The 58,671-nt window shown below is 53.2% G+C and overlaps 4 protein-coding genes across 9 annotated transcripts; 2 read left to right on the top strand and 2 right to left on the bottom strand.

Moving 5' to 3' along the window:
- The first annotated feature begins 1,757 nt into the window (after positions 1 to 1,757).
- KLHL21 (kelch like family member 21) lies at positions 1,758 to 13,275 on the top strand. Its single transcript, XM_027625864.2, has 4 exons — positions 1,758 to 2,842; positions 5,048 to 5,453; positions 8,745 to 8,817; positions 9,987 to 13,275. Exons 1-4 carry the CDS (start codon positions 1,822 to 1,824, stop codon positions 10,278 to 10,280), a joined length of 1,794 nt encoding a protein of 597 aa, XP_027481665.1. The 5' UTR covers positions 1,758 to 1,821; the 3' UTR covers positions 10,281 to 13,275.
- Positions 13,276 to 15,364: 2,089 nt separating this feature from the next.
- ZBTB48 (zinc finger and BTB domain containing 48) lies at positions 15,365 to 22,783 on the bottom strand. Of its 4 annotated transcripts, none has more exons than XM_027583658.1 (11): positions 22,652 to 22,783; positions 21,452 to 22,144; positions 20,739 to 20,980; positions 18,503 to 18,614; positions 17,807 to 17,899; positions 17,328 to 17,414; positions 17,027 to 17,181; positions 16,542 to 16,678; positions 16,305 to 16,469; positions 15,811 to 15,899; positions 15,365 to 15,725 (listed from the first exon to the last, which is right to left on the bottom strand). In XM_027583658.1, exons 2-11 carry the CDS (start codon positions 22,139 to 22,141, stop codon positions 15,429 to 15,431), a joined length of 2,067 nt encoding a protein of 688 aa, XP_027439459.1. In that variant the 5' UTR covers positions 22,142 to 22,144; positions 22,652 to 22,783; the 3' UTR covers positions 15,365 to 15,428. The 4 variants fall into 4 exon arrangements, with proteins under 4 accessions (XP_027439459.1, XP_027439448.1, XP_027439475.1 ...); XM_027583647.1 differs by having other exon boundaries at positions 22,658 to 22,774; XM_027583674.1 differs by having other exon boundaries at positions 22,737 to 22,761.
- A 185-nt stretch (positions 22,784 to 22,968) lies between these two features.
- On the bottom strand, positions 22,969 to 32,083 carry TAS1R1 (taste 1 receptor member 1). The gene is given in 8 exon segments (XM_027607243.2): positions 22,969 to 23,924; positions 23,926 to 24,226; positions 25,199 to 25,319; positions 25,608 to 25,820; positions 26,649 to 27,401; positions 29,761 to 30,014; positions 30,017 to 30,083; positions 31,889 to 32,083. Coding segments are annotated over 8 exon segments (2,691 nt in total). The 3' UTR covers positions 22,969 to 23,137.
- Positions 32,084 to 33,439: 1,356 nt separating this feature from the next.
- On the top strand, positions 33,440 to 53,930 carry NOL9 (nucleolar protein 9). 3 transcript variants are annotated; one of them, XM_027607245.2, is made up of 12 exons: positions 33,440 to 33,804; positions 34,709 to 34,928; positions 35,308 to 35,435; positions 37,458 to 37,593; positions 37,719 to 37,812; positions 38,364 to 38,461; positions 43,691 to 43,852; positions 44,268 to 44,565; positions 45,552 to 45,663; positions 48,253 to 48,430; positions 49,702 to 49,835; positions 50,485 to 53,930. In XM_027607245.2, exons 1-12 carry the CDS (start codon positions 33,448 to 33,450, stop codon positions 50,632 to 50,634), a joined length of 2,067 nt encoding a protein of 688 aa, XP_027463046.1. In that variant the 5' UTR covers positions 33,440 to 33,447; the 3' UTR covers positions 50,635 to 53,930. The 3 variants fall into 3 exon arrangements, 2 of the variants coding, with proteins under 2 accessions (XP_027463046.1, XP_027463045.1); XM_027607244.2 differs by having other exon boundaries at positions 37,716 to 37,812; XR_003522460.2 differs by lacking the exon at positions 48,253 to 48,430 and having other exon boundaries at positions 37,716 to 37,812.
- Positions 53,931 to 58,671: the final 4,741 nt, after the last annotated feature.

Below are 58,671 nucleotides of genomic sequence, written 5' to 3'. Positions count from 1 at the left end.
TTATTTAAATAGTTACACGAAACATTCACTATCGAAATATTTTTGATTTATTAAACTTTGCTTTCTGCAAGGTGGACGTGTTCTGACCCAGAGGGACTGGAGTACTTTTCCCTGCAAACATCCCACTTCCTGGCTACTCAGACTTTCTTGTCACAAAGCCTGTGCAAGTAAGCTATTGGCCGGGCTCCTGGGCCCAGGAATGCTGCCGCTGCCGTTAATAGCTGTGTGAACAGTCCATCTATGGGCAACAGGCAGCTGCCTGGGTACCTGAATGTTTTCTTACTTAGGCCTGCGCTTCCCATGCTGAAATTTGGACCAAATACACTCTCATGGCAAGATGATGAGATTCACGAGGACAAGGGAAAGCCTGCAGTTTGCATTTCAGAGATGAAATAAAAACAAGATGTCTTCTCCAAAGGTTGCACCGACTTAGCTGGAACCAAGAAATGACACCATCCCCCCCTCCCACCCCCTGTGTGCCTGGCCCGCCCGGGACACACGTGGGCAAGCGTGTGAGGCGTTCCCCAGGAATGTCTGCGAGGCCCACGGGGCCTGGGTGGGGGCTATTAAATAACCAAAACCCAGGTTTCTTTTGAGAAACAAAAGGACTGGAGTCGAAATAAGGGTCTTTTCTAAAAGTGGGCAAAGCGTGCATTAAAGAAAAACGGTGGCTACGTTCAAAGCGCTGGCATTGTATCTCCCGGAACCAAAATAAGGAAGATTCCTTTCTTCACAGTCACCCCACAAGTGACTGTGACGTTCCTGAACGCCCACACCCCTGGTTTTCAAGGCAGGCCCCTGTCTGACCTTGAACTAAAGGCACTGTCCCTGGGCCCCTAGTGTCCCCTCTCCTGGAATAGGAAAAACTGCTATTTTCCCCAAAATTATTTACATTACTTCTATTATTGTAATTTCCTGGTCCTTGAGCCTTTTGTTCAGCCTCATAGTGCGTTCTTCTGAATTCTTAACGACTGTCTCCTACTCTGCCTTCCATTTCCAGGAGAGGGGGGGCCGTGAGGTCTGAGGGTCGAACCCGAGCAGGCCTGTCCCCTTCTCAAGACCGCTCTGGAGCCTGAGTCTCTATGAATCGGCAACTAAAACTGCGCCTTGTGCCCTGACGAAAGTTAATGACCGAGTTAGTCAAGTTTGAAACTCCTGCAGGAACACAGTGGAGCGGATTCCTGGCATCCGGCCCCGTGTCACTTAACAAATGCGCCAAGAAAAAACGTCACCTAAAAAGCTTATACTTGTTCAAGCTTTGGTCCTGAATTGTAAAAATCCTGTCCTTTGAAATCAGCCCAGCGATAAGGCTATCTAGCAACCCTTGGAACCAGTGGAATTCAAAACAACACAAGAAAAAGGCACTGTAGCGAGCCGCCCAGGGGCTCAGGGGCCGACGCAGTAGGGAAGTCTGGCGCGAAAGGGGTGGCTCGGGTTCCGGGCGCCGAGCTCGCCTCCGCCGGCTTGCGCTCCGCAGCCGGGCCCGCTGGATCGTGGGCGGGCCCTAGAGGCCCCTGACCCTGGACGGAGAGAGGACACTCGTCGCCCGGCGTGCCCGGCTCGGGCGGTGGGGGCGCGGGCAGCCACGGAAAGGCGCGGACGCGGGGCGAGTGGGCCGGTGACTCAGCCTGGGGCGCGGGGCGAACGGCGGTGCCGGACCCGGAGGGGTTAAGTGGGCGGAGGCCAGCGACGCCCCGCCCCCCGGGCCCGCCCCCGAGGCCGCGCCTCCCGGCAGTACTTATAGCGGCGGGCGCGGAGCGCGCAGCGTTCCTCCCGCTGGCCCCGGCCGCGGCGCCCATCAGTTCCCCAAGCGACGGCGCCATGGAGCGGCCGGCGCCACTGGCCGTGCTGCCCTTCTCGGACCCCGCGCACGCGCTGAGCCTGCTTCGCGGCCTGAGCCAGCTCCGCGCCGAGCGCAAGTTCCTGGACGTGACACTGGAGGCGGCGGGCGGGCGCGACTTCCCCGCGCACCGCGCCGTGCTGGCGGCCGCCAGCCCCTACTTCCGCGCCATGTTCGCGGGACAGCTGCGCGAGAGTCGCGCTGAGCGGGTGCGCCTGCACGGCGTGCCGCCCGACATGCTGCAGCTGCTGCTGGACTTCAGCTACACGGGCCGCGTGGCGGTGAGCGGCGACAACGCCGAGCCGCTGCTGCGAGCCGCCGACCTGCTGCAGTTCCCGGCGGTGAAGGAGGCGTGCGGCGCCTTCCTGCAGCAGCAGCTCGACCTGGCCAACTGCCTGGACATGCAGGACTTCGCCGAGGCCTTCAGCTGCGCGGGGCTGGCGAGCGCGGCGCAGCGCTTCATCCTGCGCCACGTGGGCGAGCTGGGCCCAGAGCAGCTGGAGCGCCTGCCACTGGCGCGCCTGCTGCGCTACCTGCACGACGACGGGCTGTGCGTGCCCAAGGAGGAGGCCGCCTACCAGCTGGCGCTGCGCTGGGTGCGCGCGGACCCGCCGCGCCGCGCCGCGCACTGGCCGCAGCTGCTCGAGGCTGTGCGCCTCCCTTTCGTGCGCCGCTTCTACCTGCTGGCGCACGTCGAGGCCGAGCCGCTGGTGGCGCGCTGCCCGCCCTGCCTGCGCCTGCTGCGCGAGGCACGCGACTTCCAGGCGGCGCGCTACGACCGCCACGACCGCGGGCCCTGCCCGCGCATGCGCCCGCGGCCCTCCACCGGCCTCGCCGAGATCCTCGTGCTCGTGGGCGGCTGCGACCAGGACTGCGATGAGTTGGTCACCGTCGACTGCTACAACCCGCAGACGGGCCAGTGGCGCTACCTGGCCGAGTTCCCCGACCACCTGGGCGGGGGCTACAGCATCGTGGCGCTGGGCAACGACATCTACGTGACGGGTGAGGGGACTGGGGGCCCTCCGGGAGGACCCTGGGTTAGCCTCCTGCGCCCGTAGGAGAGCGCGTTTTCCCGCTGGAGGAACCTGTGAATCCCGGGACCGCCCCACGGTGCGAGCGGCCCCTTCCCTGGCCTCCCGCCCCCAGCCGGCCAGCGGGTACACTTCTAGAGCTGGGGCTTTCGACCTAGAAGACCGTGGTGTGAGCGGGGACAAGCAGCTGCTTGTGGTCTCTTTGTTCCCGGGTGCGGGGGTGCCAGCCTAGATGACAGATGAGCCCACTCCTTGCGCGGGAGGTGCCCCCACCCCCATTTGGTTAGAGGATACAGGGGCATTCACCCCCACACAATGGGTGCTTTCTTTTTCTCCCTAAGGAATCCAGGGACAGGCAGGGCCTGGCGCTCTGTGAGACATCCGTTCCGGGGCCTGGGGATTTCTCCCGCCCAGCTGAGCCACACGGGCCCCCTGACGCACTCATTCTGTCACCAGCGATAAGGTTCCCTCAGGCTCGCACCTAGGCTGTGCGCTAGGGGTCACATGGTGTTTAGGCTGCTCGCGGCCCAGCGACTGTAAACATGGTCACATGCTAAGAGGTTTTCTTCCAGTTACTTGGCCCAAACCCCAAAACACTGCCGAGTCATGCTGGGCGGGTCCCAGCCTGCTCTGGTCCTGGGCATCTCCCACATTTTTCATTAAAGATGAATCCCAATTCAGACATGGGGCTACCTCCTTCCCTGGGGTGAGGAGGGGCGGTCTCTGTGACAGCTATATAAGGAAAGAACCGGACTCCGCAAGCACTGGGCCCTGCAGAAGGCTGTGATCAGTCAGTGAACTGAGGCTGGGGCCTGGCCCAGCCCGGCACATTCAGGAGAAAGCCAGCTCTGAGCTTTGGTGTGTGGTGGTCGTGGTGGGTCGTACCCCCCCCCCCCCCCCCCCCCCCCCCCGGCCAGGCCACCTCCGGTTGACAAGTGGAGGAATATCCTGGCCTGAGGACACGCTTAGTTCCTCTTTGGCCTGCTGCTCTGTTTCAGCCTTTGCTGGAATGGGTCCCTTTCCAACCTGAGATTGACCCTGAGTTTGGGAGCTACACCTTCCTAACATATGAAAGGCTGGCCAGTGAACTCCCAGAACTGGTTAGACTCGCCCCAACTTTGCACACCCCTTCCATAAATGTCTCAGCTGAGCAGCTGATCCTTTGGGTTTAGACAGGTGGCTGGGTCATTCCATACAGCTGCCTGTAGGGGATATCATGGGACGACAAAGCTGGCTTCAGCTGCCGCAGACGACAGTTATCCTTTACAAGGAAGAAAGCAGGCTGAGTGCACTTGTAAGAGCTTTGTCTTTTAAAAAACTCAAGGCTGTGAGACAGATGGAATGTCATGCATCCTTTGCCCTGTGGCACCAACTTTGGGGACAGGGGATGCAACCCCCAGGGTTCTTGGGGGTCCCTTCACACTGGAAATTCTAATGTGCTGGGAAGCCCTGGTTTAATTTATGATTATAGCCAGCCCCACTGGTGGGGGGTGGGGGGGCTAGCCCTTTTTTGAAAGAAACGTGGAGAGAGCGGACATTGTACTTGTAGGGCTTGATGCATTTACCCAGACAGAGCACGTGTCGGTAACCTGCACCTAAATCAAGAACTGGAGGCCCCGGAATTCCACTCCTATTACTTGTCCTGTCAGGCTCTTGCGTGCAGAGTGAAGTAGATTTCCTCTCCACTTGTCCTGGCGCTGGCTTATTTTGCGGGGGGGGCGCCCAGGAAGGCGAGAATTCCTTGAACAAGTCCCTGTGCACCTTACCCACCTGTTTTGTGGCTCCCCAGAAGTTTTGGCCCTGAGACGGATGCCCTGGTTCAGTTGAGGTGTTTGACGGTGTATGGGGCCATCCAGACCGAGATTGTGGTTTACTCAGAATTGTGGCCACAGGGCCTTTGCTTGACCCACACAGATTTAGCAGTGTTCTTCTGGCCTGAGGCTCTGTTGTCCTCCCGGGCTGTGGTCAGCATGTGTACGGCCTTTGCCCCAGCATGGAGCCGGCCCCCAGCCGGAGCTTTGGTGAAAGAGGATGGGAGGGGACTGGTGTTTACATTGAAACCCAATGAAGTTACTTCCTGCCCTGGAAGACTCCCTCGGGGAAGTTCACAGAGGCAGGGGTGGGTGACTCAGCCCGAGTCAGCATGGGCTGACCTGTCCCCTGCACGTCCCGGCAGGTGGGTCTGACGGCTCCCGGCTCTATGACTGCGTGTGGAGGTACAATTCCAGCGTGAACGAGTGGACAGAGGTGGCGCCCATGCTGAAGGCCCGCGAGTACCACAGCTCCTCCGTGCTGGACGGGCTGCTGTACGTGGTGGCTACAGACAGCACAGAGCGCTATGACCATACCACGGACTCCTGGGAGGCCCTGCAGCCCATGACCTACCCCATGGACAACTGCTCCACCACCGCCTGCCGCGGCCGCGTCTATGCCATCGGCTCCCTGGCCGGCAAGGAGACCATGGTGATGCAGTGCTACCACCCGGACACGGACCTGTGGTCGCTGGTGGACTGTGGCCAGCTCCCACCCTGGTCCTTCGCCCCCAAGACCGTGACTCTGAATGGACTTATGTACTTCATCAGGTGAGTCCCCAGTGGCCAAGGCCACTTCTCAGTCTTCCTTCCCAGGCCCGGTGCTGAGGCACGTACATCCTCGCCGTGCTCCGCATTTCATAGATGAGGAAGCAGCCTGAGCTGGGATCCCAGCCAGGTCTTTCCAACCTGGAGCCTTTGTTCTGCCCCATTTCTTAGAACAGTTTCTGTGGGCTTCTAGGTTTCCTTAATCAAGGGATCCTAACTGAGGGAGTTAGAGCCTCTGATTGATTGATTGATTGATTGATTAGTTGGGTCTTTTCAGAGAACTTGAGATTCCTAGAAGCTAAATAAAATGTGTTGCTTTGCTTGCTTTTCCACCTGGAGGATCCCAGTCGAAGCCCTGATGGTTCTCAGAAGGCACTTATTATAAAGGAACCTGTCCTACCTAAGAGGGATTTTGAATCTTAAAAAGACTAAGGGAGAGCTCTTTGGGCACTTGAGTCTCTGGGGAGGTGCTGCCTTGTCAGAGGGACCCCGTGTTCACCTAGCAGAGTGTCCGCGCTCGGCCACCAGGTGCAAGAGCTAGGTGGGGGCTCCACCCCTCGATTTAAAGCAACACTTGGGCCTTCAGTGCATGTGTGCAGGTCCTGTCTGCTCCCTCCCTACCCGAGCTGGCACAGGGAGGCCTCACAGTCCTGCGGAGTGAATGCTGTTCTCTAAGGATCCCACAGCCACACTGGACCAGGGAGGGGCCTGGGATGGAGCTACCTGGGGGACACAATGACGATGACGAGAGCCAGCACATGGCGAGGCCCTGAGCTTTCTGTGGCCTGTCTCCAAGTCAGTCTTCATGGCCATCTGATGAGATGGGCACCACTGGTCATCCTTGCTTCACAGATAACAACGGAGGCTTCTAGGGGAAGGGGACTTACGGGATGCACCAGGTTTGAATCAAGGATAGCCAACCCGGGTCCTGGTATAATGGTTTCCCTGGGCCGGGCTGTGTCCTTGCCAGTGTGGGGCAGAGATGGGTGGCCAGGGGTCTTGGTGACTTGCCACAGCCAGATTCCCCCTCGTCATGGGCCAGTGGGCATCCAGGGGCTCCTGCCTGCTATGCACAGCCTCCGTGTGTGTGTGTGTGTGTGTGTGTGTGTGTGCGCGCGCGTGTGCGCGTACACGCATGCGCGTGTAGGTGTAGGTGTGTGTTCCTGCTCCTCCCTTCTTGGCCTAGAGCCTGTCTGAAGCTGTGGGACCAGGAGGGAAGGGTAAGGTCTGAACTGTAGTTTCCTCCATCCCCTTTTAGGGTGGGGCTTTGAATTGGGAGCCTCCAAGGAAGTATGTATTTGGCTCCTCAGCTGTACCCCTTATCTCTCGTTCTAAGCTGCACTGGCCTTTGTCTGCCCCCCCCGCCCCCCACTCCCCAAGACCCAAGGCTCCCTTCTAAGGCTTTCTTGGTGAGCACCTTCAGAACAGAGATGGCACCGTTTGCCACGCATCCTTGTATGCCAGGAACCTACAGGGCCACTCTGAGAAAGCCCTGGGATCTCCCCCAGCTCTGGCCCTGTTATAAAACATCATCTGACCCTTTACCCAGCTCCCCCTCCCCCAAGTCAAGGTTGATGTCTTCAGAGAGGGGCTGGGGGCAGCTATAAGTACTTCTCAGAGCGCCAGAACCTTGGCTTCAGCCCTTCAGTAACACTTCCAGCTTGAGCGCCTTTGAGCATGTCCTCCCTGCCCTGTGATCCTAGAGCAAAACAGGCTCAAGGGCCAGTCTGCCCCCGAAGGCCCCCTGTGCCTTGCTCCTCCGCATTGGAGCCTCTTGTCAGTTGCTAGCCACCCTCCCCCCGCCGCCGTGGAAGCATTAGGGTGCCCCCATGCCCACTGTTAGCCTTTGTATGGGTTCACCTAGGCCATTGGAGCCTGGTGGTGGCAGGCTCAGCTCTGCCTCAACACCCTCCCCCCAAACCAGGTGGAGAGAGTGAGCAGCGGGGAAAGGCAGCCCGATTGTCCTTGGGGGGAACAGTGCGGGCAAGGCCCGGGGTCTCGTTCTGATGCACTTGAGTGTTTGTCCCAGAGCCACCCAGTTCATGCACCCCATTGCCTAATAAGCCATGTAATGCCCTGCTCAGAACGCCACCTGTCCGGGCAGCTCCTGTCCACAAGTACCCAGTGTTGGGCTGAGGCCTCAGCTCCTCAGCTGCTGCTGCCCTGGGCCACTCCCCTCTCCAGTGGCCCGCCTCGGTCCCTGTGTGCAGCTCCTTGTCCGGGGTGCCCAGCCCCCCGCAGGAGGAGATGCTGGGAGCACCATCCAGCCTGGCGCCTCCGGCTACAGTTTATAGCTCTCTGCTGGGGGAGGGCGGCCGAACGGCCTCTCATGCTCATTGTCCTCATCATGGGGGCCACAAACTAAGAATGATTTTTACACCTTGAAATGGTTGGGGGGAGAAAAACCCAAGCAGGAGTGGTATTTTATGATGTGAAAAGTTGCACGAAACTCAAATTTCTGTGTCCATAAATACGGTTTTTGTGGAATGCAGTCAGCCCCTTCGTCCATGCTCGCGCCTGCGCACACAGCGGTGGGCGGAGTTGGGGAGCTGGTACGGAGTCTGCTGTCCGAGGCCCGGCGTGTTTGCTGGCCGGCCCTTCTGCTGACCCCGACTTGTTACTGTCACTGCTCTTTGGGGGTTCATGTCTGCTTTTCGAGGGTGGGCCTTTGAGCCTTTTGTTGCAGGGTCCAAGAGGATGTCAAACAAGGTTGCAGGATCCTGACCCCAAAGGGAAGGGCAGCACTGGTGACTGTGGCTTTCCCATGACCGTGGCTGTCCTGCTGGGCACCCAGGACACAGCAGAGAATGGGAGGAGACTTGGGGGGCTGACGGCGGACGAGGCCGGGGCGCTGGCAGTGTGCGGGGCGGGAGGGCCGGCCTGGCCCCGTCAGCCATGGAAGGGAAGACAAGCCCAGATCGGAAGACCAAGAGGCGATGGGTGGGAAGAGCTGTGATGGGTTCAGATCCGAAGTCAGCCAGTGGGGCTGCGGTGAGGGCAGGGCAGATGCCTTGGTGTAGAGCACTGGGAAGGGTGTAAGCACCGGAAGGTGTGTCTGCAGGTTTGAGAAGCAGAGTCTGGTTCCGGCCTCAGAGCCTAAGCCAGATAGGTGTGAGGGCCTGAAATTGGCCCCTGCAAACCAGCACTAGGGTCTCACTGGCCTCTGGACTTCAGATGGCATCAAAGAAGTTCCCAAGGGAGAGGGGCCTGTGTGGCCCTGCCCTCCAGCTCCTCACACCCAGGGATGCTTCCTCCTGGCTCTGACACATCTCCCCCCCCTCCTCCCACCCACAGGGACGATTCTGCGGAGGTGGACGTGTATAACCCCACAAAGAATGAATGGGACAAGATCCCGTCTATGAATCAGGTAAATATGCAAACGTGGGGGCATTGGAAGCACAGGCTTGTCCTGTTTTCTGGCCAAAGCATTGCCATGACGTGTCTGGGAACTAGTCCTGGTGGGTGGGGCCTGTGTTGAGGCCTTTCCCAGGGTTATCTCACTTAATAGAGGACTGGTTTTTCCCTCAGTTTGTACTGTGGGGCACTGAGACCTTAAATAAATCCCTGGGTGAGACAGTTTAGTGCGTTCATCCACGCAGGCCCGTATTTACTGGGTGCCTGCTTTATGAGTCAGAGAGCATGTGGGGAAGAACATTCCACAGAGGGACAGCAAGTGCAAAGGCCCTGGGGCAGGGTATGCCTAGTGTGGTCATAGAAGAAGTCCCACAGCCCAATGTGGCTGGAGCAGAGTGAACAAGTGGACAGCAGAGAGCATGAGGTCAGACAGGAGTGACCCTGAGAAGACATTTATTGAGTGCCTACTGTGTGCTCTAAACAGGACACTGTGGCTATCTGATCAGGGTCTCTTCTCTCCGTTTGTTGAGAAGACAGGTGCTGAGCCCAACCCTGCGATGGAGCTGGGAAAGCATGGCAGCATTTGGCCACATGGGCAGTTTCCTTAGTCCCAGATAGTTGTGTAAATCCACTCACATCTTTTTTGTCTTCCTTAAAATTTCCAAATTTGTTCTCATGCTACCTCTGCGTGGCAGTTGTGACAACTGTCACAATTTACAACATCCCAGTTTAACGTTTTTACGTTTAGGAAATGTAACTTTGTTTTTCCCTCTAACGATCTACCCATTATTAGAGCAAATTTGGGAAAGATGAGGCAGTCCGGTTTTGTGGTTCAGAGCTCAGACTTTGAGTCCAGTCCTGGCTCTGCCTCTATCAGCCACACAAGGCTGTTTTCCCACCTGTGTGTCGGGGAGAACAGCCCAGCCTGCCTCAAGCTGATGCTGCTCACAGGGAGACTCGCTGCTTCAGCAGCCTCCCAGCATCACAGGTATCAGGCATGGCCTGGGACCCCCTGGGGCCTGTTTTCTGAGCTGGGGTGTAGGAAGGGTGCGGGTCTGCCCTGGGAAGGGTCGGAGGCCACCTTTCCTGAGGGTCCCGGGCACCTTCTCCGTGGAGAGACTGGGGGGTTCCCGCCTTGCCCTGGCTGCCAGCCTCCACTTGCCCATCCCTTTTGGCCCACAGGTGCACGTGGGGGGCAGCCTGGCTGTCCTTGGAGGGAAGCTCTACGTCTCAGGTGGTTACGACAATACGTTTGAACTCTCTGATGTGGTGGAGGCCTATGACCCAGAGACTCGGGCCTGGAGTGTTGTGGGACGGCTCCCAGAGCCCACCTTCTGGCATGGCAGCGTCAGCATCTTCCGCCAGTTCATGCCCCAGATGCCCTCGGGTGGGCGTGGCTTTGAACTGACCAGTGGCAGCAGTGACCTGGATGTGGCCCGGCCCCGGCTGCCGCAGAGCCCCGGCCAGCTGCACTAGCCCCGGCCCGGCCCGGGGAGGGCCTCGGTGCAGGTGACACGGCACGTCTGCGGGGGGCGGTGAGCCCTTCTTCCGTGCACCAGGACAGGTTGGGCTCAGCAGGTGGAGCCTGGGCTCGGACTGCTGAGTGAGCCTCAGGCTCTGACCCCAGGAGAGTTTCTGTGCTTGTAGAGCCTGACTCACAGCTGCTGGGACCACAGCCGGTTGCAGACGCCCCTCCCTCGGTCCAGGAAGAGCGGCCTCCCTGCCAGCCCAGGTCTCTGGCTCCAGCAGGTGACCCCTCCTGCTGCCCCTGCCTGTGCCTCCTTGCTCCCACCTCAGAGAGGAGGGCCACTTGGGGTCTCAGTCCTCCCTTGAGAGTCTGGGAGTGGTCCAGGCGGTCCTTCCCAGGCCTGCGTGGAGCATCGGGAAGCAGGCCGACAATGGCGGCAGCGGGTCCCAAACTCCACGTCCACTGCCGGACATCCCAGTGGGTCAGCTCCCCGGACGGAGGGGATCTGCCTGCCTGGCTCCTCCCCCTGCTGGGGTGTCACACCGAAACACTGGGGTGATCCCAGCGATGCAGCCCAGTGGGACCAGACAGGAGTGCGGCCTTGAAGAGGGCCCCGTGGGACGTGCTGAGTAAATCCTCTCTCCAGCGAACCTGGGCTGAGGCAAACGCTGGGTGCCCCATCCGCCCATCCCCAGCTGGCCAACTGCCACCTGCTTGGAGACCTCTCCGGGACTGTCCTCCCAGGTGGATGCAGGAGAGCGCAAAAGCCCACAGGTGCCAGGTGGTAGCTTCTTAGTGGGAGGCCCGGGAGTTTGTTGTGGAAGCCCAGCCAGGCGAATGGCTGCAGGGCCCTCGCCCTCCCATGGGAGCAAAAGATCCTGCTGCTTCCAAAGGAAGCCCTGGGCAGGGCAGCCCCCATGGTTGGCTGCAAGGTTTGAAATGTAGTTTGGCCCTTCCTTAGAAGAAGGGGGAGGTGGGGAGGGAGGCAGCGAGAAACAGAGTCCTGGATTGATTCCTTACTGTCTTCTGGTGCCGTTTCTGCAGGGCAGGGTGACGCCCCCCCACTCCTTCCAAAGCCTGGGGCTTCCCCGGGAGGGCGGCAGGAGGAGCTCCCGGGAAACTCCACAGCTCACGGGTCCCTGGTTTTCTCTGGGGAAATGAGTGGTCTTGTCTCCCCCAGATCCCCAAGTAACTTTTGGTTGGATTTGTCTTTTTTCCAAAGAAGGGGATGTTCCCATCTCCCTCATTAGAAACATGGAAAGCAAGTGTTCATTGAGTTGCCTTTCCCAGTGAACTAAGGTGGAGATGCGTTCTTACCAGAAAAAAAACCTTCTAGCACTATGCCTCCATAAGCAGCACGGAAACACTTTTATTGGCCAGAGGGCATGGGTGGGTCTGGGGAGGAAGTCTTGGGGCCTCAAGAGCTGTAGGCTGCCGTCCCCACCTCATGCCCTCACGGTCAGGTGAGACCCCCTGCTCTGGAACTCCCGACCGGAGCGGCGCCAGCTCACAGCCGTCCCTCCCCATCCCCTGGGGTATCACCCGCCTGGTCACCTCTGCACACCCACGGTGCTGCGGGAAGATGTGGCGGTGGGCCTGCCTGGGACCCCCCGCTGGGCAGGCCTGGGGCTGTGGGATCCCTTGGGCCTGGGCTTCTTCGTGCCCAGGTCTCACCTTTACCCCTCCTCGTAGGACTGCTGTCCTCCCCCAGGCCGTGGTCTGACTCCACGCTCCGCGGGCTGGGGGTGCCTGTCTCTGGCTCGGTGCCTTCCCAGCAGGCTAAGTCCCCGGAGGTCACCCGTGCTCTGTGAGGCTGCCCAGGCAGGATGGCTTATCTCCTGGCAGTGGCAGGGGAAGGCCAGGGCTGCACCGCTCAGGACTGATGGGGCCCTGTGCCAGCCGCTGGGGCCTGCCCACGTGGTGAGGGGACATGTCACGCCAGTAGATGTGGCAACTGCTGCCCGGTCATCTGCAGGGCGCCCTCCCAGAGGAAGAATGCAGGCCTGGACCTTGTGGGCGCTCTCTGCGAAGGGAGGGTGGACACGTGCTGTGGTTGCTGGAACTCTCCCAGCCTCCCTCCAGTGGGGCTCGCGGGGTCTGTCAAGGTCAAGGATTTCCTGTGGTCAGTGACTTACAGGGAGAGGTATCCTGTAATGCTTTTTTTGTTGGGATGGGGCACTGCAGACACCTTCTTGTTTTTCTTACAAAACCAGCTTTTGTGTACCGCACAGCAGGCACGGTCAGTGCTGAGGGCTGGTGCCCGCTTGGGCCTTTGTGTGGCCTCCCCTGCAGAAGCTCCCTCACAGCGGGGGGCCCGGCGTTCTGGCTCCTACTCTTCTCTTCCTGGTACTTCACTACGACTAGCTGCCACGTGACTGACCACCTCCGTGTCTGGCAGCTGCGCAGGTGGTGGCTGGTGTGGCTCTGCGCTCGCTCTAGAGTTTCGCGGGTCCCCTCCACCCAGACCTCATCTTCGGTTTGGAATACAGGGGTATTCTGTATTCTGTATAATCCAGCTGTATTCCGTATACCAGACGGCAGCCTCAGCAGCAGCAGGTTCCTGCAGACCCCAGCTGGGGGTCCAGGCTCAGGGACAGCCCTCCTTTGCCCTCCCTGCTCCCCCTGGCAGGGGCCTTTGGCTGTGAGGCCCCCACCACTTGGGGATGTCTGCACACTGACTGGGGTCAGAGATGGGCCAGCTGGGGTCTGCCATCTGTGTGTTGGATATACAGAACTTTCGGTCTATGAGACAAATTAAGTTATGAAAATTCAGTGACTTGTATTTAATGCTGATTTGCTATAAAGTATTCTATATTTATAATTTCAGAGACTCTTGTGTACTAAAGGACACACCCCTTTCAGTGTCCAACATCTAGTTCCAACCCCAGAGGGTGGGGCAGATTTGTCTATTTATTTGTTCTACAGACCTAGGTGTCCGGAATCCTGTTTAAGATTTTAAGATGCCTCCAATATATACTTTTTGAAATAAAACTATTTCCTATACACCTGGTGTCCTGGTCTTTATCCTGCTGCTGGTGTCTTGGAAAGTTGGGCAGAGGCAGAGCAGTGTAGGGCTGTCCCTGTTCCAGCAGCGGAAGGGGACAGAGTTTGGGGTGCCCAGGGCTCATGCTAACAGTCTTGGAGCAAAGCTTTTAAGGCCCTTTGTCTCATCATTACAAGGTAGGAAGTGGTGGGAAGAGGAGGCTGAGCCCCAGACATGCAGAGTGCAGGTGCCCGAGTCCTACCCTCCCTGGCCACTCCAGAGCTGGTTTGGCCTCCCTGACTCTCCCTCTTGGCACTCTGCCCCCCTGCCTCGCTTTCCCCTACTCCTGAAGGTGGGGTCTCCAGTGGTCAGACCCCATCTGCACTGGGCAAACCTTAGACCTGGGGTAGGGGGGAGAGACCATGGGTCCCTTGGGCCACGAAGCTCAGAAAGGCTCCTTACCTAGGATCCAAGGAAAAGGCCAATGCCTGGGCAGGGAAAGGGAGCATTTTGAGGCCATAGTTTATCATCTTTTTAATAACTTCACAAGGGGCGCCTGGGTGGCTCAGATGGTTAAGCGTCTGCCTTCAGCTCAGGTCATGATCCCAGGGTCCTGGGATCGACCCCCACATCGGGCTTTCTGCTTAGCAGGGAGCCTGCTTCTCCCTCTCCTCCTACTGCTTCCCCTGCTTGTGCTCTTTCACTCTCTGTCAAATAAATAAATAAAATCTTTAAAAAAAGTAGTAACTTCACCAAAGTAGACTTGAGACAAGCGCATAGCCTGGGTGTCGGTTGTTGTACCTGAATATGGTCTTTACCGGAGTGCCCCAGCGGTCAAGGAATAAAAGGAAAGATGTTTAGATGGGTTCTGAGTCTAAAAGAGATCATCGTCCTCCTCAGACTCCAGGAGGAATTTGGCATCGCATGGGGCTGGTGTTTCGGGAATGTCCCAGTGATGGGATTTAGGTAGTGCCTGACTTAAGCTCTTGATCACAACCATCACTACCCGATTCAGAATTTGCTCTGTGCCAAGCACTGAGCAGGGGCCCTATGCTCCGGGTAGGGCGGTTGTAAACTGTGTGCAGTCCTTAACACCCATTCCCTCCCCCTGAATCTGGGGAGTGACGCTCTGGTGACTACCTAGACCAACACAGCCTGGCAAAGGTGACACTGACTTGAAGGCTATGTCATAAAAAGGCCTCACAACTTTGGCCCGTTGGAACATCTGTCCTTGGCAGCCAGCCACCATGCTGGGAGGAAGTCTGTGGAGAGGGGCCTAGGCCCACAGCCAGCACCATCTTGCCAGGCATGGACCCCCACCCTCCAGCCTCCAGGGAAATCCTAGGGCGGTTTGCCATCCAGCCGTAGGTAACTGCAACAGTCTTTGTCCACAAAATGCGTACTGTTACTAGCTCCATTAAAAATGAGGAAATGAAGCAATCACTTGGTTGGGTCACAGTGCTATAAATAAGGCTGAGAAGGAATTTGGGTGCCAGCACCCACGCAATCTTCCTCCATGATCTAGCACCCGGCCCTGCTGTCCCTGTGGCTGCTGAACCCGGGGACCAGCAGGGCCTCCTGTCATTCTAAACCTGGCCTGGCCTGAACTCCAGGCCCCCTGGACAAACAAAGCAAGTTAGGACCCTCCCAAGGGAAGGATCCTGTCTGTGGTCCTCTGCCAGCCAGGGTCCAGAGCTTGCTTAACCACAAGCCCTTCCCTCAGGCTCCCCAGTGGGATCTGCTGCACACTAGCAAGGCAGAGTCAAGCGAGCAAGGTCATCATCAGGGGCCCTGGCCACTCGGTTCTGACTCCAGAGATTTAGTAAGGAATTCTACCCCCACCAGCTGGCAGCACCACAGCTGTGAAACAGGAATGCCCCCACTCCCCATTCTAGAACGCTGACAGGGACCAGACATGGAGGGGAGCACCTGGGCGTCTCGCTCTGCTGAGGTCTTCCCAACAAGGTGGGGAAGCTGCTGGCTGAGCAGCATCCTGAGGTGCAGAGATGGCCAGGCAGGGACCGTTTCTTCTAGAGGACATGATGGGAAAGCAGCACACTCCTGGAGACCGAGACCAGTTACTAGGGAACAACCAGATAGCCTGAAACGCTGGAGTCCAAAGACGTGTGGTTTATTGGGGGCTGGGGCCAAGTGGGCTGTGGCGGCAGGGCGGCTACGTGTCACAGTCCTCGGGGATGGCCGCCGTGATGATGAGTGAGGGTTCCATGACGCCTGGGCTCACCAAGCTCTCCTCCGCACAGAGTCTCTGGCCAGGGAGCTGGGAGGTCAGGCCGCCCTGGGCCAGGGACGCCACGATGACCTCAGCCGAGCCCACCTCCAGCTCGGCGGGGGGCTGGAGTGCTACCACCACCATCTTCTCGTCCTCAATGACCAGGTTCCGGAGCTTCCGCTGCCGTGGATTGTAGTTCTCTACCCGGTCGTGGATCTCCATGTGCCTCCGGAGGTGGGCCTGGGGGGCAAGGGGACTCAGGGCTGGGCCAGGAGGGGCACAGGGCCAGAGGGGGCAGGAGGAGGGACTCTGGCCCCAGGCCTACCTGCCGGGTGAACTTGTAGCCGCACTCCGTGCACTCGAACTTCCGGACCCCCTTGTGCCTCCTGACGTGCACGCGCAGCTGCTCCACGGCTGAGGGAGGGGAGGGGAAGGGAGGGAGGAAGGGAAGAAGGGAAGGAGGGCGGGAGGGGGGGAGAGGAGGGGGGGGGGAGGGACCCCAGCATCAGGAGAGGCAGGAAGTGGGCAGAAGGTGCCGGGGTGAGAGGAGGTCCTGGGGTGTGCGGCTGCTACACGGGCCCCGCCGGGCTCCAGTGGCACCCCAAGGGCACTTCTGCACAGGACCCTCCGGAGCCTCCACCCCCACCTCGCAGCAGCTCCAAGATTCTCTGGCAAGAAGGTTTCGTGCCAAGGAGGAGCGCATAAAAGCCACTGCTACACCTGACCTCTCCCCGCGGAGACTCTCCAGCCCCGGTCAGCTCCCCACGGGGCGTGCCCAGGGAAGCGTGAGGGACGAGGGCCTTCCGCAAGCCCAGGTACCTTTGAAGGTCTTCCCGCAGATCTGGCAGAAGTGGGGCCGGCCCTCCTGGTGGCGGCTGGCCACATGCCTCAGCAGGGGCCCCTTCTCCGTGAAGCGCTGCTCACAGAACTCACAGCTGAAGGGCCTCTCACCCGTGTGCGTGCGGTTGTGCTTGTCCAGGCTGGCTGTGGGGACAAGGCGGGGGCTCAGTCACCGGGCTTCGGCCCCAGGACAGGGAGAGGACGGGCCTGCCTCACCTTGGGTGCGGAAGGTCTTCCCACAGAGGTGGCACTGGAAGGGCTTCTCGCCTGTGTGCGTGCGCAGGTGCATGTTGAGATTAGCCTTCTGGGTGAAGGCATGGCTACAGAACTCACAGACGTACGGCCTCTCGTTCCTGTCCGGGTCGGGGACAGAGACGCCATCACCAAGGGATGTGGCCCCCTTCGCTCTGCCACTGACCCGAGGAAACCTGACGCGTGCGACCAGCCCCAGGCTCAGACCAGCTGTGCGGAAGAAGGACTAGGGCCGTGCCAGGAAAGGGGCACCAGCTTCATCCCAGGAGCCGCGGGACACTAAGACTCTCCCCCGGCTTTCTGCCTGGCAAACTCACTCATCCCTCAGGTGCCATGACCAGAGAGGCTACAGTCCCACACACGCCTCAGCACACTCCGTCTTCCAGGCCCACTCACTGGCCTGGAACCAGCAGCAGGACCAGCCCTGGGGAAAGACCACCAGTCCGCACCTGTGCTTGGCTTTGATGTGCATCTGTAGGCCATTTCGGCTCGAGGCCCTGTGCCCACACTCCTCACACACGAACAGCTTCTCCCCACGGTGCTTGAAAGCCTCGTGCAACTGCAGTTCCGTCCGGGACAGGAAGCACTTGGCACAGGTGGGACACTATGAGGCAGACGGAGCAAGACCAGGGTGAGGGCAGGGTGGGGCTCCCTGGTCCTCTGCACGACAGAAACCATGCAGCCTGCCTGGCTATGACCACCTCCTCGCTACTGCCAGTTCCCAGCCCCCAAGCACAGCCTGGCACTTACAGCGTGGGGCTTGGGGGCTCCATGTAGTTTGATCAGGTGGCTCTGCAAGTCCTTCTTCTGCATGAACTGCTGGGAGCAGGAGGAGCACTGGAAAATAGGGCCGAGGTCACCTCTTAGGCCACCCACACCAATGGGACACCCCAACTGCCCCCAGGCTGTGGAGGCAGGAACCCAAGGGCAGGGCCCAGCCCACGATGCCAGGAGGTTCCGTGACCTGGCAGAAAGGATGCTCCAGGGAGGGGCCCCCAGTGCCATGACCACAGGGACGCTAAGCCTGCCCTCCATGGAAAGAAACAAGGACCCAGCAAGGGCCAGTGTCCCTGCCTGAAGGTAGGGGACACTAGATGGGTAGGGAAGGCTGGGCATCTTGACAGCTAGCAAGGAGGAGGCACCTAACATCATCCCACGTACAGGGCTTGGCAGGAGAGATCCTGGGGTTGCCCCCCCACCCACGGCCCCGGGGACAGGCCAAGCCTGACCTTGTAGGGCATCTCCCCCGTGTGGGACACCATGTGGACCCGCAGCTCCATCCTCCGGCGGAAGGTCTCCTGGCACACGGAGCACGTGAAGACCTGGCAGTGTGAGGGGCAAGCAGGGCCGGCATCAGGGGGGGGCCTCTGCCTGCGACGGCAGCCTCTGCCCGGGCTTCCACTCGCTGCTGGGAGGAGTCTGCCCGAGGGGGGGGACGCTAGGGTGGGAGAGGGCAACACGTGACCTGCCTGTCCTGACCCTGACCAAAGCTGAGCACTGCAAACCCACCGTGCCAGGCTCGGGGCAGGGGCCGAGAGATCTCCCGCGCAGCCCCCATCCCTGGCAACAGGCCTCTAGGAAGAGGAGGGTGGAGTTTAGCTGGCCACGTCACATGGCCCAGCCCGTGTGGTGGGGGCAGGTGGCCAGGTGGCCTTTCTCAGCAGCCATCCCCCACCAAGACACCCCTTCTCCAGAGTCCAGGGGCCCATGCAGGCAAGCCCAAAATGCTTCCCACAAAGTCCCTCCTGATCTTGGGACCGATGTCCCCACCTGTAATACTAGGGAGTGGACTCGATGGCATCCAAGGACACTCCAGCTCTCGAGTTTACAGTCCTAAGACAGTCTCCTGAGGGCCCCTCTCAGATGGCAGGAAGACAAAGGCCACCGTGCCCCTGCCCACAAATCCTGGGCCAACCCACAAGTACCTGTTCCGAGCGGTTCATGCAATTCCGGGCTTCATGCTCCACGAGGTTCTCCTTCCGAAAGTAACACTTTCCACATTTGGGACACTCGAAGGGTTTCTCCCCAGTGTGTTTCCTGCCAGGAAAAGCCACAGAGGGTGTGGGGCCTGAGCGACTTCCCACCGCTCCCGCACCAACAGTGCTGGGCTGCAGAGAGGAAGAGCGGTCCTAAGGCCAGCCATGGCTCCCCACGTGGCTTGTTCAGACATGGCTGATGAAGCCGCACAGGTGGACCCAGAAACCCTCCTCCTCACGGGAGCCTGCACAGCTGCATATGGGAGGGGCCGCCCCAAAGCCACACAGGCCCAGCTTGCCAGCATCTCGGCAAAGACAGAAGTAATCCCTGGGTCCTGACTCCCTGGAGAAACCACCCAGTCCGCCTCAACTTCTGTGCGCTTTACCATCAAAACCGTACCCAGAACCTGACCACTTCACCTGGCCTCCACTGCTACCGCCTAGTGTAGTCGGACCGTCCCCTGCCCTGCTGCCTGAGCCTCCTGCCTCGTCTTGTGCTCCACGCCTGCCTCCAACAGAGTGAACCTCAGCAGCCAGAGCGACCCTTAGATATAGTCAGAACTCAGTGCCTCTTTGCTCCCAACCCTGCAACACTGCCCATTTCACCCTGAGAAAAGGCTGGAGCCTATGAGGCATAGTCAGCCGGCCCCTTACATCGGGGCCTTGATCCCCAGGTCTGGCTCCCTGATGTTCGCCAACCCACTGGCTCACCCTAGGGCCTCTGCTCTGGCCCTCGTCGACCCACAACACTCCCCCCGCAGCCATTCACTTGGTAAAGGTCCTCACCGCCTTTGAGTCTGCTCCAAATTCCTTTCTTTAAAACTGCCACCCTACCCTACTCCAAACTCCCCAGCTTCTAGGCAGGGCTCTCCCCCCTGCTTTCTTCTGTGGCACTTCCCATCTTCCACCACACGGTCAAGTTGCCGTCTGTCAGTTCCAGTCTGTGCGGCCCTGCTGAGAGGCAGGCTCCCTGAGGCCTCTGCTTTATTCACTAAGGTACCTCAAGCACCCAGAACAGTTTTGTCAGCCGCCTAGCAGAATGAATGAGCTAAATGCACCTTGACCTCAGAGCACCTGAGCGGCACCAGAAGAGCTCTTACTAGTTCTCAGAAGCCAGACGTTTCTCTCATCCTCTGCCCCTCCACTGACTGTCCTCAACCCAACGACCTCACGAGGGCGTCACCCCCTCCCAGTTCTCAGAGCCAGTCCAGCAACCTGCGGCCCAAGGTAGGGATGGGGACGGTGCCTGCACCCGAGCCTCATGCTGGGGGAGCATCAGGCAGATGCAGACCACCCCAGGGGGCCTCCCACACTGGCACTTCCTCAGACCCCACTGGCCGCAGCTGCCCTGAGCTGCCCCAAAGCAGGGTGAGCAAACATCACCCAGCAACGACTCCAGCCCATCACTGCCAGCTTCCCAGAGCGTCACGCTGAGAAAGCGTGTGTGGCCCAACCTGGCTTGGCAAGAAATCAGGCTAGTGACGACTTGGACTATGAAATGGCAGGTCTGGAAAACATGTTTCCTAATTGCCCCCCCCCCCCCCCGGAGGCCTTGTAGAGACCTGGAGTGGCGCTGTCACGAAAACTGTGACCATGGGTCTATGCTGAGTCAGCAGCCAGGGCCCCCCTATAGCTACTGAGCACTTGAAATGTGGCTACTGCATCTAAGAAACTGAACTCTTTTTTACTTTTATTTTAAGTTAGCATAGCTTCGTATGGCATCTCGTTACCTTTTCAGACAATGTAGGTTTAACAAATGATCCCTTACGCTCCACTGATACCCTGGGGCTACCATTTCCCCAGAAAATCACAGGAGGCACCAACCCTAAAGACCGACATCTTGGCCCCAAGTCCACATTGCCAGGCTTTATAAATACAGCACAAAGCCATGGGTTTCTCCCATCCCCTTGGCAGAAGGCAGCTACAGGCCAAGGTCCCCAGTGAGTGGAACTTGCTGACAAAGTGTCCACAAACCCACTCAGAGTAGGAGAGGGAGAAAGAAGAAACCTGACCCAAGGCCACGTTCTCACTCCCTGATGATGAGAAGCAGGTCGACATCAGGCACTGCGTGAGTCTGCGATGGAGCCCCCAGCCCCCACATGGCCCAGAAGAGGGGAGTGCAGGCCCCTCCCCCAACAAGGGAATAGCGGACAGGAAAAGAAAATAAAAAAAACAGACCGTTTACCTGTTGTGGACTTTTAGATAATATTTGCTGAGGAACTTTTTATGACATGTGGGGCATTCAACTGGCACCGCTGTACCTTTTCTGTTCTCAGCGGGCTCGGCTGCCAGGGAACCTGCACTCAGGGCTGGCTCAGCAGCACACGGCTTTCTGATCATGTTTGATTTCCTCCTGGTCGGCAAGGTCTCAGTCTCTGAAACGTAATCACCATCCCCGTCGTCCTCAACTTGAACCACCACTTCCCACTAGAGCAGAAAAGGCAGCAGGAAGCGAGGTCACCAAATTAATCAGCGGGAGTTCTGGGGACAGACACACAGGGCAGCCAGCCCCATCCAGTTCCATCCCAAGGCCCAAGCCACACACATCCCCAGATGATTTCCTTTATTGGTGACTATTCCAAATGGTGCCCCATTTGGAGGGCAGTGGCTCTATCTGTGGGGAGCTGGAAGTTTGGCCGGATTTCACTACCCTTGGGAAACACCTGTAACCCTGAGGCCAGCTATCCAACCCCAAAAGGCTGCCAATCCTCGACAGCTGTGACTCACAGAAAGGTCAGCCTGAGGCTGCAGGATGGAGCTGGGTTCTAGATTTGGAGAAAACCTACTGCAGACCCACGTAACAAAGATTCTACCTTGGGGTCCAGATTATCCCAGAAAAGTGTCAATCTCTCCCCAGTGACTCCCACCTCCCCATTCCCAGCACCCTGGGCACAGTACCTCATTATTCCCGCCCTGCAGCTGGACACCTTCAGCCTCAAAGGGCCTTGGGGGCACTTTGCAATCCTCAGGCTCCTTATCCTCTCGGGGACAAAGCTTCAAGGCCTGCTTGAGTTTCCCACGGTGGAAGGAGGGGCTCTCACTCTGGGCAGGGAGACCAAGCTGGGGCTTCTCGGGGCTGTGACTGCCACTGATATCCTGATCCCTGGGGACCTGACCCAGTGTCTTCGAAACTTCCTCTTCCTCCAAGCCTGCCGGCTCCTTGAGGTGGCTGTTCACGTTCTGGGGTGCAGGTTTCCCCAGCCCACTCTGGCCACTCGGTGCCTGCCCCACTGAGGTTTTGGGTTTGAAACTCTGGCACAGCTCCACAGCCTCTGGCACTCGCAACTCCCTGGCTGCCAAGAGCACCTGATCCCGGTTTCCTGAGGTGAGAGCAAGGTGACCAGTATAGAAAAAGTCCAACAGGAGACCAAAGATCTCGGCGAAGCCGGCAGGGAGGACAACACTGCCCCCTGAGCCATCCCCATAGAGGCTCTGGAAGAAGTGGCTGCAGCAGGCTAGGACGCTCCAGTGTGCCTTGAACACCAGGCCCCCCACATCCAGGGTGGCATCGCAGTACTGGCCCTTCTCCCGCTGCTTGTTGAGCTCCTGCAGGACCCTCACACTGTGCTGGATGAAGGAGCCATCCATGGTCTGTCCAGGGGAGAGGAAGGCAGAAGTGACACACGGGCCAACCCAACCCAGGAGTAGCAAGGGAAAACCCCAGCACTGGGGAGAGGGAAAGGGGAGGTGCCCTCTACTCAAACAGCCACATTTATCTCAAGGAGGGTTTGGGTCAAGGTTAGAGTGCCAGCTGAGCCAGAAATGGAGTGAACGCCTCCCTGGGGATGGAGGCCCGCTGAGCAGCCCGTAATGGATAAGCCAGAGAGAGTGGGGGGCAGAAGCATGGCTTGGCGGGGGACAGGACAGGGGCGTGAAGGGGCGCGGGTGGAAGGAACCAGTGCAGGAAAAGAGACGGAGGATCAGCGCGAACTGACCGGCCTGGCACGGCGAGAGGACCCGTGGCAGGGGAGGGCTGCGAGTGCGGACAGGTGAGCAGAATCCACGCCGCGCCTACACGTCCCGGGAGGCCGGACGGAAGGCGGCCACAGCGGCCCGCAGCCCTTCCCTCTCTCGCCCTGTTCCCCCAGACCTCCTCACCCGTACCCGTGCTCCCCGCGTCGGCTCCACCGACCCCGGACCCCGTCGTCTCCACAGCCCCCCTGACCAACTGCCCGGACCGTACGTGCCCGCCGGACCGCACGGAGACGCCACCGCCGCCGCCGCCGCCGCCGGACGTGACGTCAGGGCGCGCCGGACGCGGCGAAAGCCTCGGAGGCGCAGGGCCTCTAGCCCCGCCCCCGGAGCGGGGCCAGGCAGAGAACAGCCAATGGGATGGGGCGAGGGGGCCTGGCCCAGTTCTCTCAGCGTTGGGCTCGCCTCCCGGAGTTGCTTGGCAACGCCAAGCTGGGCGCGGACTCTTTCCCCGCTGGGCCGGGTCCCCGGGTTCCGGCTGCGGTTGACCCCGCGGCGCCCTCAGCCTGGAGGAGGTAGCGCCCCACCCTCGTCCCAGACAGCAAGCGCAGCCAGGACGCACATTTCACCGCTTTATTGGCAGCCCGGAGGCCGGGCTGGACTCCCGTGAGCTTACACTGTCCGAGCCAAGGCTGAGGAGTCCAAAGGCCTCCCGGACAGCGCAGGGCGCGCGCGCCTCGCTCGACCCTCGACCCTCGACCCTCGACCCTCGACCCTTGGGGCAGAGGAGGTGTCAGACCCGCCCCCCACCCCCGGGCGTGGCCCTGCCCGCCTCAGCGGTCCGGTGGAGCCGCAGCGCCTCGTGTAGTCCTGGATGGAGGCCTGGAAGTGCTCGGTGCTGTTGAGATCTGGGCGGCACAGGATCACGTAGCACTTGGGGAGGAAATACCCGCTGAAGCCGCCGCTCAGGCTGTTCAGTGCCGCCAGCACGTTGACCGCGGGCAGGTCCTTGCCCTGGTAGACGCTGGCCGTGGTGAAGAAGCCAATCCAGGACACGAAGTTGAGGAGCAGACTGAAGGTGACGGATTTGGCCTCGTTGTAGTTCTCTGGCAGGTCCTTGCCCAGGTAGCTGCAGCCAGAGGCGCTGGCGGACAAGAGGCCGTTGTAGGCGAAAACCAACATGAAGCCCAGGGAGTTGGCCTCTGTGCAATCAAGCACCACCAGCTGAGGGAAGCGCTGGTATTCCCTGGTGGGCAGTGGGGTCCACACCATAAGCCAAGTTAGACAGATGAGCAGCTGGGCCATTGAGCTGATGACCACAAATACTCTGGGACCATGGTTTTGGACCCAGGCATGGTAGAAGGTGGGTACCTTGGCAGAAAACTTGAAGATGAAGACCAGCTGGAAGGAGCGGGTTGTCAGGCAGGACAGGAAGATGGCAAAACCGAGGGCAAAGAGGCAAGCATGTGGGCAGGGTGGGCTCCCCAAAAAAGCCACAGAGCCCACTGCTGCCCCCTGCCAGGGAGCCCAGCATGAAGAAGCACAGCCTGCCCCCAGTTGACCTCACCACGGGGGTGTCTAAGTGCCAGGCAAACAGGCCAGCAGTGCCAGCCAGCAGCAGCAGCAGCAACGTATTAGCTGCCAACAGCACCCAAGAGATAGGGTCATGCCAAGTCAAAAACACCGCGGTGCGTGGGAAGCAGGTTTCGCTTCCCTCGGGTGCCCATTCTTCTTTCCCACAAGGCTGGCAGCTGTGGAGATCTGGAAGGAAAGGCAGAAGGCTCCTGAGAGCTAGATGAGCAGAGCAGGAATGAGGAAGGGAGGCCACGCAGGCCTGCAAGGTGCTGGGAGGGCTATACCACAGGAGCTGGGTGCCTCTGGGCACGGTGAGGTGGGGGTAGCCCTGAGTGGGATCCCGAGGCCAGGTGTTTCCTCAAGATGCCTGTATGAATTACAGAATCTGGAGATGCTTGGGTAGGTTCTGTATGGCTCATGATCCCTTGGGCTTGCAAACCAAGAGGTCCTTAGGGGAGGCCTTACTCTGGTGACTCTGCCACATGCCAGTGAGGCTGTGATCCAATAGGAACAATCAGCCCTGAAGGAAGGGCATTTTCATTTCTCCCCAGCACTTCCCTTAACCAAATCCACCTTCCTCTGCTGCCACTGTGGTTTCTCTGACTCTAAGAACAGAAGAGATGCATTCCCATGGCCACAGAGATAGTAAAAGGAAAGAATGTGGCTCATGGAGTCCAACTCTGGGCTGAGCCCTTAGCTACCCCAATTTGCTCTCTGATCTTGACCTTGCATCACTGAGTATGTTATTTTTTCAGCTGCAGATACAATAATATCTGCATTCAGGCCAAGCTGTTCAAGGTGCTGGCTGTCTTTGGCATGGTCAATAGAAGGGACTTCACACAGATAGCATGGGAGAGTACAAGGGAACATAGCTACATCTGTTTGCATAAAAACGTTGAATTTAAAATAAAATTGCCCCTGTAGGAATTGGGCTGGGAGCTCTCTAGTAAAAGACATAGTGGGTCTGAGGATTTCAACTGGTTGTTTCTGCTTCCTCAGAATTCAGTCTGGCAGCCGGTATTCTCCAACCTGTACCTAACTGGCAGCGAAGTGAGCAAGGCCCTGGTTGTGCACATGTGTGGCCCAAGGGGGATCCCCTCATCTTCTCTGCAGACCCTAGGAGTGCCCAGGCATTCGCCCACTCACTTGGTCACTCACCACTCTTGTTGAGGAAGGTCCCGGCCTCACAGGGCACACACTCAAAGCAACAGTGATGGAAACCCACAATGACTTGCTGGTGTCCTTCAAGACAGTCGCTGGAGCACACAGACTCGGGCACCTGCAAGAAGCCACAGGTGTTCTGTAACCAAATGGACTGGCTCAAGTCGAGGGATGCTCACGTGGAATGGGAAACAACCTCTGTACATCTGCTTTCACAGCTCACTCCCAGGGCAGAGCCCCTGGTTTCGTCAACCTGCAGCAGCCGGCCATCTGCGTGCTGCCCAGGGAGCTGGATAGAGCCACGTTGGCCTGGTACCTGGGCACCCCCTCCTGCTCGTCCACAGTATCCTCAGGCTCCGGGCTACCCGTAAGGCAGTCCCCTTGTGAGTGACCATGTCCCTGTTACCTGGTTGTCCTTCCCGTGCCACCGGATTTTGGTTTTATTTACGTCCGACTGAACTGGAGGCCACGTGGAGGAGCCGATGACCCTGAAGCTCCACTTGGGGCCACTCCAGTCCCAGGCAATTATGTCATAGCTGCTGAGGGGGTCCCCATTGTCATTAAATATCACAGTATCCCCCTGTAGAAGGAAATTCACTTTGCGGATCTGCTCCAGAAGCTGAAATAAACAGGGACCAGGGAGCTGCCATAGATGAAAAGGTCTGTTCCTCCTCAACTGCCCAGACCTGGAAGGCTCAGGAAGCAAGTGCCTGGGGCCTTGTGCTTCTATTTAGGTGGTTTCAGTCCATCTGGAAATTCAGAGCCCTCCTTCCCCTCCAAGGAAGCCCCTCAACCCTCCCAACTAGCCTCCTGAGAGGAAGCTTTTTTTTTTTTTTTAAGATTTTATTTATTTATTTGACAGAGAGAGACAGCGAGAGAGGGAACATAAGCAGGGGGAGTGGGAGAGGGAGAAGCAGGCTTCCCACCAAGCCGGGAGCCTGATGTGGGGCTCAATCCCAGGACCCTGGGATCACAACCTGAGCTGAAGGCAGTTGCTTAACGACTGAGCTACCCAGGCACCCCCTGAGAGGAAGCTTCTAACGAAGGACCCCTTTACAGTGATTTTTAAAGATTTTATTTATTTATTTATTTTGAGAGAGAGAGCATGAGAGGGGGGAGGGTCAGAGGGAGAAGCAGACTCCCTGCTGAGCAGGGAGCCCGAAGTGGGACTCAATCCCGGGACTCCAGGATCATGACCTGAGCCGAAGGCAGTCGCTTAACCAACTGAGCCACCCAGGCGCCCTACAGTGATTTTTAGTTCTGGATCTGAAGCATGGTGAGTGGGAGGGGCTGAGGTTCAGAGAAGTGAAGCCTAAAAGAGGGGATCAGCCCTCTGATCAGTGGTCTTTGTCCCCCACTCCTAGCACTTAGTTGGCCAGAGAGTAATCACTCTGCTTGCCTCAGGAAAGCACCCCATTTCAGGGTGCCAGGGGCTGGTCTACCTTACCTGCCAGGGGTAGACTCGGTCTCTGGAACAGGCTCCGGAGGCACAGCCCGGGAGCTGGTGGAGGCCATGGGCCACTGCGTAGACAGCCCGGTAGGTGTTGTAGGCAGAGCTCATGGAGAAGGCTCCGAGCGTGGGCATCTGCTGTGTCGTGAAAGCCCGACACTCTCTGCAGAGTTGGTTGCTGCTGCACCAGGAGCCCCTGGAGCAAGGCCCATGGGCCCCCTTATCTGCCTGGACATAGGCCTCTTCAAACTCCTTCAGGCCAGGAACAAGCCGCTGCTGGATGGCCACACCCAGCACTGTGCCAATCCCGGGCACGCTGCTGATGTGTCTGGAGATGGCCCAGTCCTCTGAGGCGATCCACACCTTGGCAGTCAGGTTGGCCAGCACCACGGACTCGAAGAACACCCTGGCCAGCTGCCTGCTGGAGAAAATGACCACCACAGTGGTCCTCGCTCGGGCCAGGTGGTGCATCATGCTCTGCATCCTCTCATTCCTCGGGCGGGCAGAGAAGGGTATGATGTCCTTGAAGGCAATGCAGATGCCCTGCTGGGTGGCCTGCTCCTCCAGTGCCTGCACCCCCAGCTGCCCGTAGTGACCGTCACTGCCCATCAGTGAGATCCAGACCCACCCAAACCTCTGCAGCAGCAGCACTATGATCTCCACCTGGTGCTTATCGCTGGGGATGGTGCGCAGAAAGGAGGCGTAATACCGCTTCACTCCGAGCATCACACTGCTGGCCTCGTAGCTGATCTGCGGGGGTTCAGTTCAGCAAGTTCAGCAGCATCAGTCTCAACTCAGGGCCCCCCCACTTCTGCCCCTTTACTGGGCATAGGGGACCCAGGGAGGAGGGACACCTGGTCTCTGCCCCGGCCCTCAAGGAGAGCTCTACTGGACGTAGGAGGCTGACAAGGTACATCTGGAGAAGAGGCAGAAACCCAAGGGGGTTTCTGAGAGAGGAAGGGGAAAGGAACAAAAGCACAGAGTGAGTGAAATGTGAGTGATATGACCCAGGAGGTCATATGCGGATGCCCATGCCAGGAGAAGGAGCACCAAATTAGGTGTGTCTGGTCAGATCAGGAGGCCTTAAATGTCATGCTCAGAGACTTGGTCTTTATCTGTAGGCCATGGGGAGCCCCTAAATGTTTAGGCAGAGAAGTGATATGTTATGACTTGTATTTTAGGAGTGTATCTCTGATTTCAGTGAGGAATGTGTTAGAAAAGGCTCAAGACCAGAGTCGAGGAGAACCCCTAGAAGGCTGATGGAATTGTCTAGATGAGAGAGAGCTTGGTGGTCTGAGTTAGAGCTGTGGCAGTGATGATGGAGAAGAGGGGATGGACTGGGCAGCATTTAGAAAGTAAAAGCAGAGGCCATGGTGATGGGCTAACTGTGGGGGTGGGGGGGCAGAGAAACATGGGTAGGCCTGCCAGGTTCCTGACTTGAGTAGAGAGGCAGGTGGGCAGGAGGGGGGTTGCAGGAAGAAAAGAGACTCCAGTTGTCTAGGGAGGTAAGCTGTTTGGGGCCTGCTCGGTCCATGCAGTGGAGACCCTGGATGAGCATCCAGAAAGGAGGCTCAGAACTTAGAACACAGGACAGAAGCTAGAGAACGGGAAATTGAGCCATGGAGGGGCTCATGGCCTGTGTAGGGGCTCTGAATGAATTGCCCCAAGATACGCCACTTTGGCATGTGGGTTAATTTCCAGTTGGAAATAATTAAGGCACAAAAGACTCAGGAGGAAACGTTTGACATTTCCCCTAACTGCCTAAAAGAATTTAGATAGCTGACCTGCTCCAGGTTAGGGAACTGTCACCATAGATAACTACAATATAACAGGAGCTTGGTGTGGTGGGCAGGGGGGATCTTAGCAAAGTCTGATTTATTAAAATTCCTCTCTATGTCCCATTGTTTCTGGATGGCCTGGCAAACATTTGTTTACTAAACATTTGCTCTCTTTTCTCTTCCTGTGAATTGTCTTCCTCTCCTTTGAAGTCCTAAACCCCTACCAGCTTCTCCTTAGTTCAGAATAGCATATAAGCCTCATTTTGCCTGTCTTTGAACCTCTCACGTTTATGTGGATTCCCTATTCATATGTAATCTTGGCTTTCTCCTGTTAATCTGTCTCTTGTCAATTTAATATTTAGACCAGCCAGAAGAATCTGAAAGAGTAGAGGAAATTTTTTATTCCCAACACCTGCCTGGGAAAGGGAGCATCCTGTACTCTGGGAATCACCCACCTTTTCAGAAGAGGTGGGGAAGAGATTCTCTAAAGGAGACTGAGGAGGAGGGGGGGGCCGTAAGTGAGAGGGGGCAGGTCATAAATGCTGAGGAAAGAATGTCACTGAAGTACTGGTCGGGAATGTCCCAGAGTTGTCACGTCAGGTAAAAAGAGGCTGAGAAGCATTTGTTGGATTTGGAGACCTAGAAAGCCCTCCAGATCACAACAAGAGCAGGAGTGGTGGGGCAGCAGCCAGGGCAGGGGGTTGAGAAGCAAATGACAAGATGGAGAAGCAAACAGGACCAGAGGGCTCTGCAGGTAAGTTTCCACGGAAAGCGGGCAGAGGGAAGACAGTGCTGGGAGCAGGGGTGCCTGAAAGATGGGGAGGAATAAGGCTAGCTTACAGGTGGAGGAGGAAGCCTAGGAGAGGCTGATAAGCAGAGGAGGGGGCGAGGCCCAGGGGCACAGCACTCTGAGTGGGAGACCACACCTCTGAGCCTGAGCCCAGAGGGAGCGGGGGAAGGCAGGAAGGAAGAAGGAGGGCAGGGGAGAAGAGGAGAAGTCTGTGGGGTGGGACACAAAGGGTGTTCCATTCTTCACAAAGAAGACAGAATTGTGGGAGGAGTGTGAAGGGCAGCAGTTTCAAAGGAGAATGGGTTTTCTCAGGAGCACTGAGGCGAGGAGGTTTGGATGCAGCATTTGGGGAGGAAGAAATGCCGGAGTGGGGACTGCGACGTGGCAGGGCCCCCTGCAATGTGACTCATGAGCGGTGACCACCCAGGAGATCCAGGGGGCCAGACTGGCCTTGGGGCCCAGTGATTCCTGCCCACCATTCCCAGCCCGCACTGGACCTGCCAGAAGGGGAGACAGACACACAGTTGGGGCCCCAGTTTGCCAGGGGCACCAGAAAGGGGCTCAGCAGGGCTGCAGTGGTGGCAGCATGGTTGGTGGTGTCGGGTCCAATCACCACCAGGGCAGCAGGGGAGTAGTGGGCAGGGTTTGCTTGGATCTCGATGTGATGCGTCCCCAGTGTGGAGAGCACATTTAGTGTGGCATACACCTTGGCTGACTCTGAGCACACGTCATACAGCTGGTACCCCAGGGTGACGTTAGGCAGCAGGGTCGTGGAATTGTTGATCTCCTCAATGCAAACCTCATGGCCTGGAAGAGGTGGTAGCCATGGCCGTTGAAGCTGTTGCGTCTGTGGAAAAAGCCAAGCTGAGAGCCAAGAAGGGCAAGGCCTTGCTGCAACCCTCTTTGGAGGGTAGAAAGGAAACTCTGAGGTCATCTGTCCAGCCCCCACAACCGTGACCTCAGTGTGGGCCCGGTACCATACACACGGTTGTGTTAACAGGCCTTTGGGTTGGGGGGGGGGGGACAAGTTGGAGAAACCACATCCCATGCCTTCCTGGATAAGCATATTAGCATTGAAAGCCGGATGAAGTCCTATATCGGAGACACGTGCTGTATTAGTGTTCTTTAGAGAAACAAAACCAATTGGATATATATAAAGAAAGAAAGAGGTTATTTTAAGGAATTGGCTCACGTGATTTTGGGGCTGGCAAGTCTGACGTTTGCAGGGCAGGCTGGAAATTCCCTCAATGGTTGATGCTGCAGTCTTGAGTCTGAAGACAGAATTCCTTCCTTTTTAGGGGACTTCAAATCTTTTCTCTTAATGTCTTCAACTGTTTGGATGAGGCCCACCCACACAATGGAAAGTAAGCTGATTTACTCACCCTATTGATTTAAATGTTAACCTTCACAGCAACATCTAGACAGGTGTTTGGCCAAACAACTGGGCACCATACCCTAGCCAGGCTGACACAAAAAGTTAACCACACACCTGTTTAACCTTGTTTAACTAGTGCTTCTCACCAGGACACTCATGAATGTAGTGAGCACCTGTGTTCCTCACTGCCTCTCAGGAACTGCTGGCTGGATCCCAACAGGGACATGGTTCAGCTCTGCTTGAAGAGTGTGCAAGCACATTCCACTTTCCAGCCTCTATGCCTGTTGGAAGGGTCTTCCATCATTTCTTTTTTTTTTTTTAAGACTTTATTTATTTATCTGACAGAGAGAGACACAGCAAGAGAGGGAACACAAGCAAGGGGAGTGGGAGAGGGAGAAGCAGGCTTCCCGCTGAGCAGGGAGCCCGAAGTGGGGCTCGATCCCAGGACCCTGGGATCATGACCTGAGCCGAAGGCAGAGGCCCAACGGCTGAGCCACCCAGGCACCCCTCTTCCATCATTTCTATCACTTCTGTCTTTAAGTCCCTCAGAGGAAACTCAGTGCCTCCCACCATGACACCTTCTCCAGAAGTGGGTGTCCATGTGTCTCCTCTTCCCCAAATCTTCTCTTCCCAGGGTCCTATCTGTAGCTCTTGGGGCCAGTCTTCATGCACTAGGCTTTCCAGAACCTTCCTCCTGTGTGAATCTCAGATGTGCGTCATGTTTAAGGCATCCTGCCACTGAGTCCCGATCCATCCTTGAGCCTTCCCAAATCTGCAACTTGCACAGATGGCAAACAACTTATCTTCTTTAGGAGAAAAGCAGATGTTTTTCTCTACCAAGACTGTCAACTTCACGAAGGCAAGGCACCAATCTAAGATATCTTTGCTAAGCTCCTAAAGCATCTACTGCTGTTTGCCTTCCCTCTCTTCCTCATGGAAAACCACGCTTGCTATCCGGAGACTTGGGAGTTTGAACCTGGAGACGAGTAGGGAGGGCGCAGAAGCCAGGAGAACCATGCTTGCTTAATCCTGGCCACCTCCTTGTGTCACAAAGCCTGGAAACAACTGGAGTGGAATTACCATACAAAGCACTCTAACAGCCAGGACAAAATAACGTATTGCACAGTGCAACCTGAGCAGAAGTCCCAGGGAAGGTCCAGCCAGGGCTTGAAGGTGGTGACCGTAGGATGGGGAGGGACTAGAGGTGGTTCAAGAGGCAGCCCCAGAGGCAGAAAGGGCATGGTCTTCACCAAGGAGGGCAGGCAGAGGTCCTTATAGGCATAGGACCCCTCACTTAACTGTCACAGAGAGTCACTGTGGGCCTGCGTCTCACCCCTGGACAGTGAGAGTGCACAGGGAACAGACCTGCGATGAGGTAATCCCCAGGGTGGCTGAAGTCGGGAGACAGCTCTGTGTTGTGGCAGCTGAGGGCCCAGCAGCAGGAGAGGGAGAGCTGCAGGCTGGCTAGGTGAGCTGCCAGGAGTGACATGCTGGCCAGATGGTCCTGTGCCTGGCATGGCCAAGCAGAGCCCTCTGACCAGGTTGGCTGTTTAAATAGAAGAGACAGCAGCTGCCCAGATGCTTACCAACTTCATGCCTGTGCCAGGGGTGGGGCTGAAACCCAGTTGTAGGAACCAGGCTGCTTGCCTTGACCTTCTGGGCCTGTGGTCCTACTCAGGAACTGGGCAGGGGGAAGGCACAGATGCAAACCAGGTGGCAGCCGCTGACCCCCCCCTGCATGGTTGTGGCTTCTGTCCTTGCTCTGGTGCCTGTGACTTCACCTGGCTCAGAAAGGGAGCCCCAGGGGCACCTGGCTGGCTCAGTGGGTTAAACAACTGAATCTGGATCTTGGCGCAGGTCTTGATCTCAGGGTCTTGAGTTAAAGCCCCACGCTGGGCTACACTTTGGGCATGGAATCTGTAGAAAGAAAGAGAGAGAGAGAGAGAAAGAAAGGAAGAAAGGAAGAAAGGAAAAAAGGAAGAAAGGAAGAAAGGAAAGAAAGAAAGAAAGAGAGAGAGAAAGAAAGAAAGAAAGAAAGAAAGAAAGAAAGAAAGAAAGAAAGAAAGAAAAAGAAAGAAAAAGAAAGAAAGAAAGAAAGAAAAAGGAAGGAAGAAAGAAAGAAAGAAAAAGAAAGGAAAGAAAGAAAGAAAGAAAAGAAAGAAAGAAAAAGAAAGAAAGAAAGAAAAAAAAAGAAAGAAAGAAAGAAAAAAAGAAAAAGAAAGAAAGGGAGCTCTGGCATTTGGGAGATGATGGTCAGAGGAAGGAGGCAGGGACACAGCTTCTTTGGGGGACAGAATGTGGAGGGGCTCCGGGTTTTGGAGCCTTTTACCCGGGCCTCAGTTTGCCAAATGAGACATGGCTTTGAGTTGACCTCCTCCCAGCCTTAGTTTTCGGACACTGAAAGTTTGAGTGAATCATTGTGGGTTTGCCTTGTTATCCAGGGTGGCTCCCCTCAGCCCAAAGACAACTGCATGCAAACACAGTATGCAAATAGACCGGTTTTGCTTAAACTGCCAATCCCGGTTCTTTTTCTGCAAGAAAAATTCCAAGTAGATTTCCGGAGAGGCGGCCCAGGACTCAAAGCCGGGTATCTGGCCGGGGTGGGGCTTTTGCATAATGTAAATGAAGCCCTCGGAGGGACGGCCCGGTGGGGTGTGGCCAAGGCTGCTGCCCCTGAAGCCCCCAGGCCGGCGGGAGCCTCCGAGGGGCCGGCGGAGGCCCAGGTGCACTGCTGGGGCCGCCGGCAGAGGGCGCTCGCGGCACCCAGGCCACTTCTTTCAGCCTCTCGACGGGCCGCGGGGCGGAGCGAGTGGATCTCGCGAGATTCTCGCGCGGCTGGCGCCAGTGGCCAGCATGGCGGATTCGCAGTTGCTGCTCAAGCGGGGTCCTTTTCGCTCCACGTGGCTCCGTGCCCGCAAAACTCGGACACAGCTCGTTCTCAGCCGCCGGCCCCGCCGCCGGCTCGGGACTTTGCGCTGGTGCGGCCGGAGGCGGCTCCGGCGGCGGCTGCTGCAAGCCCAGGCAGCCGGCGCGGACTGGCGGGAGAGCGGCTGCCTGGTGTCGCGCGCTGCGACCCGGAGGCCCAAGACCGCGGCCCCGAGCCCGGCTCCGGCCGCAGCCCCCGCCCCGAGTGGCCCCGCGAGCCTCCCCATCCCGCCGGTGCGGCCGGCCGGCCCGGGCCGCGCGTTGGTGCTGCTGCCGCTCGAGCAGGTGGGTCCCGCCGGAGGAGCGGCAGCGCCAGGACTTGCGGGCTGGGAGAAGACCTTGCCCCATCTGCAGGTTCTCCGGCCGCAGGTGGAGCGCATTCCTCCTGGCGGTGGTACTGAGCAGGGGTAGCTAGGACCCTGTTGTGGGACTCTAGGTCTTCAGAGCTGAGAGGGACTTCAATAATAGTAAATAATACTACAAGGTCACATTTACTGGGTGCTTAGAAAGTGCCAGGCTCTATGTTCTGAGTGAGGTTTACGAGCCCTTTTAATACTGTTAGCTGTCTATGGAGTCATTACCGTTATTTCCGAAAATTTACGAAGAAACTGAGCTATAGCTTAGGTAACTTGATAGAAGGTACTCAGTAGAGGCAGGGCTATGTTCAAATCCAGGCAGCCTAATTGCAGGTCCTTTGCTCTTCCCTTGCTTGCATTGGATTTCCTCCAGTGCGAGAGGAAAGTGAAAACCCAAGAATGGGAGACACTTGGCTGGCAGGGGGCCTTGGTAGAGATAGGGATCCGTGAGAACAGCAGAGCCCAGTTCGTGGGCCCCCCCCCCCTTGTTGTTCATGTGTCCGGATACACCAGCCATCTCTGTAACTGTCCTGGGATATGAAATTAGGTTAGAGGTATTAAGTACCTGATGGTCACCTAGTACAATGTATTGTTACTTGGAAATCCCCTCCCCTTCGATATGTGAATAGCAATTAAGATTTTAGAAAACTAAAAAAAAAAAGGGGGGGTGCCTGGCTGGCTCAGTGGGTGGAGCGTGCTGCTCTTGATCTCAAGTTGTCACTTCCAGTCCCATCTCCAGCATAGAGTTTAGTTAAAAAAAGTTTAGAAAATTTCAGTCTCTAGTAACAGAATTAGTAATGTTATGTTTTCCTTTCTTTGTTCTTCCTTGCTAGGGTTTTACTTTTAGTGGGATCTGTCGTGTGACTTGCCTCTATGGCCAAGTGCAGGTGTTTGGTTTTACCATCAGCCAAGGCCAGCCTCCCCAAGATGTCTTTTCTGCCTACACCCACTCTCGATTGACTATCAATGCAGTTCATTATTCCATGCCTGAGAAAAGCAAGAAGGAGATGAAAAGGGAAGCCCGAGCTTTGCTCAGATCTCATCTTAATCGGGGTAAGAAAAGTAACTGGATAATTTACTGAGGGTGTACTATAATAAGGCTGCTATTTTTAGGTCCTTCCTATTGCCTAGACATTACACACTTTTCTGTGTCTATTTAAAGTGAAACTTGAGTGGAACTTGTTTTCACCATTTTACAGATGAGAAAAATGGCCTAAGACCACACAGCTATATTGTGTAGCAAAAGCAAACCTGGATTGACTTCTCCATCCAGGTGTGTTCCTGATATGCAGTATGGTTTCCTAAAGAAGGCTCTTGGACATAATTCCTGCTCTCAAAAAGTTGACAGTTCAGCCGAAAAGAAGGTAGTCCTAAATAGTGTAGAATTTAATGGAGTTGCTATTTCTAAGGTAGTTTGTTTTTCTCTTTACAGATGACAGATGTTGGTTGATGAAGAATTTTTCTCCTCTCTGTTCCATTGTGATGCTAGAACAACTGAAAACCCCCACTGTGAACTTCTTAGTTAGCCATCCAGGTTTATCTTACGTTTTCGTACAAGAGGTAGGACTAGTTTTCATTTGGAGCTGTGCTAATTATTTTCACCAGAACAGTCACACGTCAGCTGGCTGTAGGATGCTCCCTTGGAAAATCAGTCTGTCGTGTTGTAGGTTGTACACAACGTCATCTGTGTGTGCAGTAAAATAGCATAGAAAGGCGTATCATGAAAAATATTGTCTCCCCTTCCTCGTTTTATTGCCCAGTGAAAGCCATCCTTTCATATTGTAGGTGATCAAATGCCTTTTGGAAATTTTACTTTATTTATTTATGTTTTTTCCAAAGATTTTTTTTTTTTTTAATTTTAAGTACAATCTACCCCTCAGCGTGGGGCTTGAACTCACGACCCGAAGATCAAGAGTTCCATGCTCTACAGACTGAGCCAGCCAGGTGCCCCGCCTGTTGGAATTTTTTAAATGGTTATCTTTTTATCTTGATTTATTAACTTGAGATAGTATAAATTTCCTGTATGAATATACTTTACTTATAATTTCTCCCATCTCTCTCTTTCTTGCCTCCAAATTTTTGCTGTGTTATTACTTTCTTAAAGTCAAGTTCTGTTGCTATAATTGTCCCCCACGAGCCATAAATTGAGCCTGATCTGCAGGATTATCAGGCTTGTGGATGTGAGGTGTGGGGAAGAACCAAGGAATACATGCTTTTGGGTGCAGGGCGTTACTGAGATGGGGGCACCGTGGGAGGAGCAGATTTAAATGTTCACCTTGACCTGCCTGTTAGACATTCCGTTGGAATGTTGGAATTCTGTTGGAATTTCAGCAGAATGGCCCAAAGGCCGAGAGGTGGGATAATAACACCAAGGGAGTTGATAGGGAAAAACAAGGGGGTTCAAAGTCACGGCCCTTCGGCACTACCAAGAAGAGGTCTGGATGAGGGAGCAGTAGAGACTGAGAAGTAGGGGTCACTGATGTTGGAGAAAAACCAGGTGAGTATGATCAGGAAGTCTTCAGAGGAGCTGGACAAAGAGCACAGGTCTGGTGCAGACCCAGTAGCTGGATGAGGGCCATGGAGAAGGAAATGGGAAACCTGTGTCACCAAGCCTTTGCCTCTTGCAAGTGAAGGTTCCAAACACGTTAATACTGTTTTCATTCATTTTTAGCTTTATTTTTTTTTTTTTCTGGGACTTCACCACCACTCTTTATATTCCTTATGCTCCTTCTTGGGTACCTTCCCTCCCCCACTGTGTTTTTATACGTTCTAGAGTTATTTTTTCATACAAGGCAGATAGTGAACTTTATATGATCTCATTTTATAAGATACTCTTATTTTGCCCTCCATGATTGATAGTTGAGCACAGTATAGAGTTTTTTTCCTCGAAACCTTGAAGGCCTTGCTCCACTGTTTTCTAGAATCCATAGTTGCTGATAGGAAGTCACACGCCAGACTGATTCTTGTTCCTTTTATGATGTTTTTATCCTGGGGTTGATGAATTGAATGAGGAGGTGATCATGGATGGGTCTCTTCATTGATTCTCTTCACCACGGAGACCTTGTTCCCTTGGAGCCCCATCCGCTGCAGCAAGGGCCTGCTCCTCCATTCCTTGGGTTGGCCGGTGGCTTCCTGGTACTTCTGCAGAGCACCCGCGGGCTTAGTGGGCCTGTTTTCCACGTTCTTTCAGCCCGGTCTGCATGGGTTCGTTGTCTTTTTACTTTATGTCTTTGGAGACAGCCTTGATTTTGTTCTAAAGCACCAACCTGTTCAACAGCTGTGGTCTCTTTTGAATTGTTATTGTGGCAATCGCTTTTTAAACTCGCACACGTTTTCCTTTCCTGCGGGGTCTCCTGCAGAGGTGATGGCAGCTTGGAAGTGAATGTGAGCCAGGAGGACAGGTACGGACAACTGAAGGAGTAGCTGATGAGGCTCACTGAAGGGATGGCTGTGGGGGTGAGAGGGTGGGCTCAGATCTACCTTTCATAGCTCACGACTGTTTGAGGCTTACTAATTTAAAACTGGAGGAAGAGACGTGCACTTGTGTTCATGTTTTCTTAAAACTTAAATTGTTCATTTCAGAGTCCAACCTTCCAGATTAACTCTGAACATGTAGCCCTGAGGTCTGTTGGCATTAGAAGAGAGAAGAAGAAAAACGGTCTTCGTTTGACAGAGAGTGCCTTGTCGGCCATGGAGGAGTTGGTCACCGTGTCCTGTGGTGAGTGATACCTGGTGGTAAAGGGAGCATTCATCCCCCAGGGCCTCAGAGGATCACAATTTACAGGTAGAGCCCTAACGAAGGTGGCTAATTTGAGGTTTCAATGTTTGTTTTACCTCCAGAAGAAGTAGACGGCTGCCCTGTCATTCTGGTTTGTGGCTCTCAGGACGTTGGAAAGTCAACATTTAATAGGTACCTCATTAACCAGTTGTTAAATAGGTAAGAGTGTTTTTATTTTTGTTTAGATACGTTATCAGATTAGGGTCATGAAATAGGATTTTTGATTTAAGAAACTAGATGGGAATGCATCTTGACTTCTCAGTAGGGATTATCTACACGTCTGTGCAAAGCCACTCAGCGGAGTGACGGCACTCTCTGTTAGGCTGTGTTTTGGAGTGAGGCACATCGGCCTCTCGGGGTGAACTGACCGTGCTTATCGGTGAGTGTGCAAGAGGAGTCACTTGGTGTCAGAATCTGTTTGTCCATACCCAGCGGTTCAGAGTAGGGAGCAATTCTGTTGTGTTTTAAAAATCAGATTTTAGGAAAGACAAAGTTGTATCCATATTACGAATGGGTACTGTGACCATGCCTGCATCACATTTTCTTTTTACTTTTTTTTTTATGTTGATTGCCATCTTTGGAGCATTCTACGTAAAAGGCCGCATAGGGTAGATTGTGCCTGTGTATTGCATAAAGTCTGTAAGATCTGATTTATTCTTTTGACAGAGTAAAGGTAGTTGAGATTTTCCTTATTCCTTTCAAATTTTCAGTATTTCCTGCGTTGACTATTTGGAATGTGATCTGGGACAGACAGAATTTACGCCTCCAGGTTGCATTTCTTTACTTAATATTACAGAACCAGTTCTAGGTATGTATTACACATTTCTTTGATGTCTTGGTTTTATAAAACTCAAATATAATGATCTTACAAAAAGCTAAAAAAATGTAAGGGGCGTCTGGCTGGCTCAGTTGGTGGAGCATGCAGCTCTGGGATCGAGTCCCGCATCGGGCTCCCTGCAGTGGAGAACCTGCTTCTTCCTCTCCCTCTGCTGCTCCCCCTGCTTGTGCTCTCTCTCTCTCACTGTCTCTGTCAAACGAATAAATATAAATAAAATCTTAAAAAAAACGAACCGTATAATGATGTACCCCAAGAAATTACATTGACATGATACCATTAGCCAATCCATGGATTTTATTCAAAATTCACTAGTTAGCCTTCTAATGTACTTTTTCTGGTTCAGACTCCAGACCAAAGTCCCATGTTGCTTTTTTTTTTTTTATGGTAAAATATGCACAACATGATATTTACTCTTTTAACTGTTGATAGGTGTACAATTCAGTGACATTAAGTGCATTCACAGTGTTCTCTACCCTTCACCACTGTCTGTATCCGAAACTTTTTCATCATTCCAAACCGTGATGGTGGCCCCATTAAAGAACACTTGCCCCTCCTCCTCTCCTTCCAGCCCCTGCTAACCTCTGTCCCAGTCTCTGCCCCTGTGACTTTGCCTACTCCACATACCTCATGTAAGTGGAGACACTATTTGTCCTTGTGCCTGTTTTGTTTTTTTTTCTAATCATAATGATTTTTCTTCTTTTTGCTTATTTTTTTGTTTTTATTTCAATCCAGTTAACAGTGTTATTTTAGTTTCAGATGTACAGTACAGTGATTCAACACTTCCATGCGTCACCCAGTGCTCATCACAACAATGCCCTCCTTCATCCCCATCACCTAATTTCCCCCATTCCTGGCACCCTCCAAACATAAGTGTTTTAAGATAGTCCATATTGTAGCAGATAATCAAAATTCATTTCCTTTTTGTGGGTGAGTATCATTCCATTGTATACATGGATCACATTTTGTTGATGCGTTCAGCTGTTGATGGACAGTGGGATTGTTGCCACTTCCTGGCTTCTGGGAATAGTGCTGCTGTGAACATCAGCATACAAATACCTGTGCAGGTCCCTGCTTTTAGTTTTTTCAGATGGACACTCGGAGGGGAATTGCTGGGTCGTGTGGTAACGCCATGTTTAACCTTTTGAGAAACCGCCAGCCTGTTTTTTTTACAGTGGCTGCATTTTGCATCCCCATCCTCAGGGGCTCTCGCTTCTCCACATCTTATCATCTTAATCACAGCCATCCTGTCACATGTGCCCTGATAACTCACTGTGGCTTTGATTTGCCATTTCCCTGATGGCTGATGATGTTGAGCCTCTGTTTCTGTGCTTGTTGGCCTTTTGTAGATCTTTGGAGAAATGTCTGTGAAGTCCTTCACCCATTTTTGAATTGCATTGTTACTGAGTTTTAGGAGTTCTTTGTATATGTTCTGAGTGTTAATCTCTTATCAGATAAACAATTTGCAAACATTTTTTCCCGTCTTTTAAGTTTTCTTTCTGTTTTCTTGATGGTGTCCTTTGATACACAAAAGTTCTTAATTTTTATGAAATCCAGTTTCCTTTTTTTTCCAGTTTATTTTTTCTTTTGTTGACATTCTCTTGATGTCATATTCACAATGTTGCTAAGTCCAATGTAAAGATTTTTTCTAGGGGCGCCTGGGTGGCTCAGTCGTTAAGTGTCTGCTTTCGGCTCAGGTCCATGATCCCAGGGTCCTGGGATCGAGCCCCGCATCGGGCTCCCTGCTCAGCGGGAAGCCTGCTTCTCCCTTTCCCACTCCCCCTGCTTGTGTTCCCTCTCTCGCTGTGTCTCTCTCTGTCAAATAAATAAAATCTTTAAAAAAAAACTTTTTTTTCTAATGTTCTTGGAATTTTGTAAGTTTTAGCTCTTACATTTAAGTCTTTGGTCCATTCTGAATTAATTTTTGTATATGATATAGGGAAAGCATCCAACATCATTTTTTTGCATGTGGATGTCTAGTTTGCCAATTATCATTTGTTGAAGACTGTCCTTTCCCCCGTGGAATGGTTTTGGCACCCTTGTGGAAAAGCACTTGATCATATATATGAGGGCCTATTTCTGGGCCCTGCCTTTTATTTCATTGGCCTATATATCTGTCTTTATGCCAGTTCTGTGCTAATGGAGGAATGTGAATCCTCCCAACTTCATTCTTTTTCAAAATGGTTTTGGCCATTTGGTACCCTTGCAATGCTGTATGAATCTGAGGATCAGCTTTTACATTTCTGCGGAAAAGGCTGTTGAATTTTGGTAGGGATTGCATTGATTGAATGTGTATAGCTCACTTTGGGTGACACTGACATCTCAATAATGATAAATCTTCCTATACATGAACACAGGATGTCTTTCCAGTTTCTTAAGTCTTTAAATTTTTTCCAGCAATTTTTTTTAAGATTTTATTTATTTATTCGTGAGAGACAGAGAGGGAGGCAGAGGCCTCCCTCCATTGAGCAGGGAGCCCGATGCAGGACCCGATCTGAGGACCCTGGGGTCATGACCGAGCTGAAGGCAGACACTTTTATTTTTTTTAAGATTTTATTTATTTATTTGACAGAGAGAGCAGGAACACAAACAGGGGGAGTGGGAGAGGGAGAAGCAGGCTTCCTGTGGAGCAGGGAGCCCGATATGGGGCTCGATCCCAGGACCCTGGGATCATGACCTGAGCCGAAGGCAGACACTTAATGACTGAGCCACCCAGGCGCCCTCTTCCAGCAATATTTTGTGGTTTTCAATGTGTAAGTCTTTCACTTGGTTAGATTGGTTCCTAAGGGTTGGATTCTTTCACTTATTACCATAAATGGAATTGCTTTCCTAATTTCTTTTACAAATTGTTCACTATTGGTGTATAGAAACACACATGATTTTTGTGTATTGACTGTGTAACCTGCAACTTTGCTGAATTCCCATATTAGCTCTAATAGGTTTCTTGTGGATATTTTGGTATTTTCTAGTTAGAAGATCGTCGTCTGTGAATAGAAATAGTTTCACCCTTCCTTTCCAGTCTGGATGCCTTTGATTTCTTTTTCTTGTCTCCTAGCGCTCTCAGGCTAGAACCTTCAGTGCAGTGCTGAATAGAAGAAAACATCCCTTTCTTGTTCCTCACCTTAGAGGGAATGTTCTTCACCAGAAGTATGCTGTCATTTGCAGGTTTTTGTCATTCCCATCGTCAGGCTAAAGAAGCTGCCTTCTGTTTCTAGTGTGTGGAATGTTTGTATCATGAAAGTGTTGGACTTTGTCAAGTGCTTTTTCTGCGTCTGTCGAGATACTTGTCTGATTTTTGTTTAGTTGACTTTTAAGCAGATGATAGATCAGGTTGCTGGATTCGTTGTGGATTTAACAGACTTTTTGACAAAAATAAGTAGGGCATTCATACTGTTTTTACAGTTTTATCAAAACTGTTTAGATTTTGCTTTCTAGCTGGTTTCATTGTTCCTTCTCTTCTTTTACATTTTCCCTAGTCCATTTACTTTTCTTTTCCTTTTTCACCCCTTAATATTTCAGCAGGTGTTTCCCCAGACAAGGACACATTATGATACGTAGTCATAATGCGGCCACCGAGTCAGGGTAGCAGTTCGGCCGTGGTACTGTTCCCTCTTCTGTCCTCCAGCCACCTGCCGGGGCCCAGTGTGTATTTGCAAATCTTTAGTCTTCTCCAGTCTGGAGCATTCCGTCCAGCTTTTCTTATCTTTTATGACCTTGGCAGTTTGGAAGAGTACATTTATCAAATGTCCCTGTGGTTTGATTGAGATGTGGTGCTCTGTTCTCAGTGCATCATATCAACAAGCTGTCAGTTTGCCCTGTTACCAGAGAGGTTAACTCTGATCATTTGGTTAAGATAAGTGTTTGCCAGCGTTTTCCACTCTGCCTGTAACGAAGTGTGTTATTTCTTCTGGGGTGTGACTGCTTGTGGGCCCCCCTCGGTGGACAGAGCTAGGAAATATACGCATGCTTAGATCCATACATGCACATACGTGTGTATACACACTGCATCTATATCTCCTTGTTTGTATGTTCCCTATGTATTAAGAGCCATGAGTTTATTGCTATCATTCCGATTCCAGTCTGACAGCCCGGGTTTATTCTAGTTAGCCTTTCCCCTTCCATATTTATAAGTTTCATCTCTGATGATAAGAACCGTGGCTATGATTATTCTCCATGTATTTACATATTTACTCAGTCCCTTTGTATTTGTTCAATCCCTCTGCTTTGCAGGCCACTTCCTCAGCTGTGGGCTGCCCCAAATCCCCATACCCCACCCTTGAGGGGAGCCTCGCCAGCCCTGTCCCAGGTGGCCTTGCACCAACCACATTAACCAAGGCCCTCACCCTGCCGACTGTTGGCATGTGGTCTTGGTCACCAGCCTGCTGAGTGAGTTCCCAGCCCCAACCAGAGAGGGGAGTTGGCTCAGGCTTGACAGACCGGTACTGCAGTTAGGAGCGTCTGCCCTGGAGCTGGCTCACCTGAGTTCAAGCCCAGCTGATATTTACTCACTCTGTGACCTTGATCAAGTTAAAAATGGAGATAGTAATACTACCTACCTCATAGGGTTTTTATGAACATCAGAGACTAATGTGAAGTACATGGGACATAGTAAGTGCTAGATTCCAGCAAGTGATTGCCCTTGTTCTTATTTGTCCTTTCATTAGAACGTCAACCCTGTAAGGATGGGTGTTGCTTTGTTCACAGGTGTATCCTAAGTATCTAGAACAATGCTCAGAGTGTTACAGGTGCTCAGTAAATGTTTGTTGAGTGAATGGTCATATTAGGACAGAATTGGGATTAACTCTATGTAAAAATGAGCATGTCTTTGTATGAAGTTGAAAGCTTAGATTTCTTTTTTTTTTTTTTTTAAGATTTTATTTAAGAGAGAGAGAGCATGAGCAGGGAAGCGAGGCAGAGGGAGAAGCAGACTCCCCACTGAGCAGGGAAGCCCGATGCGGGGCTCGATCCCAGGACGCTGGGATCATGACCTGAGCAGAAGGCAGACGCTCAAGTGACTGAGCCGCCCAGGCGCCCGGAAAGCTTGGATTTCTGAAAACGGGATACAACTATTCCTAGTGGTAGAATGGTCTGGTAGGACGGTCTTTGATTTCCTAAGGATCCTTGTCACTGGTGATGGCCGAAGAAAAACCCTCACTCCTTTTAAATAGTCACAGATTCAAACTCTTACCTTTATCTTCCTAGGACCACCTTTCACCCACCAGAGGACACCACAGAAAATGGTATATTATGGGAAACCTGCTTGTAAAAACAACTGTGAAAATTATATTGAGATAATAAAGTACGTGTTCAGCTCCTACAAGAGAGAGTCCCCTCTCATCATCAACACAATGGGCTGGGTGTCAGGTAAGCCTGGGAAGGCACATCTGGCCAAAAAGGTGGGGCCATGTGAATAAGCTTTTGGCTTCAGGCAGTAACGCTGGAGCCCAGTTTTTAGGAGATTTCTTTCTTTCTTTTTTTTTTTTAAGATTTTATTTATTTATTTGAGAGAGAGAATGAGATAGAGCATGAGACAGGGGAGGGTCAGAGGGAGAAGCAGACTCCCTGCTGAGCAGGGAGCCCAATGCAGGACTCGATCCCGGGACTCCAGGATCATGACCTGAGCCGAAGGCAGTCGCTTAACCAACTGAGCCACCCAGGCGCCCTAGGAGATTTCTTCTTAGGGATCCTTTCTTTGTCTCAGAACAGCTGTGCCATGTTCTTATAGGAGTGTGTCACGGTTTTAGTAGCTCACCAACTGCCCGTGTCCTCCCCCTCACAGACAAAGGGCTTTTGCTTCTCATCGATCTCATCCGGTTGCTGTCTCCCAGCCACGTCGTGCAGTTCAGTTCTGGCCGGAGCAAATACATGCCGAACCTGACCCCTGACTATGTGGATGATATGGACGGCCTGTACACCAAGAGCAAGTCCAGAGTCAGAGACAGAGGTTTCCAACTGGCAGAGTTTACAGAGAGTTTGGAATTCGCTGACGAAGAAAAGGAGAGTCCAGTTGTGTTCACTGGACATAAGCTGATATGCGTCCAGTCGGACTTTGCGTTTAGGAAAACTCCGAGAAACAGGTAATTAAACTGTCATGGCTGGAGGATGAAGTTCTGTGCAGTTCAACAAGGCCTTCTGCCCTCAATTCCTTAAAAGGAATTAAGTCTTCCACAAGTTTTCAAATCTGTCTCACAGCCCTATGTTCATGAAGGAGAATCTGTTCTTTTCTGAGCTGTTATTGTCCCAATGGAAACACAGACAACCTCTGACTTAAGATGGTGTGACTTTCAATTTTCCCACTTTATGTTGGTATTAAAGCAAATACATGTTCGGTAGAAACTGTACTTTGAATTTTGGTCTTTTCCTGGGCAAGCATGATGCCGTATGACCTTCTGTCCTGATGCTGAGCTTCAGGTCAGCCTGGAGGGTGAGCCGCAGTACAGACGCCATTCTCTGCCCATGCAGCGTAGGCTCTGTGTTAGGTGATTCTGCCAGGCTGGAGGCTAATGTGAGTGTCCTGAGCACGTTTAAAGTAGGCGAGGGTAAGTTGTGATGTGCCGTAGGCGAGGTGTCTTTTTTTCTTTTTCTTATTTGACAAAGAGACACAACGAGAGAGGGAACACAAGCAGGGGGAGTGGGAGAGGGAGAAGCAGGCTTCCCGCTAAGCAGGGAGCCTGATGCGGGGCTTGATTCCCGGGACCCCAGGATCATGACCTGAGCCGAAGGCAGACACTCAATGACTGAGTCATCCAGGCTCCCCTGGTAGGTGAGGTGTCTTAAAGGCGTTTTCAATGTCTGATATTTTCCCCTTTTCGTGGGTGAATGAAGATGGAACCCCGTTGTAAATCGAGGAAGACCCGTATCCAGAGGTGGCATTCAGCTCTGGTTGCCAAGAGCTTTTATTGAAGGAGAGTCTTTACATGTCATGTTGCTCCAGTGGGTTTAGAGAAAGGGTCTGCAGATGTTAAGGTGGGAATGTGTGATCTCTCTACACGTAACCTGTGTAATGACCAATGGACTCTGTTTCTGAGGTTAAATCTCTACTTCGTTCTGATTTACTTTGCAGAGAGTCGCATAACAAAGTTCTTCGAGATTTGGCGGTACTAGGTTACCTCGGCCAGCTGCAGCCTCCAGTGCCAAAACCACTTTGTCCTTTACACGGTCTCACACCCTATCAGGTAACCTCACTTTGGATGAGGGATTCTCTGTGGATGTAACGAGGCCTCGTGGGGCTTCCTGTGTGTGTTCTCCAGCCACTTTGTGATGCTTCACTCATTTTATCCTTAGAACGGCCCTGTGGCATAGGTTCTGTAACTGCCTCAGTTTACAGATGGGAGGTCGAGTAATCTAGCTTGAGAGTCCATGTTCTTAGCTGCTATCCTGTGTTGGGCACGACTGTGCTTCCGTGCTGGTTAAGAATGTTCTGCCTGATCCCAGAGGTGGCACCAGGCAGTCCAGCTCCAGCGCTCCCACTGTTTAGCTGTGTGTGAGTCCACGTCTTACCTGGAGAAAGGAGGCTGTGCCAGACCTCAGAGGATGGTTGTATGGGTTCAGTGAGTGTTCGCAGTGGTTCCTGGCATCTGGGGACCACTCTTTTTTTTGTTGTTGTTATTTTTTTTAGATGTAGCCTCCATGACCAGCGTGCAAACCCAGTGCCGGGCTCGAATTCACGACCCTGAGATCATGACCTGAGTTGAGATCAAGAGTCAGACACTTTACCGATTGCGCCCCCCAGAGACCACTCTTGAAAGCATTTCATACTATTGTCAAAAGTGGATTCTAGGGGCCCCTGGGTGGCTCAGTCGTTAAGCATCTGCCTTCGGCTCAGGTCATGATCCCGGGGTCCTGGGATTGAGCCCCGTGTTGGGCTCCCTGCTCAGCAGGGAACCTGCTTCTTCTACTCCCTCTCCCGCTCCCCCTTCTTGTGCTCTCTCACTCTTTCTCTCTCAAATAATATAAAATCTTTTTTTTTTAAAGATTTTATTTATTTATTTGACAGAGACACAGAGAGGGAGCACAAGCAGGGGGAGCGGGGGAGGGAGAAGCAGGCTCCCCGCTGAGCAGAGAGCCCGACGCAGGGCTCAATCCCAGGACCCCGGGATCATGACCTGAGCCGAAGGCAGATGCTTAACGACTGAGCCACCCAGGCGCCCCTAAATAGAATCTTTAAAAAAAAAAAAAAAAAAAAAGGATTCTAGCACCAGAGTATTTGCATCTTGGAATCCTAGCTCCTTAGAATTATTTTGGGAAGAAACCACCATGATATTAGAATTCCAGATGACAAAAGATTAAAATAGCAATAGGTGGCATTTCCTAAATGCTTACCCTCTGCTGTGCTCTTTTCTGAGCCTGTTAACTTCTTTACTCACAATGGTTTTATTATTACCCCATTTTAGAGATGCTAGAACTGAGGTCAGGGACACTGAGTCAGCTTGCCTGAGGTGGCTAGTAAAAGTTTGGGCTGGGACTGGAGCCCAGAGTATTCACCCTGTGCCATCCATACTAAGCACTCCCTGTGTGCTGGGCGTTCTGCTAAGCACTTGAGATGGAACAGCTCGATGGATTTGTGGCAGCCCAGTGAGGGAGAGGCTCTTTCATTCCCTGTTTACAGCTTTGGAGACGGGCACAGGCGGGTAGAGACCCTGGCCTGAGGTCACACTCCGGAGGCACTCCTGAGGCAGGAGCAGTGGGGCTGGCCAACAAGGATGTGTCTCCCAGGCCTGATGGTGAGATCTTCTCTCCTGGAGAATCTCAGGCAGTTAGTTGAATGAAGTTTTGGTCAAGGGGGTCATTTACTCAGAGATGCTCTACAATGGAACTTGAAGCTTATCTACCAGTAATTGCATCTGCCTTTTACTATTTCAAATTTGGTTTTGGAATCTAAACAGTATAATAGAATACTTTTGTACTTTACAAATCGGGAATTACCCAGAGAGTTACACATTAAGGGTAGTTACAGTTGACATTTAAACAACACCAGTTTTAATTGCACGGGTCCACTTATATGCAGAGTTTTTTTGATGAATACAGTCAGTCCAGTGTTGTAAATGTATTCTTCCCTGTAATTTTTTAAATAACATTTTTTTTCTCCAGCCCACTTTGTCATGAGAATATAGTATATAATACACTCAACACACAAAGTATGTGTTAATCGGCTGTTATGTTATCGGGAAGGCTTCTGATCGACAGGAGGCTCTTAGGAGTTAAGTTTTTTTGGGGGGGTGGTCAGAAGTTATTTGTTGATCTTTGACTGCATGGGGTGGGGAGGTCAGTGCCTCTACCCCCTGTGTTGTTCAAGGCTCCACTGTATTTACCTTGTGCTCCTGGAGTTCAATCCATTTTTCTTAATTTAGTATGTTACATAGAGAATAGATGGAAGCTTTTTCTCACTGAATGGAGGTTTGCTTTCTGACATTAGGAGACCTCTCAGCAAGTGGGGTTTTCTCAGTCCCCCCCTGACTTTAACGCATTTAGAATATCTTCAGATTTGTGTCTTAATGTGTCTCTTCAGATAAGAAAGTTCCAGGCATCAGTTTGGATTTCTAGCAAGTGTTGGCTGGTGAAGAACTTTGTATGAATTTCTTAGGTACTCTGTATTAAAGTAGTGAAACACTGACCAGTGTTTGTTAGCATTTCTGTTTTGATACTTTTTGGTGGGTAGTTTGGCCAATATAACTTCAGATACCTACCTGCCTAGTCAACTTCTAAAAATTAAAAGTAGCCTTTCCAGTAGAATTAATAGAGGGAAGTGCACATTTATTTTCCAGGTCCCTTTCAATGCAGTTGCGCTCCGGATTATTCATGCTGATGTCGCTCCTACCCATATATTATACGCTGTGAATGCCAGCTGGGTTGGTCTTTGCAAGATCCTGGATGATGTCAGAGGATACGCAAATGGTCCCATCCTACTCGCGCAGACTCCAATCTGTGATTGTTTGGGGTTTGGTGAGTGAAAGTAAAACATGTCTGCATACCTACTGAAATCAGTACCCTTCTCCAACTGTATGTGGCTGGTCTTGACCTTGGATCTATCTCTCAGCTGGAGTGGTCAGAGTGCCTCTGGCTTCTAGACAGTGTGCCTGGGGCTGGTGGGCAGGAAGGAAGCAGCATTTTCTCTGCTTCTCCTGCCAGGATTCCTAAGGGCCTGGTCATGGCCTTCTTGTCACTTGACATGTTTTCCCTAGGCCATTTGTCCATCTGCTAGGGCCCTCGATCCATCTTTAGGCTGACTTCCCACAGGATCTCTGTAGCATGACTGTGTGTCTGAACTCCAAGCCCAGCTCGCTTCTCCACTTGGGTATCTCACTGGCATCTGAGACTTAGGTCCAAGACTGAGGTCCTAATTTTCTCCCCAGATCCCCTCCACCCTGCACCATCTACTGTTCCCAGGCCTGTGAGGAGTCCTTGGAAGATTCACTCTGGTGTTCACGCCAGACCTTTGGGTCTACCTTGGCACCCCCTTGCCTGCATTCGACACATCCAACCCCCTAGCAGGGGTGGTAGCTTGTTTCCAAAACCTGTCTGATTCCTCTGTCTCATCTCTTCTTATTCTGCCAGTCAGAACCACCGTTTCTGTGCTGGGCTTGGCACCTTCGGGTGATCTGAGGACAGATGGGAGTATGTCACGTCCTGGTGCCCCCATCACTCTGGCCCTGGACCATTGGCCTGGCCATGCTTTAGGCCCTTCCTCCTTTGCCAAGCCTACCTCACATGATTGTCCCCCTGGCTCACTGAGGTCAATAAATGTCAGGGTATGTTTCTGGAAGGGTGCTGGACCTATGTAACTGAAAATTAGCAAAACTCTTACATAATCAAATACACGTTTCTGAGTTAGACAGCACTACTTCAGAAACTGTGTCACCTGGTACAGACCATGAAGAAGGAATTGAGGACGGGGAAAGATTGAGTCATTTGCGTGTTCCGCATGGGGTGGCTTTTCTTCCTGGCCTGGGTGTGCCTTACTTGAGACAGTCTAGGACTTTGGCCACTTTGGTTGCTCACGGCTGACCAAGAGGAAAGGTTCCAAGAGATGGGAGATTTGACGAGTCTTGACCAAGAGTAGTCAAGTTCTCCCATCTCTTGGAACTTTATATTTTCAAAGCAAAACACAGTTGAAATTGAAATTCTTATTTTAAAAGCCATTCTACAATTCCTAGTGGTAGGGAGGTATAATACCTTCCAGAAAGGATTATTTGTGTGTGTTTTGTGTCTTCAAGGAATTTGTAGAGGGATCGACATGGAGAAGAGGCTTTACCACATCCTCACTCCTGTGTCCCCAGAGGAGCTAAGAAATGTGAACTGTCTGCTCGTCGGAGCCATTTCCATTCCACAGTGTGTCTTCAAGAGCCAAGTGAGTGCCACTCCCAGGGGCAGCCCTGGGGGTAGCCAGAGAGCATCATGGGGACGGGTTATTGTGCGGGAACTCCACACTTTGTTGGAGAGGCTGAACGAGGCAAATGGAGTATCCAGGTGGCCTCAGAGGCCCATGGCCATGAATTGCCATCATTCGTGGCCAGGAGCCCCGTGGTAGAGACATTGTCCCAGAAGTAGGTTATGGGAGGGGAGAACAGAGGTGGTCTCCCCAGGATGACTCCTTCCTGATGCCGGTCTGTAGATGCACCTGTGAGAAGGTCGCGGGAAGGTCATGTTGGCTGAGGACATCTGTGTGGTGGCGTGGGGAGGCAGTGGATGTTCTCCCCTCTTAGCTGCTTAACTTGTTCGAGAGAGAGGCGCACCCACGCCTCCCCCCCCCCCACTCTTGTGCTGGTCGATGTGTTTGTGCGGTTGAATTGGACAGAAGGGCAGCAGTCACCTTTGTACCTGGGCCATCGGGTCAAGTGGACCCTCTGCAGGAAGGGAGACCAGAGGTCTTAGGAGTGCAAGGACCTCACCCAGACTCTCCCTTTTCACAGTATTTTCTGGGGAAGAAATGAAATGCTGCAAACTAATTGGCAGGATTTGGGGTGTTTCCATACGTTCTCTTCATGTTTCTGTTTCAGCATGGGCTCGAAGGGACAATACCTTACATCACCACAGATTATAACTTTAAACTTCCTGGAGCATCAGAGAAAATTGGAGCAAGAGAAACCGAGGAGGCGCGTGAAGAGAAAGTACACCCAAAACCCAAACTCTATCGCAAAATAAACTGATACTGACATAGTAAGGGAAGGAGCTTTTACCGGAAAACTGGACTCCGTCTCCAGCCTGAAGTCAGACTGATGGTGATGGCAGGGAATGGTGCACTTATGTCGCAAACAGTGTTTCCTCTGTAACTCGTGAATCTAGAGTCAATTTAACTCTTTTGAAAACTCCATGACTTAAGAGTTTTGCCCTAGTGTTCTGTATGCTTCTTCATACTTAACTGTTTTATTTTCTAAAGGGTTAAAGCAGCAGGGAGAAGTTTGTACACCATTAAAACAGAGAGAACACTGTTGATTCCTCACAAAGCTCTTCAAAGACCTGGTTGTTGGAATCTAAATAAAAATAGGGAAACTGGGGCCACAAAAATCTACCAAAGAGGAAGGAGGGCCGGCCAGCAGGCTCGCGAGCATAACAGGATGTGAGGGCTCCCCTGGTCCTCGCCCAACGATGACAGACAGGCAGGAGGTCCCAGCAGCAGGGTCTGCCTGTGGACAGTCACCGCCACGGGTCATGCTCATCCCCTGCTCATCTGATGCCGTCCACACACTCTTTCATTCCCGTGGTCCAGTGTTCAAAGATCACGTTTGGTCTCTTCAGTGTGATCAAGGTTTCATAGATAAAATGTTTGGACTGGAGCCATTCGTTTTTTGGGGTTCTTTCATCTGATGACTTTATGCTGAAAGAATTGCTCTCAAATCCAGGAAACCTTTCCTGTGGTCTCTTTAGAATGAGCTCTGTCCTAACTGACTTCTCACCTGAGACCGAGGACATGCTGTGGGCAGCGCCGGACCCCAGGCTGTTTGGAAGAAGGAGCAGCAGAGCAGCGCCTGGACAGCCCCGTCTTGCCCTTTACGGCTTGACGGGAACTTGTATGTGCAGATGAATCTGCCACCTAGCGCTTTCTCCAAGCGGGGGCAGGAGGCCGGTGATGATGCTGTTCTACCGGATGGCTTTGGGGGAAATGATGGAAACCTATTCTTCGTCTGCTCCCTGGTTGTCACAATTCTTGATCCTCCAGGGTCAGAAGTGATTTGGGTAACCAAGGATATCAGGCGGGGTCACGTCATTTGTGCATTTAAATCTGTGAGAGTCTTAGGTAGCATTTCAAATTCGTCTTGTGGATTCAGCTTCCTACAGATTATGTGGAAAGCTGGTTATTCAGATGTGGGTTTTAACGTCTCTGTTCATTTAAACTGTTGGTTTTTGTCCTGTTTCTTCTGGTGGCCCCTCGGCATCTCAGACCCACGCTTACACGTGCTCCCTGGAACTCTGCCACCCCCCAGGGTTGGTTTTGATTCCCTAGAGACTGTTTAACTTCGTTGCATCTTATTTATATTTAAATTTACCTTGTGCATGTTTTCTGTCTTGGTCTTGCCAAGAATTTTGACAATCTGCCATCATCAGCGTTCTGCCTCCTTCCCTAGTTCCCTGTGTCTTCACAGCGATACTCACTCTCGGTCCCGGGCGGCAGGTCTCAGGAGGAATGAAAGCGGTGCCCCAGCGTTCCGTTCCATTCAGGCTTGCCTTTGGCCTGATGTCCTGCTCTCTTGAGGGCTGTGCATATGGAGGAGGCAGGCATTGCCACTAGAGGGAGCTGCCAGCCATTGGTCTGGCGGGCGGGGGGGCAGGCGTGCCCGGGAGCCTGCCTGGGGTTTCCGGAGGGCTCAGGCATCCTGGAGAGTTGGCTCTGTGGCCAGCTCAGGGGGCCCTGGTCAGACCCGCAGCCGTGCCATCCACCCTGGATATCTGTCCCTGTGATTGTCGACGTCAGCAGCTGGGGCTTTTTGTCATTTCTATCATCCTGTGGTTCAGAATATGGTGGTAAGTTCTACACTTGCGTTGTTCTTAACAGAAACTCAATCATGTGTGTGTGTGTGTGATTTCCAAAGTAGCCCATGCTTATTTTAAGAAAAAGAAATAACATGACTTAGACCTTGAAACCCTAGTTGCTGATTTTGTGGTTCTTTAAAGCCAGGTCTTTAGAAGAGATTCCTTTATAGGAAAGATAGATGTGAAAATAAATGACAAGATTCTTGGATTCTGGGGTTTTAGTTTGTAAACAAAGGTCAGTTCCCAGCTGTCCTCTGTTGGGCCTGGGGACAGGAAATGGCGGACCCTCGAGAGCATGGCCTGGAAACAGGAAAGGGGAGAAGGATGGTTGAGTGGGCCCTTCAGGTGCCGTCACTGTCTGAGCGTCAGTCTGGGAGAGGCCTGGGCTGGCACCCCTGGGACGGGTGGCTGCCTCCACGCCGCACCTGGGATTTCTGCCCCATGGGGTGTGAGTGCCTCGAGATGCAGGCCCAGGTTCCTTTCCTTGTGCCAGATGGTGGTGGTTTTTTGTTTTAATTGTCTAATTGGTAGTCTTATCCCTCAGGTTTGGATGTGGCAATATAGTGGTTAAGGCAATAGGCTTTGGTATGAGAGCTCTGAGTTGGAATCCTGAGGGGCCCTGGCCAGCCGCTGTGACTTTGTGGGAGACACTCAACCTCAGCCTGTTGACGTCTTCAAGATGGGCTGGTGGCTGTTCCTCGGGGTGCCTGCGTCATCGGGGGTACACGAGGCTTGTCTGTATGTAGCGGGGCAGTACCCCGAGAAGACAGGGACCAAGATTGTATTCCTCACAGTCACATTGGGATGAAGAAGAAACTAAATGTTTAAATCCACAGCCGCCTTTCCGTCCTGCCTTCGGGCAGGGTTCCCTTCAAGCATTTTCCAGCCCAGTGTGCTGTTGTCAGAGCTCTGGGGGGTCAGTTCCGGGTCTGCCGTTAGTCCCCGTTCCTGGCAGTTCTTCAGAAACCCCTGTGTAACTGCTTTTAAAGTTGTACGAACCGTTCGCACATGTAGAAAGTGACTTTCAGTCGCCACCACGTAGGTAATCACTGTTCTTGCCGTGACGCTGTCTTGTCTGGTGTTGCTCTGAGTTGTGTGTGTGTGTTCTATAAAATCGGTGTCCTGCCGCATGTGTGGCTTTTTTATCCTGCTCTTTTCACTTAACTCGTGAACTTCTATATCATTAAATATTTTTGAGAACATGAATTTAATTGTGTAATTTTGTTACATATATAAATAGACTCTTTTATTCCAGGAAGTTATTTAAACACTTAGGAGAAATTATGGCAAAAACTTTGGGGAAAATAAAGCATTGGAAGGTGGAATCTGGGTGCCAGAGCGGGGAAGACAGGAAACCTCAGCAAATGCCTGTGCTCTTTTCCATTTCAGTACTTCTTTTAAAGATTTATTTATTTGGGCGCCTGGGTGGCTCAGTTGGTTAAGCGACTGCCTTCAGCTCAGGTCATGATCCTGGAGTCCCGGGATCGAGTCCCACATCAGGCTCCCTGCTCAGCAGGGAGTCTGGTTCTCCCTCTGACCCTCTTCCCTCTCGTGCTATCTGTCTTTCATTCTCTCTCTCTCAAATAAATAAATAAAATCTATAAAAAAAAGGATTTAAAAAAAAAAAGATTTATTTATTTATTTTGTGGGGGCGGGGGAGAGTGTGAACGTGAGGGAGGGGAGAGCCAGAGGAGGGGGGAGAGAATCCTCAGGTAGGCTCCCCGCTGAGCACGGAGCCCGACACAGGACTCATCCCACAACTCCAAGATCATGAGCTGAGCCAAAACCAGGAGTCGGACGCTCAACTGACTGAGCCACCCAGGTGCCCCTCCATTTCAGTGTTGAGTGCGGTGGGAGTTTTATTTTGGGCCCAAGGATGTAAGTTAAGAGGAAATGCTGTCTTTTCTGTACCATCTTTGAGAGTATGTTAGAAAGAAGAGTTTTGCTGTCAGAGAAGTTCGAATTAAAAGAGGAGAACCAGGGCTACCTGGGTGCTTCAGTCGTTAAATGTCTGCCTTTGGTTCAGGTCATGATCGCAGGGTCCTGGGATCGAGTCCCGCATCTGGCTCCCGGCTCAGCGGGGAGTCTGCTTCTCCCTCTCCCTCTGCCTCTCCCCCTGCTTCTTCTCTCTCTGTCTCTCTCGCAAATGAATAAATAAAATCTTAAAAAAAAAAAAAACTGCAAGTGCATGGGGCGCCTGGGTGGCTCAGTCGTTAAGCGTCTGCCTTCGGTTCAGGTCATGATCCCAGGGTCCTGGGATCGAGCCCCGCATCGGGCTCCCTGCTCCTCGGGAAGCCTGCTTCTCCCTCTCCTACTCCCCCTGCTTGTGTTCCCTCTCTTGCTGTGTCTCTCTCTGTCAAATAAATAAAATCTCAAAAAAAAAAAAAAAAAAAATAGAACCAGCCTGGGGCCTGTGCCCGTCGCTGCCTCAGCAAGTGTGTGCTCAGCAGCCCCGTCCTCACTCTCCCTGTGCTGGCCCGGCAGAGGGAGCGAGCCTTGGCCGACCAGCTGAGCCTGAGCGGTGGCTAAAATAAATACAGGGGCCGCCTGTCCTGTAAGGGGCCTCTTCAGAAAGGCTTTGCTAAGTGGAAAGATTTCCAAGGCTTGGCCAGGGGAAGAGTGGGGCAGAGGGTGGCTGGGGGGCAGTCCGAAAAACCCACTTGGAGGCGAGGGGCAGCAGGTCCATCTGGGAATGCTGGGAGCTGAGTAAGCAAAGTCTTGGGAGTCAGCAAACAACTGAGCCGAGCTGCCAGGCAGACAATGGGTTGGGCCGGCCTGGGAAGCCAAGGGTTGCCATGGTGACGGGCCCTGATGCCGCAGCCCTGGTGCTCAGCAGACTGTGGCTTGGAAGGTCTCTGGGCTGTGAATGTCTGTCGGGCAGGGAGAAGCCACCAAACTGTCAGACCTTCCTCCTTGCAAGGAGGCCAGCCTCGGGGAGCTGCTGCTGGCCATTGGGATTGCAGAGACAAGGGTCTTCGTGGAGTTACCTTCCAGGAAAGGAGGAAGGCCCCACCAAGGCAGCCAGGACCAGGCGAAGTCCGTTCCAAGGAGCAAATGGGTACTTGGGAATGGAAAATCCACGGGGAAGAAACCACCAGCAAGGAAACAGTGCGAACTATGGCCACAAAGTCCATACGTTAAAATAGCGCCCAGGGGGCCTGCATCGGAGGCGAAGCAAGTTGGCCAGGGCTGAGAGCTCCCTGGTTTTCTGTGCAGATGATTCAGCTGGAGAAATTCAGCCTGGAGCTAAGTCTGGGAGAAGCCGCCTGGTGCTGGGTCTGTAGCTGGGCAGAGGGGCAGAGACCTGTGGGTCTAGCGTGTGGCTTGAGGGCCAGGCAAGGCGCCAGCATGCCCGAGGGCAAAGCATGAATTCAGTCCCGACACGATGTGGGCCTCCACCTCCTGGCTGGCTCAGCCTCTGTCCAGGAGCCGTTCTCTGAGTGTTTTCTGCCCCTTTGTCCAAAAAGGAGGGTTGACAACCCAGAGTGAGAATAGGGAGGCTTTGCAGGTCTCAGAAGGGCCACCAAGCCCCACGCTTGCAGAATTAGTCCGAGCCCTAGAAGAAGCTCTCCGGGCCGGGCGTGTTTGTCCTTGTTAATTGGCAAGGTAATGAACTGAGAACATGGAAGGCAAGGGTTGCCCAGCCCAGCGAGTTCAGCCGTCCGCTCTGATTTATGTGTGCAGATGACGTCCTGTCTTCTGAGAAGGCAGAAGTGGGAGGCTTTCCGTCTCCGCCATCCAACTCCTAAAAAGAAGGAAGAGCATGATCCCATGCGTACGAGCTGCTGTAGTGGTGGAGCTGACCAGCTGCCAAAGGAGGGGGCTGGGAGGGCCAGTGGTGACGGGCAGCTACCCAGCTTCCTCTCTGGGAGCTGGAAGGTGGGTGGGAAAAGTGCCCCAAGACCCTCCAAACTGTCACATTTTGTGCATTACAGTCGTGTCCCCATTGCTAGGATGGCCTGGAACAGGTTCTCAGCCTTGTCTTTGTAGCTCAAGAAAGGCCTTGAAATTCCTCCTACACCATCAATAGTTTTAAGTTCTCTTTTGATACATGCCATGGCACATTTTGGCAGTGGGGGGTCAGGAATGTGTGCATGGACTCCAATAGCATTCCAGCACTCCAGAGTCGGAGCCCTGGCCTGGGGCCTCGTTGGCCACTGACCGCTGTGTGCTCAGATAAGAGCACCCATTCTGGCCTCCACCCTGCCACACCTTGGCCGGCCCGAGACCTGTAGGAAGCAGGCAGTCATGGAGAATTCCCCCTAATACCCACATGGGCCCTTCACTTCGGGGTTATCCCCTTCTAGGAAGGGGTCTGCACTGCCGACGTTTCCTTCCTCGGGCTCCTCCTCACAGGAGAACTTACCTATCACGGCTGGTCTCTCTGCTGGGAGCAGCCGGAGAATAAAATGAATGTGTGCATCCACGTTGGCACTTTGTCGTGTTAATATCCACGCCCCAGTGGATGTCCAGTTAACTCAAGGTCCGCACTGTCACTGCTTACTCGGGAGGGGAGATTATTTCCAGGCATGGGTGAAATGTGGGTCCCAGGCCCTTTGGAATGTCCCCCAAATCATACCTGTCACACGGATGGCAGAGAATGACCCCCTATTCTGCTTCAGTGTACACTCGGTTGTGCCTTTAAGCCCTTTATTTTGTTTTCCTTTGATATTAAAAGGACAACTAGAGGGGCGCCTGGGTGGCTCGGTTGGGCGGCTGCCTTCCGCTCAGGTCATGGTCCCGGGGTCCTGGGATCAAGCCCCGCATCGGGCTCCCTGCTCAGCGGGAAGCCTGCTTCTCCCTCTGCCTGCCACTTCCCCTGCTTGTGCTCGCTCTCTCTCTCTGTCAAATAAATAAATAATAATAAGTAAAAGGACAACTAGTTACCCTTTTGCCTTCTTTCCAAGTTTTAGAGTTTGATAAAATTGAATGTAGTAGTTAGCTAAATTAATATTTATTGAGCGCTTATGGATTGTCAGTGTGCCAGGGGCTGGGGAGAGGGTGGCGAGCAAGGTAAAGGCCCACCTTTCTAAAATGTTCCTGATGATCGAGTGTTAACATGTAGACAGGAAACTGACGAGTGGTTAGTGTGTTAAAATGTGGAGATTGTGGAGCAGAGAGATCATTTGTAAGAGATCTTCCTCTCCTAACACCAATCTCAGGGATTTTCCAGAGAAGTGACATCAGCTAAAGGATAAACTGACGTCAGTGGGGTCAAAAGTGGGGGTGGGGGCGGGGGCGGGGGCGGGGGAGGAATGGGGAGTAGGGGTGGAAAGGAAGGACAGCAAAGCTGGGAACGGGGTGGCACGCCCCGGTGCACGCGGCTGACAAAGGATGGCTGGGGTGGCAGGTGCAATGGGAGGGGGAGGAGATGGTACAAGGTCAGTCCAAGGAGAGACTGCCAGACTGCATCTCACAGAACTCGCCTTTCATCCCCGGGGCCCTGAGAGTTTAGGCATCCTTAACAACATTGGTAGCACCATCTGACTTGCATTTTAGGAAAATCCTCTTTGATAGCGATTTGGTGATTGGATTCGGGAAGTTTGAGGAGAGCATGGCAAATAGGCCGAAGAATCAGGAAGCCTCCTGCAATAATGCCCTTAAAAATCGGCCTAGAAATAAGTGTATATATAATACATGCGGGTTTGTGTGCTCTTTGTTCTGGTTATACGGTAATAACATCTTCATTTTAAATGTTCAAACAGTACATAGGAAATGAAGATATAAGTCCTCCAATTTTTTTTAAAGACAGTTTTTTTAAAGATTTTATTTATTTATTTGAGAGAGAATGAGAGAGAGCGAGCACATGAGAGGGGGGGAGGGTCAGAGGGAGAAGCAGACTCCCCGCTGAGCAGGGAGCCCGATGCGGGACTCGATCCCAGAACTCCAGGATCATGACCTGAGCCGAAGGCAGTCACTTAACCAACTGAGCCACACAGGCGCCCAGTCCTCCAATTTTCAATTGGTTCCAGTCATATTTCAGATTTTTCTATGAATACACACACACACACACACACATCCCTACATACGTGTATATGTAAGAAGTTTTGAAAGGGTAGAAAATACGCAGTTTTGCCATTGCTTTTTTTCAATTAATACTATATTTTGGGCATTTAAAAAATGTTGATACAGGGGCACCTGTCTGCCTTAGTCAGTGGAGCATATTGATCTCGGTGTTGTGAGTTCGAGCCCCACCTTGGGTGTAGAGATTACTA

This window comes from Zalophus californianus, chromosome 4 (assembly GCF_009762305.2).
Source record: "Zalophus californianus isolate mZalCal1 chromosome 4, mZalCal1.pri.v2, whole genome shotgun sequence".
NCBI classification, from domain to species: domain Eukaryota; kingdom Metazoa; phylum Chordata; class Mammalia; order Carnivora; family Otariidae; genus Zalophus; species Zalophus californianus.
Note: the sequence above shows the minus strand (reverse complement) of the source record. Positions and strands in the feature narration are given on the sequence as shown.

Coding starts and splice junctions, on each gene's coding strand:
- NOL9 (XM_027607244.2), top strand. CDS start 33,448: ATGGCGGATTCGCAGTTGCTGCTCAAGCGGGGTCCTTTTCGCTCCACG. Junction 45,664..48,252: donor ACGGTCTCACACCCTATCAG/GTAACCTCACTT, acceptor TTTATTTTCCAG/GTCCCTTTCAATGCAGTTGC. Junction 49,836..50,484: donor AGTGTGTCTTCAAGAGCCAA/GTGAGTGCCACT, acceptor TTTCTGTTTCAG/CATGGGCTCGAAGGGACAAT.
- ZBTB48 (XM_027583658.1), bottom strand. CDS start 22,141: ATGGATGGCTCCTTCATCCAGCACAGTGTGAGGGTCCTGCAGGAGCTC. Junction 17,182..17,327: donor GAGCCCCCAAGCCCCACGCT/GTAAGTGCCAGG, acceptor TCTGCCTCATAG/TGTCCCACCTGTGCCAAGTG. Junction 15,726..15,810: donor GCTACAAGTTCACCCGGCAG/GTAGGCCTGGGG, acceptor CTTGCCCCCCAG/GCCCACCTCCGGAGGCACAT.
- KLHL21 (XM_027625864.2), top strand. CDS start 1,822: ATGGAGCGGCCGGCGCCACTGGCCGTGCTGCCCTTCTCGGACCCCGCG. Junction 2,843..5,047: donor CAACGACATCTACGTGACGG/GTGAGGGGACTG, acceptor ACGTCCCGGCAG/GTGGGTCTGACGGCTCCCGG. Junction 8,818..9,986: donor AGATCCCGTCTATGAATCAG/GTAAATATGCAA, acceptor TTTGGCCCACAG/GTGCACGTGGGGGGCAGCCT.